Genomic DNA, 72,089 nt, shown 5'->3' on the forward strand with positions numbered 1-72,089 from the left:
AACGTCTCTGTTATATTCAAAATTCAAAAGGAACTAAATGATAAAATATTAGAATGTTATTACAGACAGAAATAAGCTTTTCAGAAGTCAACAGCATCATTAGCTAAACAATCTTTACATTTTCGTTTAGCTGAAGTCTAAAGTCACTAAACAGGGTTTTTCTTTATTGTGTGCCATGAATGATTACTGTTATTGTGAGTTAAATGTATATATCTGGCAACATTTTATGACTAATCAATGTGGAAATAATAAAAAAAAGTTCTACGTTTCTACGTTTAATCGGCCAATCAGATGGCAGCGACTCAATGTATTATGCATGCAGACACACTCAAGATGAACTGCTGTCAAAAAAGCTGATATTACATTTCTGAAATATAAAAGATAGATGTAAAAATTTTATAAGAATGAGATGCTAATGCTCTTGAATGCGTGGAGATCTGGGAAGGAGTGGCTGGTTCAAGATGTGCCAGTATCCTTCTTGATATACAGCAGTATGTCACATTTTCATGCTACATCTTGACGGAGATGATTCATCTATTACTTTTTGACCGAACCCTTCATAACAGGGATAATATATGGAATTGGAAATTTCAGGGCAATTCTTTATTCTTGTATTGCTGAATCTGAGTGATTTCTGTTTGTTTTTGTAGAGTTAAAAAGAGACATCGGTCAGAGAAAAGGTAAAGAAGCTTTCCTTCTGCCTCTTCCCTCGGGACGGTGGGACAATCTCAGCGTCCTTCTTCCCCGTCTCCATGTGTCGTCTTCTTATTAACCCAATCTCATCCCTGGCTTTAGTTCATGAACACCTATGTTTGTGAGGCAGGCTTACGTAACACAACTTATGTAACGCAATTAAAAACGGCGCTGTGTTTTTATTCGCGCTGTGGCGTACAAGCTTCTTTTTCCAAAGAAATGCCAAGAAATTCAAGGTAGGAAACTGATTCTGCTGCTTTGCCCAACAACTGCATTCTGGGTAGAGAATTTCACAGCATATAAATAGTCATACGCTTCTGACATTTGCTCTTTGTTATGAGCTCTGAGGTATGATGGTGTGTATATATATATATATATATATATATATATATATATATCTTGTCGTCAAACTAAATCCTGTAATAAGTGTGCTATGCTAACAATTTGTGCATGGATCTGTTTATTTCATGATATGCTATTTTTAAGATAACTTACAACATATTTGTAAATCATGTGCATATTAAGAACCATTTGTGAATGCATGCTCATATTTTGTAAATGATTTTAGTTCATCATCTAATCACTTGTATATTATTTTATTTTTTCATCTATTTGTTTATTTGAGACAGTGCTCTTGAATCAACAGTGAAATACTGTAAATAACTTCAATTTCATCTATTGCCCAATTATCATTTTTAAAAAAGGCAACCTAAAAAACTCAAATGCAGTACATTATTTCATAGAAACATACTATAACATGTACAATGGCATACAATAAGTACAATAATGGCATTATCATAAACATATGCAAAGATTGCAAAATTTGACTTGCTTTTAACAAGCTCTTTAATCTCATTTACACTTAAATGTTGAATAATTTATACCACTCTTTAACTGAGTTGTTAGAGAAAAGATGTCCAGCACAGTATTGTTACTCTGACATTGTTATCCTTCTGCATTATAAAGTGCGCCTAACCATTTAAAATCTTAAAAAGCAATCGTCAACCAAATGTTCAATATTCTCATAGCTCAATAAACTATATTGCAATAATGATAACTGTTAGTCCTATATTACTAGTATTATAAAGTGTTACCGCTAGATGACTGAAACTAGATGACGTTTTCTTTCTGTATGTTTCAGGCCATCAATATTTAGTTTTGTCTTATTTGTCCCTTTGTCTTATTTTTACCCTGTGCATGCAGTTCCAGTGTTTCCCGTGTGTTCACGGTCTATTATCGGTGCTGGGTTTGATCTGTTCGCGTTTCGTATTCCAGTTGCTGAATCAATTAATTGTATTTTTTGCTCTGCGCTTCTCCGTATATTACAGGGGAGATGTGCTCAGACTCTAATGACATATTTCTGTGCTCTGTGGTTCTTCGCACCAGACTTTACAATAATAATTCACAACAGGGGTTGTTGGACTGAGGCGTAGTTGGAGGCCAAACAGCATTCAAAAAACAAAGCGAGTCATAAGAGCTGCCATCCTGCATGAATATCTGCCTGGTGCTGGCGAGATGATGGTGAGGAGAGCCAAAGCAAACAAGCCATTTAAAGAGAAGCAAACACAATGCTGGGAGCTGACTGATGGCATGCATTCCCGCAAAATAAAGTTTCGTACCGTTCGACATCTTTCGCTATGTTAGTGAAATCACTATCGCACTGCAATTGCATGAATTATGCTATGAGTTTAATGTTTGGGAAAATATCCTTCTCCTCTTTGTGCTATTGCTTAACAATGTTATATTTTGAACACAAAACCTCATACTCATATTTCTGACCTCGCACGATGCCATATGAGATCCTGGCCAGACTAGCTTGCTTAATATAGAGATACTTTATACGGAGTGGTTTTGCAGCATTATAAAACTTCAACGCAAAAATATCTTGGAAAAGCTAAAAAAAACTAACTTGTGCGTCTGTGCATGTCCCTAGTTTGAGCAAACACTTTAACTAGACGTTTTGAAGTACATAAATCATTTGTGATCCATCGCACATAAGTTACCCCTGTATAGGAAAAATCATTTCATAGATATTTCATACCAGTTCACGTAATATGTTACTCAAATATTACATATTAATGCCATTCCACAATATTTTGGGCGTGGTAGGTATGTGACGGATTTGTGTATTTTCGTATCTTCTGATACCTTTTATGCATGCAGTGTGTTTTACGATTTATCATTTACACACATTTTTAGATATATAGTTACAATACATGGTTAGTAGGGGAAGAGAACAGCGTGTGTTTGTAGATGAACGTTTTTATGCTGGTTCTGGTCTAAGCATGTCTTCTTAATAGTGCCGTTGGGAACGTCCCCCTTCCTAACCTTCAGGTAAAACCCGGAGTGAGTCAGCGCGTCTCTTCACAGCTTTTTAATTCTGTCGCTTCACATCTTCTGCAACTAGACACCAGCCAGCGGTGAATGAGACGCAACCGATCGGAATCTTTATCACATTAGCAAAATTGAATTCCATTCCATTTGTACCTTTGACTTTGCCTTGAAAGTGCGTGCTACAGTCGCCAGGATTGCAGGAGGAATGCAGATGACTGACTGAGAGGAGCCGAGAGATGCAGGAGAGAGAGAGAGAGAGAGACACGGCTTTTTGGTTCCCTCGCAGTCTGTAATCATAAATATGCAAATTCTGCATTTACCCACCCTTTCTGAGTGCCCTTTGCGGAAAGAAAAAAAGCAATGGGATATGAGCAAACGGGCAGAGCTGACAAACAACAGCCCAGCATTCTGATTGCATTTGATACCGCGCTGTCCAAAAAGCAATATCTCTGTTTGCACATGGAGAGCATATCAAACCTCTGTGTGAGAACAACCTGTACGTGAAGTCAGAGAGGAAGAGAGACTCGCTTGGCTCCCTTTGTCTGTGAATGCGGCGCCTCCAGCAGGGGGAGGTGTTGCAGCGGCTGACCGCTCATCCGTCCACCTTCTCCTGGGACAGACCGCTTTCACCAAGTCCTTAATGCCAGCTCACAAAAAAAGTCATTGTGAGAATGAAACACTGAGAACGGCACAGGCTGGGAAGAGCATCAGCATTTCTCACGTTGTGTCATCTCACTGGAAGTAAGATATAGACCTGCTCAAAAATGGAACTGTGTGTCCTAAATTCAGAAGATTATTATTTTTGAATTGTGTTTGCTTTCTTAGCACTTGAGAAAGGTCTCCACTCTACTCTCCAAAGTACTGGTGAAGAGGTGCATTATTCATTCATTTATTTCTGTTAACTCTAAAACAATGCAATGAAGTGTGCTATTCAAAGTACTAAATTCCTTCAAAACGTACAGTGTATTGTGCCTATTTTTAAAGGTTGTGGTGCACATTTCTCTTTAAGTCCGTTTAGTCTGTCAGTGTGTCTGGAATCCCGTTTATTTAGAGCCGCGAGACACAAAAGCCGCTAGAGTGCTGTCTGTATAAATGTGTAATGAAAGTGACTATAAACCTGATTACAGGATTTCAGAAGATGCCTTGCTCTCAGTTGTTGAAGCCCTACGTTGTTGAAGTAAACACCTTCGGCAAAGGAACAGGAAATGCTTCCCAGCGGCTAGCTCCCGGGGTGCCTCAGGGCTCGGCTCTCAGACCACTTCTCTTCTCCGTCTACATGACATCGCTTGGTTCGATCAGAAACATCATTTTTAATATCACTGCTGTGTTGATGACACTCAACTCTTCCTCTCGTTGCATCTGATGATGTAGCTGCTCTCATTTCAGCTAGTCTAACAAACGTTTCTTACTGGATGAAGGACCATCCTCTTCAGCTCAACCTTTCAGAGACAGAACTGATTGTGGTTTCATCAAACCCATTGTTTCATCATCATTTCACCATTCATGTTAGACAATTTAACAATAACTCCATCAAAAACAGCCAGAGGTTATGATCGATGATCAGCTGACTTTCTCCGAACACGCTGCTAAAACGTCCCGGGTTTGTTTTATACAGCATCAGGACGATCAGGCTCTTCCTTTCAGAACGTGCTTCACCACTTCTTCTTCTGTCCAGACTGGACTATTGTTCCGCTCTCTTGGCAGGTCTTGCAGCAAGTTCTATCAAATCTTCACGATCAATCCAGAACGCAGCAGCAGATTGATCGAACCCAAATAACGCGCCTTTTGCTCTCCTCCCCTTTACCTAAATGCATTACTTCAGAGTTATGTGCCTCTGGAAGCTTGCGTAAGTGAACGTTGCTTTATTGCTTTATATTTGATTGCTTCCATTTGTAAGTCATTTTGCATAAAAGTTTCTGATGAATGATTAAATGTAAAGTGCGAGCAAGTGCTAAGCGGACAGTCTACTAAAGCTCTATTGGCTGGTGGTTGACCTGTATTTATAAAGCAGGGCTATATTCTGAAAATGACAGGTGTGGGTTTGCTCCATTATCTGATACATTATCTCACATTATATGCTCACCACAATATGTATTATTTAAGTTTGAATTATTGTATCTATGTTCTGATTGTTCTGCCTGTGTTTGATTTGAGCAAACATGTTCATTTGAAACCTCTCTGTATAATCTCTTCTTTTTTTCTCTATAACGCATCCATTCTTTCTCTCAGTTTTCAGACTATGGATGTGCTTTCCTTTCAAGACTTTCCAGAAAGCGCTGTGGCTTCGCCCGTAATCCCATTTCCATTCTCGTGGAAAGGTCAGGTCACGTACCGTATAGATTATCTTGTCTCTTTGAATTTTAAATACAGAGACTTATATATCAACATTGCCCCGCGAAAACCTTGGGTGGGTTGCGGGAGGCAATTCATGTTTTATTAAAAGTGTATTCTGAGCCAGCAGATTAAATGTTGACTTACTTTAAATGAGAAAGTTTGCAGTCGTGTTCCTCTCTGTTGAGTCGTCTGCAAATGTGTGATAGTCTAGCCAGCTTACAGGGACATTTCAAATGAAAAATTAGCTTTCTGTATAAGCTACTGTTAACTAAAACAAGTCACTGCATTTAAGATTTAATATACAGTATGCACAAAAATACATAGTACATTATAAGTGTGTACGTTTATTTTAACAAGTGCTATGTTCTCTATGTGCAAAAGATATTACAAATGTGAAAAAATAGCAACAGTGTAATCGGTTTATGTTGTATATTGCGGTTCGCAGACTTGCTGCACGTTACGAACATTTTAACAAACGGCTTGGTTACAAACATGTGCAATAGAAGAAACGCATTGATTACAAATACTGCTGCTGGTTTGATTTCCAATCTTTTACATGGAGACTAGACTGGTGTTTTTAGCTTCCAGCATCAAGGGCTGATAGTGAATGTGTTTTTTGGGACAAGGCCCTCTATTGATCTGGCAGCGATGATTACGCAGCAGCTGACTGGAATGAATTTACATCACATAAATAACTCTCCAGAATCATGACTTAGAAATATATGCAGCAAAAAAAGTTTGGAGTGAGGTAAAAACTGACTCCTTTGCCTTTTTCCAAATGTAAATGTTAATTGTGGCGCGTGTCTTCGTTAATATATCTATAGAAACATAGTCATTTATTATTATTGTTATTATTATTATATACATATAGTATACATACGTTTAGTAGATGCATTTATGAAAAGTGAGGTATGCATGAAGGGATTTTTTCTTAAGCAGGATGCAGAAAAATACAAAGTTTCAAATATTGTATGAAACATATTTTTCATTTTCAGTCAGTGCATTCATTCAATTCAAGCTAAAGGCTCTGTTCTGCCGGTTTGAGCTTCCTAAACTGAGTAGTTGTTTACCGTATTAAAGAGGATGGAATAAGATGTTGATGTGTGCACGCTGGTCTTGATAACACTAGACAAGCCTCCGTCTTTCCACATTAAATGCTTTCAGTCTAATTGATCCAGAACTCAAATAGCTGGAGTCCTCTCTACAACGTCCAGGAAAGAGAAGGTCCGTTTTCTCAAAGCCAGAGGGCAATTACTCGGTCCTGTGATCCAATTTAGACAGAGGTAACTGCCTCACTGAAGCATAATGGATTTAGTTAAGAACTTTTTAATGTTTTCTCTGGAACGTGTTCAAACCTTAGATGGATTATTTAACTATTCAGGTTCATGGATCCTCTCGCCTCTTCCTCAGGAGCTGGAAAGCTGAGCTTCCCCGCAGCATTTTCCAGCGGAAGCTCTTTTCAGAGATATCGACGCTCTCGGCTTCCCTGTTACTGTGATATCTGATCCTCTATCGGCAGCGATGCTCTGCTTTCTGTCACGGGAGTCAATGAGACTCATTGACAACAACAAAAAAGCAGCAGCTGGTCTTTGAAGAAATGGCCTCGCGTCTCCTGAAGCACTGCATTCAAAATATCACAAGCACACCTTTGCCGTAAAATTCGTTCCTGATAGACTTGTGCGTTACAGAGAGAACTGTGTGTTGTGTTTAGGGTCAAAGGTCTGGTCGTGCGGATCTGGTGTGTCAGCTTTCACAAACTGTGTTAAAGGAAACATCTATAAATTCACATTCGTCCATTAGTTTTGGGTTTACAATATAATCCAAACACAGACATGCCAAAACAACTAGATTGTAGTTTGTACTTCACTTTTGTTTCAAAAGTGTACGGGAATTTACTTTTGCGATACCTTTTGATACTTTGGAAACGTCGCTGGTGTGATCCGTTGTCACACACGAATGCTGCTTGTAATTCTGAATTTGTCACATAATGCAATAATATTCAGTGACCGTTGGTTTAGACCGGGGGAAATCCTCTTCGTAGTTTTACACCATGTATATAAAAAAACTCTTCTGCATGCACACATCTCTGGCCGTGCAGTGTTTTTACGGTTCATGTGGCATTAAATGCATGGACGGTTCTTCCTTGTCATATACATCTGAGTGAAATGCACCCAAAAAATGTAGGGGGGAGCTCTTCTTTGGTCGTTGATTGATAGGAGCTTGGTATTTCTTCCATCGCACACTGCTCGACGTGATACTAAATATGGCTTTCCTGGAAGCTCAGTGCCTTTTACACAACACTCAGTGACAGTCAGCGTGAGTTTGCACATCTTTAATACGTCAAGAATGTCGAGGACACGAGAAAGCACTCATCTTTGGAGACGAGAAGCACCACTCTCCCGAAAGGCTGTCTGAAAAAAAAAATCAAGCCTATATGTGCGACGCTTATTTCAATTTTACATCTGTAGCTTAGATTCCGCCACGGCTGAAACTCTGGACTGACAGCAGGGTTTGTGAGTGTGTTATTATCCTATTATTTACATTTATCCAAAGCGACTTACAAATGAGGATAACAGAATCAATCGAAATGAACAAAAGACCCACGATATGCTAGTGCTTGTTTATAATAAACAGATATAATAGAGAGAATAAAGCAAGCTCGTGTTTTTTATCTTGCTTTTGTATAATAAATCAAAGAAAAACACACAGAGAACAGAGAAGCTGTTTGTTTTTAGGCAGTTAGAAAAGAAGTCTAAAAGGGTGAGTTTTTTGTGTGTTTTGGAAAGAAAGAAGGAAGAGATGCTGTGGATGTGGATTATTACACCGTGACTGGGAAAACTCAAAATAGCTTTGATTTACTATACAATCTTGTAAAAACAAATGATCCGAAAACGTGTTTATTCTACGTTCGCTATTTGAATAAAGATGGTATTAATTAGGATCTGTGGTCATTTTTCCTCATCCGCAATCTGGAGAGATTTAAGTAGATGTTTAGGTGACTGAGGACCATCAGCCTTCATTCCTGCAATGAATCAGCCCCCAGCACCATGTTACCACCGGAGACGTCTTAGGAAACTCCAAGCAGGATTTGATGAGATGAAGAAGACAGCGGAGACTCGCAAGGATCCAGAAACAGAGCTGGAGAACAGATGGAGCGAGGAAGCAATGACATGCAAAAAAAACTCTCCGAACGTGACTTTGCTAAGACAGTCTTATAGAGCATGTATAGTTTGATCCGAAAAAAAAAAAAAAACATTTTATAAAAGACTGCAATATAGTAAAATGAGAAACAAAGTATCTCCTGAATGTATTGCATTTATTTTACGCGAGCCTCAATGATCAGTCTTATTTTTTACCGTGATCTTCCATTAGATTTAACCAAAGTTCAAAGAAACTTGCGCCCGAGTGTTTGAGTGTGAATCATCTTATTCCCATCCCCGTGATATTAAAGCTTTATAATTTCTTTCTCTCTCTCTCTCTCTCTTTCAGATAATCTTTCATAAATATTTAACATGTTTCCCTGCAGAGATGATGATATGAATGATTTACGAGCTGAGTTTTCGAGATGCTCTTCACAAGTTTGGAGAGGAGCGGAGCACAAGTACAGACTCGTATTTCTTTGTGTATCACTCTCCTTAGCTAGCATTGCTTCGTGCACAAATGACGGGGCCCAGTCGCAAAAAAAAAAGCAAAGTGAGCAATATTTTTTGTTAATTAGGTGCGAAAGATTAAACCCCTGGCCGCAAGGTTTAAAAGATTTCGACTTTTCATTCTTTTACAATAGACAACTTAACAAAAAGCCCCAAGAGGTCAAGAATGACGACTTGAAAGAGCGTTTTAACAAAAGCACATCTGAAAGACTGGGAGCAAGTATCTCTTTTATTACACATCGTTGTATTATTCATTCGAATAATTCAATAGAATCCATCAGCGTGTCTTCAGCGGGGCAACAAGTGCTTTCATTCGTATTTATTTTTGGATGAACTGTTTTATCTGAAATAAATTTGAGCTGTGAATTGATTTGGAAAAGGTGATGGTGTTAATGACACAGAAATAAAAGTGCTTGCTGAGGAGCGGGCCTTTTCTTATTGTTTGGCGGAGGACTGCACAAGTTCTGTGTCTTTTTATAGCGTGACAGCTGAATGTGAATCAAGTGTTTCGTGTACGTCTTGCATTAAATGCTCATTCGGGCGTGGTTGAAGCTGAAACTGATTCATGAAAACTCCGTTTCGGCATAAATGCAGGCCAGCAGAAGCTCTAGAGCAACTGGGTCTTAGATGAGGAGCAATGCATGGATTGAGGAAAACCCGTCTTGTCCCAATCAGAATTATAGAAATGTAGAACACTATTTCTTCAGAAAACAAGGTCTGAATGATGCATTATACTTGAATTCAAAGATATGACTCTCACCTTTACTTCGATGTTAAATGTGTCTGTACTCTTTACTCTTTCTATGTCGATCTGTACTCAACACTTTGCAGATACACGTTACATTTTGCACGGACCTAGATTTATTTCTAGACTATTTCTGCTACAAAAGACGTGATGCTGGCAGCTACAGGCCCTGGTCGAGGAGGCTGATTGAGCGGGCGGCCATTCATCAGGCCGAGTTTAGGCTTGTTTGAATGAATCGTCACCGGCCGCTTCTGCTACAAATGACCTTGATCTATAGCCAGGCTCAAGAGATGCTGCATTTTTAAAAAAAAAAGCTGCACAGGTGTTTTTTAATGAATCAAAAATCTCAGAAAAGCTTTCCTGTAACGTTTAATAAATATGATTTAGGCTAGCACTACCACTGTCACTATCTTCTTACTATTTTACTCACTTTCTTTCATGAGCTGAAGTGGGAGAGAAAAAAAAATGGTATAAAATTAGGCATCGTAATTCTACTTGACAGTATTTCGTGTTTGTATCTTATCTTGTTCAGTATATATATATATATATATATCACCCCAGTGTTTCTTTAGTTCTTTGAGTTGTTGAATGGTCTTCGTGGGATCTCTTTTATAGTCTGTTCTAGTTTTTCCATCGAATGCCTGACAGATGCTCTCCTCCACCAGTTTTTCCCAGTTTCTCCACAACATGTTTGACTATTGCATCGTTGAGCCTATATGTATATATCCAGCTCTTTGGGAATTGGTGACTTTTAACTTGCGGTGGAGTCGCTTTCACTGTTCTTTTACTCGAGCATGGTTTCCACGACAAACACTTTGTTCTGCGAGCCTTTGTTTGACGTCTAGTGCAGAGCCGGTAGAAACAAACGTGGTAATGCGTGGTAATGTAACGAACGTAGTATTATTATTTATCCTCAGAAGTCTTTCCAGAAGAGATGCCTGTTTCTTTCTTGATCTGGGAAGCGCGTGTCACAGTTCAGCATGTTTCAGTAAGCCTTTCTACATAGTTATTATTCTTTTATATAAACAGTTTTGTGCAAACCTTCCCATGCACCTCTCTTACGGAACGAAGATGCACGAAAACATGGAAAAGTTCAACATTTTAATATGCAGGCAACATTACGCTGGGGAAGGAGTTTGAGTTAAATGATTTCTGATAATCTAACAGATTCGAGGGAAACGAATGCATGTGCTGTGTGACCGCAGGCACCAAGCGTCCCGCGGCTAACTTTTGAGCTGAGCACGAGCGCTGAGCGTTCGTGGCATGAGCTGACATCGGTGGAAAGTAGAACAGGCCAGGAGCGTGAATTATAATCTGTTTTCTATTTCATTCCTTCCCAGTGGCTAAAAGAAGCGGATGGACCGTTCAGCCACAATGCATTCGCTAATTCGTTAGACGCATTACGTTATATAAGGGATACTCTAATGTTTTCTGCATTGCTAGAGGATGAGTTCATTTAAATTTGACCTAATTATCTCTTTATTTTGAGGAGGGTTGAATTAATAAATAAGCACATACATGCACATATGTATATAGAGAGAGTAGCTCCCTGAATACAGTGTCTGTCTACTGTTTTCTTCTCGGTGGAGTCCGTGAAGGAGCTGTCCGTGGTGCTAGAACACAATCTGCTCCTCTTGATGCTCACTAGATTTGTACATGCGGCTGAAACTGAGTTTCTTCTCATAAATAGCTGCTGTCACTAAAATCCTGTCGCTCTACCTCGGTTAGACTCATATGTGACATCTGTAAGCTGTAGGCAGTGATTGGTCGCCTACATCACGTGGAATTACCATGCTCTTCTTTTTCCTCATGCTGTGAGGAATGACAGCTTCCTGTCTCTCTCTCTCTCTCTCTCTCTGTTTACACTCCAAATCACACATGACCTTTCATTTTGCGATTTATGGACATGCTAAATATTTTTCACACAAATATCCACATCCATGCACGCCCCCAAAAGCTAGAAAGCAAATAAAATACAATAATAAAAACTATAAAATAAAATAAAATACAGAGAAGCAAACATCACTCAACGAGACGAATGCAGAGTGACTTCCTATTTGAACACATAACACTAATAATCACAAAATACACATAAAGCGGTATCTAAACTCTCATTGGGTAAGTTGCGCTCGACGACACTAAAATATCGCGATAAACTCGCGCGTTCCAGCTGCGTACGTTTCGGATTTGTTTGTTCCGTTTGATTAAAATAGTGCGACAATGATAGAGACGAATAATTAACGACCAAAAAAAATAATAATATAAATGAATATGCATGAACTGACGCTCTGTGCGAGGCGTTGTTTATAATAGTATCCTAACAGTATATATAATGTCATCTGGATGTAGATTTTATTAATAGAAGCATGTGAGCTTGGATGCATCTCTACCACGCATGTGTTGTATTGCTGCAGAGACGCGCATCAGATCCGCTTTCACGCGCTTCATCTGCATTCACACGTTTAGCGGTCGAACCGGAGTCGGTCTTGCGTTTATTTCCAGATTCCTGCCAGCTTTGTTTCCGTCGGGTGCGCTCGTTTTGTTTTGTTTTTTATCCTGACGGCTCCGAGACGCGAAAGCCGACGCGATCTGCTATGTGTCATAGCGAAGAAAGGCAGTAAATAAAGGCGACGCGTCCGTCTGCTGAAAGAGAGAGAGAGAGAGAGAGAGAGAGAGAGAGAGAGAGCAAGATGGTGATCGTGGCTTCTTTTCGGTTTTCCTCTAAATGCTTGCATGCGATGGCCATCCCCTCGATCTCGCTCAAGCTCTGCCTGTGGGCTCTTTTAATCGCCCATCTTCCTTCGAGGTAAGAATTGATCGTGTTGATGTGCAAACGTTACGTGTCTGCGGCGATCGGCGTGGATTCCTCTAATCTGCTCGCCTCGGAGTCTAGGGACGGGTGCGTGTTTTCGTATGGCCGATTGCGACCGTATGAAGATGAAATCTGGTGATTATCTGTCGACGTTGGGGCTTGCAGGTGTGTGTGTGTGTGTGTGTGTTTTTACGAAACCCTTCGAGCAGGCTCCAGAAAAGCGTTCAACGAGACGGCGGCGCGCGACGGGATCGAGCGCCCCGCGTGATAATAATTGTGATAATAGGAATAATTATATAACTAATACTAGTTATATAATGAGCGTGTTGAGTCGGGAGGTGTGCCGCGATTCAGACAGCCATGAAACCGAATTCGGGACAGATGCAAGAAGCGTGCTGTTTGTCGAAGGGCTAAAGTTCAAAGCTTTGTCATGTACGTGACGCCATTTCAGTCAAGACGTTTGTTTGAGAAGATTGAAGTCAGGCTCCTCCTCTCCACCTGCTGATGAAGAGCCAGGAGTCGTTGTGGCCTGTCTGAGCCTGGACGTTAAATACTGACAGGCTGTCGGGGCGTCGTGTTTTGTTCCATGCAAAGTAAAACTCTTATTCTGACCCACATATATTATTGAATCTTCTGATCCCAAAGCCACTGCAGCGTCGTTTTCCGGTTTATGGAGGGCTGTGGAGCATAAACATTGTGCATTTTATCACCTTTTGGTTGCATCAGTCACGCTGTGTTCACTGTATTTATAGTAAAAGGCTGCTTATGTTCCTATATTTAACCAGGGCTGTGTGATACGTGACCCTGGACCCCAAAAGCGGTCGTTTTTTAGACTTACACAAATGAAAGCTGAATAAATAAGCAAGTATTTCTTTTAAGGATATGGCGATATTTGGCCTAGATGCAACTATTAAAATCTCGAAGGTGCAACCAAACTCAAAGTATGGCTGAAAAATGCGCCCATATAATGTGTTATCGATACAGATATACACGTGCCGCTGTGCTCTGCATGCTTTTCGTCGTCAGGATAATGCCATTAATGTCTTTGCTGTCAGTCACAGATTTGATGTGGTAAGTCTCTACAACGCAAAGGCACCTATATATATGAGATAGGCCAGCGGTAATTGATCGGGAAAGGACAGCTAGACCTCGTGTACAGTTATCGGAGGATTCAGGCTTTCAGCGCTGTCATTCAGGGTTACGTCTAATCTGCAGTACTTAAGACCGTAGGTGCTCAACTACATCAATGTGTTCATTAGGCTGTTTGAGCAATACGGGGCTATATTCTTCTGACCCATTGGCTGGGATCAGGCGCTCATCAGAGGACTGTCAGTGTGGCACCCCAAGACTATATGACATTTTCATCTGGAGTCGCACCACGGGGATTAATACACTGACTAGCGAGTGATGAAAAGATTGCTGCCGCCTTTGATATCTCTCAGCGTGCTGGTTGAAGAGCAGGGCCTGTAGTAACACCTCAACCTTATCTCGTAAGATGTTCTGAAGTCGAGTCCCGAACGCATGCGGTGTGCTGCAGATGTACGTCGTAACATTCGGGAAGTTGCTCCATCATCCTCCCAGATGCCCAGAACCCACGTTTGTTGAAGCGCTGCTGAGCCGTAAATACAAATACTCGCTATGTCTTTGATTTCCGTGCTTAAGACGAAACGAAAAGGGCAGCAGTGAGTAAAAGAAAATCAATATCGGTCCGGTTTCATAAATCTGTGATTCTCGGCCCGCAAAATATAATCCTGTATAGTTAGGAGAGCAAAGCAAACAGAGCTGCAGTGAAGCAGTCAACTAAAGCTGCAAAAAATCTTTTTGAATGTTAAAACCGAACTTATGGTGACGCTTCGTGTTAAAGACCAATTCAAACTATTAACTAGCATTTAAATGAATGGAATATTGACTGTTTATGACGTGTATGTGACCCTGCAGTCATAAGGGTCCGTTTTGTGCCTCATTAGAAAGCTGAATAAATAATCGCTCCGTAAATGTCTGGTTTGTCAGGATCGGACAATATTAAGAACATCGTCTTATGAAGTGAAGTCATCAAAAACGAAGTTTTATGATAGGACATTTATAAAACATCCTCATGAACCGTGATTTTTACATTTCATCCGAATGATTTTTGGCATTACTTTTCATATTAATACCTTATTCTGCATATTTTAGATCCCTTACTCCCGCACCACACCTAGGCTTAACAACTACCTTGCTATTATTAATATTAATAAGCAGCAAATTATGGTTTTACTGAGAGTTTATTGTCAGTAATAATAATAATTGGCGTCAAAGTGTGACCGATCTTATTCAGCTTTAAGATCTGTGAGTATCCAGACTGATTATGGTCCCGAGGGCCGCTGCAGGTCAGCTGATGTCTTGTTTTATCTTCAGGACGGTGTAGATGTTCTGGTCTGTAATCCAGTGGAGGAGCCAGGCATCGGCGTCCCATCAAGGGAAATCTCCTCTCCTTGTCATTATACTAGAACTATTCCAGAAGGGTCACGCTGAGCGTTTTCCTGCAGTGCTGCATGGGCTGATCATTGAATTGCAACAAGCAGACGTGTTCCTTCGTTCTGCTGCATGCAGTTTATCTGGAGCCACTTATTTCCTCACACGCAAAATGGTAATAATTTCATAGTTTATTGTCGTATACCATTATATTATGATTTGCATGAAGAAAGTGAAGCCTTTTTAGGCTTAGGTTGGTTTCTTGCTAACAAATATTAAAGCAGACCTTAATGCGTCTTTTAACTTTGCTGTACTTTTAATATCAAACGGAGATCACTTTGCTTTCCGAGCCGTGGGGGAATGCATTACAAGTTGCCTTAGTTACATAATCAGATTACTTTTTCCAAGTAACAAGTAAAGCGATGCATTACTTTTTAATTTTCAGATCTTCAAAATGAGTGACTTTTGTTTTTGCAGTTATTGTCTGACAGCTCTCCAGTCTCGTACCGTACAGATGAGAGCTGGCTTTTTCTTCAGCCTGAGGCTTGTTCATTTCACTTCTGGTGTCAAAGGGCTTTTGCATTTGCTAAAAGTAGATTTTTATATCAAAAAAGAACAAGCAAAGCCCAGCCCAGATCAGAAAAAGAAACGCAAAAGCTTCCATAAAAAGTAACTAAGTCACACAATTAGTTGCTGTTTAAAAGTATTTCTCTCCAACACTGTTTCTGAATAAACGAGACTCGTAAAACTCATAAGGTTTTACTTCTGTTTTGTCATTTTACTCTCATAGTTTCTGTGCAGGTTGATGAAGAAGACCTGCTTCTGAACAACACCGCAGGCAATATTCATTTAAAGCAAATGAAAAGGCTTCTCCAAGTGTTTTAGCAGTAAAAACTATATATATATTCTTCTAGCTATTATCATTTTTCTTCCCTAAAAGCATCTGTACGTCATAAACAGAGGCACTTTAATGAGGTTTTTGCTGTTTCGTGCGTCACAAGGGCTTGGATTTTCCTTACTATTTAATATTCCTCTACACCGATCATCTGATATTCACTATTAAAAGAGTTTATCATTATTACTCCGAGCAGTCATTAAAAGAATGTCGCTCTGATGAACAAACATGCATTGAACTCCAATAGAAAGTCCTCTAGAGCAAAGTCTCCTTCGCCGGTTACATGAGATCCATTTCCTCACCAGAAAGTTTCTGCCATGTCCTGCGATTAGAAAAACTTGACAAAACTTGGCACACATGCACGACAGGCAATCTGATGAATTTCAGGAATGACCCCGATGCTCTTGGAACTAACAGCAGTTTGTGAAAGATCAGCTGAAATCCTTTTAGGTTCAAATCTCCATAAATAGTTGAGCATTGACGTTTAGTGTATTTACAGTAAATATATATGAGAGACAGAGAGATCTGGGATGTCTAAGATGCTTATATAGATCATTAAATGTTAAATGATTGTTATATTTAAAACATGCTTGTTTAGAACTAAATGTGCCGTTTTCTGTGGATCGTCCGGTTCATTAGAGAAGTGCAGTTAAAAGGTAAAAATGCTTAAAATTAAGACGACTGATGAAAATAATATGGTCTGAAACACTGGTGTGATATCATGCAGCAAATAGCCAGGAAACATTCAATTTACAAAAGACCTCAGCCGTCCGTTCTAATGGATAGCCGTGCGACTGAAACTAATTCAGTATTATCTGTATCTGCTGCTACAATACATAATATAAGACTTCTATAAGGAGTTTGTGCTGTTTCTCCTCGATAATCATCATTTGAGGCTGTATTTATGGCTTTTACTTCTAATGTAACAGTTACTGGAACAGGCATGTTGTAAATGTACTCTTAATATATGAAGTACACCGTATTCTGAACTCTTGATTTCTAGGGTTCTCAGTGGAAGAGCAGCTCTCCAGCTCTGTATGATATGGGTGGGTTTTTTTAATGTTTCAAATTACGGACGCAACAATTAATCTGCTGGAAAAATGTGTGAAATATATTCACTTCATTGGCTGTCACTATTATGCTATTATCACTATTATTGCAGGTAATTAATTGTTATTGTACGAGGATTGTCGTGATCGGTGATTAATTGAAAGGCAGCAGTTCTTTTGCTTTTTGACTTGAATGAAGACATAGATATGCGTGCATATATATATATATATACACACCGAACACATTTCATTATTGGACGTGACTAACTGTTTGACAGCTCATGGCAAAGCATTTCTAGCATGCTCTTACAAAATCTGCTCGCATCATCCGTGGGTCACAGGTTTGCTGGACTCTTTTCGAGTGTCTCGGGACGTCTATAGACAGATGGTCAGAACATCACGTGCAACGCAATGCAAAGTGCCCAGCGATCACAGTTATTAGTAATAATCCACTAACATGTTGATCGGGCAATTATGCAATCATTGTGACAGGTCTAATTGATGTTCAGTTTATCTAAATTGTTGTGGGATGCTAAAAGTGATCTTCGATGCAAAGCTGATTCTGTGCTTACTTCATCTAATATTTGATGTTTTCCTAAATGAGAACTGCCTTCAAGACAAAGGTCTTCTAAGTATGATATTTACGGTAAGAAGCGTCCTGCTGTTGGGACTAAAGGCACACAGTAATTAACATGATCATTAATGGATGACTGATTTTTACATTTGTTGACAAGACATGGTTAGATTCAGATGATAAATATCAGATATCATGTTGGGTGTCCATATTAGAAATAATCACCATGTTTTGGGTCAAAGCCTCATATTTGATATTTTTTGTTGTAATAAAATATAATAAAATATAATTTGTTGTTACTAATGTAAAATTCAATTCAATTATTATTATCTCCTTCAGTACTTTCAGAGTCTTTATTTATTAAAATGATTTTATGTATTTAAAAATATAATTTTATGGTAATATATTTTAATAACATAAAATGTAAAATAATAAAATAAAAAATGTAAAAATTAAAAAATATATTTTTAATATATTTATAAAAAAAAATATATATATATATATATATATATATATATATATATATATATATATATATATATATATATATACACTGTTTTATTTATTTTATTTTGACTTTGCTGAAGTGATTGTTTTTGAACAAGTGTTAACTTGTTCCACCTCATTTATCAAATTTCTAGGTATTTTTATGTTTTCATATTTATCATGTAAAAGCATTTGTAGTACACTCAGCATTCAGTAAGTGTATTTCAAATACATTTGAGTACATTTGTTTTTGACTATAGGGACTGGAAGTGTTTTGGTCTGGTCTTTCAGAAATGCTTCTGATGTGTTTGCTCGCAGTCACATGTTTCTCTCAAGGATGTGCTTCTCTGTCTTCTTCTGACTCCATGGTTACCGCCTCACACCATCCATTGTTGCCTGATTGCTTTGCCAAGGTCCTCAGCATTCGTTTGAGAACGACCGCATCGCTCTGCTATACTGCTGTACTTTAATATTTCAATCGATTACATAGTTTGGATGGATGGATGGATAGATAGATATACAGATAGGCAAGCATTAGCTCCACTGTTAACCCAGGCAGGTAGTTTATGAAACACATTAGCATGTGGTTATAATGATTTATAGTCTATTCTCATGGAAGACATGAGATGATGCTTGGGTTTGTCGCACCTTCCTCTCACAATCTGATTCTGGGAGCGCCGCCAGCGAGAAAGAGAGAGCACATTTCCAGCTCTAATGCAACATTATTATTGTACGTCTGTCTGTCTCCAGCCTCCTCCATCACACCCACTCTCTGAGAAGACTCAGCGCTATCTTTGTCCTCCTCTAGATGGTGCCGTTTTTTATGGTTCTAGTTAAAAGGCCTTTAAAAAAACTTTGTTGCATGCCCAATTATGGAAATCCCAGCAGCCGCGTTGGGTTGAGCAGAGTTAAGAACACGTGCATCCTGAATCTGCCTCCATCTGTTGTGTGAAGCCCAGGAGAAGCATGGCTTTCATCTTTCTGTCAGTTGTAATTGCTAGTTTAGATGCCTTGTGTTTGTATGTTCTGAAGAACACTGTTAACATTTCCATGTGCTCTGCGTAAACGATTCTGAGATCTTTTCCTGTGGTTTATTAGGTGCCAGTATGTTTGATTATCGTGAATATCTGAACAGAGCCTTTCTGCTTTTAAATAAAAAAAAAACAAGGCGTTTTATTATAGCTGCATGCAGTCTTTTTGAATGTGGGCAGGTTTCATCAAAAAGCGATGTAACGCTTTCTGCTTCAACATTTCCTTTGGTTACATTAGGCAGACTCGATTTATTAATTTATAATGCATTATAAATTAATTAATTTATTGCTCATTTATTATTCTGCTTCTTCTTTGATCCAGAGATTCGGCGCTCTTTCAGAAGAGGTGCAATAGCGCCTCCTACCAAAAAACAGCTGAAAACATCTGTCACTGGGGTTTTTTTAGTTTCACACAAACCTCTTTCATCTTCTTCTTCTTCTGAGTGGACACTGAAGCCTCTTCCTGTGTCTCTGAGATAAACCCTCGTTAGTGGCTCTTCGGGAAAGAAAGATTCTCGAAAGCTTTTTATCAAGATCCAGAGCAGATGGACATTCTGTGGAATCAAAGTCAGCGTGATCTTAGCTTACAACCACAGACGTGTAAAAAGCAACTTCGATTCGCGCTCTTTAATGCCGTTTCGTTTTGTGTTTCCCCGCTAGCTCCGTCCAGCTGGAAAGCGATGATGATGAAGTGACAAACAAAACGTGGGTTCTGACCCCGAAAGTGTACGAGAGCGACGTCACACACATTTTGAACAGCTTACTAGACGGCTACGATAACAAGCTTCGACCAGACATCGGAGGTAGGTTCTGATTCGGATCTGGTGTTACTGGCCTTAAACCACTACTGTGGAACAAAGAAGTACTAGTTGTGTTGGTTAGGGACAGGTTTGGCGGGATGGGTCAACGGTTTAATTACTAAAACTGAAATCAATTACAGATACATATAGGTATTAAAAAAAAAAAAAAAAGTAGAGTGTAAAAACAATGATTACTTTAAATGTAAGTAAACAATAATTAATGCCAATTTAAAGTGGGACCTTATTTTGTTTAATAACTCGAATACATGTTTAATGTCCAAAAATAAGAACTCCCTCTCAATTGTACCATCTAAAAGCATAACGGCTAACTAAACTTTTAAAACAAAGAAAATTCACGCCAAGCTCTGTTGAGTCATTTCTGTGCAAAAAAATGAAATACAGCGCATTTCAAAATGGCGTTTAATGAGCCTTAGTGTAACATACTGAGTTTGATCGGCTCGTGTTAAAGATCTTAGTTTACTTCTAGGGCAAGCTCTTCGAACTTGTGTTGGCGCAATAGAGTTGGCCCTATGGACACCAGAATTATTCCTATTACTGTTAAGGGCCATCCCTTTAAGTGTGCCAAATTTCATTTCTCTCCTTCCTACGGCTCATAAGACTGCCATAGACAACATTTGTGGAGGAATAATAATAATAATTACAAGGAACTTGGCAAGAGTGTATTATAGCTGATATTTTTTGGCCAAGCACCAGACATACTGAAATATACATGCTCACTATAAAAACATATCTGTTGATGTTTCTCGGTGCTCTTCTGAGGTCTAAAGGGCTTGAAGAGGTTTATTTGGGTCTGGTTTGATGTGATTTCCGGGGGGTCAGTCTAGGTTTAATGATCTCTAAAGTGGTTTCATGCGGTGTTCATAGTGTTTATTGATTTCCCTGTCTTCATCTAACACACTTTCTGACTGTCTGACCACAAAACCTTTGAAATGGAACTTTTAGACAAAGTTTTATGAGCCACAAACATCAAACCACGAGCAAACGTTATCTGTGTAGTTTGCATAAAAAGCATCTTTGGGCTAAAAGCACATATTGGAGAAAGAGTAGAAGTTATGGTTCCCGGAGATGAGAGTTGAGAGCACGGCCTTCTGCGGTGAAGGGAAAGTAATCACGTTACGTACTGAACCCAGCATGCGTTGCATTTGAATAATGGACAGACGAAGATATACTGTTACAGAAACCCTAGATGAGATGTGATTACACAGACTCCTGATCTCCATCATTTAACACACGGCTTGGGATTGGAAGACAGTGTCCACAATATTCAAAAGTGTACTTTGATAATTATTCAATTAATGGAGATGGATAGAAAATGAATAGTGGCCAAAGTTGGGGCCTTTTATTGTTAAGTGCTGAGTTGCTTTTTGAAACATGTGAAACATTTTCTTTGATGAACGCAAAGTTTAAAACAGCAGCATTTCTGCAATATAGAAGGCATTCGTTTATTCATTTAACAAATCCCTCCTGAATAAAAGTATGAATTTATTTTAAAAAATTGACCTGAAATTTAGTTTGAATAGCATCATATATTGTAACACATAAATGCTGTTCTTTTAACCTTTTATGAATAAAAGAATCCTAAAAAAAAACATATATCACAGGTCCCCAAAAAATATGAATTAATTCCCAACATTCATTAAAAATGTGCATATTATTCTGATTTCTGAAGGATCATGTGACACTGAAGACTGGAGTAATGATGCTGAAAATTCAGGAATTTATTATATTTATAAATATATTAAAATAGTAAACCGTTATTTTAAATTGCAATAATATTTCACAACATAAAGTTCTGTATTTTTGATCAAATAAATACAGCCTTAAAAAATCTTACGGATTCCAATCTTTTGACTGCCAGAATATCTCCAGAACATATTAATAGTTTCCTTCACTTTTGTAAATCATAGACATACTAATTCATTTCCATGTCTTTAAGCTTTAAGAGACTTAATGAAAAATGGCTACAAATGAAAAAAAAGGATTCATTGTCACAGTTATAAAGTCTCTGATTTGTCAAAGCCATTATTGTGAAAATGAGAAAAGCATTTAATTTATTACACTTCAACTAAAGGAGATCATTCGAGACATGTCTCTTACTTGCTCACATACGTATTTCTATAGTTCTTCAATGATTCAGCACTCGTCGTTAAAATCTCACTCCAAAGTTGGCAGCCAGGAGTAAAGCTAGTTTCAGTTTTGTGACGCGTGCTGTGATGCTAAATACTGCTAACATCATGCTTACATGAGATTGAATGAATTGTTGTGTCTCTCTCCAGTCAAACCAACCGTGATCCACACAGACATGTTTGTTAACAGTATCGGTCCTGTGAATGCCATCAACATGGTAAGAGATTTCCTCCAAAGCATTTTTTATTCACATACAACATATAGTGGATCTTTCGGGAAATGCTTTCGTATTTTATACGCGAATGCTATAAATAGAAAGTGAAAGCCGCGAAGGTGATGTTCAATAAATGCTCCACGAATGTCTGAAAAGAGCTCTTTCTGGTTGTCAGGAGTACACCATCGACATCTTCTTCGCCCAGACGTGGTACGACAGACGGCTGAAGTTCAACAGCACCATGAAGGTCCTGCGTCTCAACAGCAACATGGTGGGAAAAGGTCTGAATCCGGCGTACACGCTTTTTTCCGTAAAGTCGGCTCAGTATCAACTCTAAGTTTCCGGTCGAGAACTATTAGTCACTGTAAGCATAAATAGGCGGACGCTCACTGGATCATCACCAAACTATAATACGAATCGCATGCTGCGGATATGGATTTGGGGTTTATTTTAAAGGAGAAAAAGAAAGGATATCTGTTCTGGTTCACACTTTAAGGTACATAAAAAAGCACTTTAATGAACCGTTTTATGCAGTTAAATCACTCAGATAGCAAGAAAGAGTAAATGTCACTTGCAGTATCAGTTCTGCACTCTTTAAGCCTCCATTAATTCTGCGTTTCCGGTAGAGACGAGAACTATTAGTCACTGTAAGCAAGTATTATCAAAATAATAGATGCATTTTTAGATATCAATAATCATTAGAATATTATGTAAAGATGTTTTCCCACTATTTAGATTTATTTGCACCCTGAGATTCAGCCCAGAATCGTCCTTTCCTAACAAACCAGACATTAATGGAAAGGTTGTTTATTCAGATTCTTATTTTCAAAAACACATGGCTGCTTTGGTGATCACGTATGTGTTCCCTAATCTGGTTTCACGGATTTATTTAAACACCTTAATATTTTTGTGTATTAAATACAAAGAAGCAGAGAAATAATGAGCAGATGCATCGTTGTTTGAAGCCAGATGTGATTATGTTTAGTAAAGATCCCCTATAAATGAAGCTGTTTAAGTGTGTGCTCTTTCACCAGTGTTTCAGAGCTGATCCAACATGCTTTAGACACTGAAATGTCAGTCTCCAACTAAATGATGGTTTGTACGTCACCTTGCTATCTGGGTAGCTTTTGCTGATTATAATAATTAGCATGCACGTCGTTTCAATATTGCATATGGGTCAAAGACGTTTAGATGTGCACATTATAATAAATTGACAGAAGTGGTTTTATTTCCTAGAAAGCACATGAAATGTACGTACAGTGTCTACTTTTAAGGTTTCAAATATGTATTTAGAGAATAAAACGATTTGGTTGAAATGACACAATGTCAAAATTTAAACCGCATGCTTATTTTGACTGGTACGTATTAAAATGTATAAAGAAATAAGGGACCGTGTTCAATTTAATTGTGGGTAAAAAAATTCTCACATAAAATTATGACAAATGGGAAAAACCTAGCAACGCAGAATTATAGCTAATTATTCTTTGGGATAAAAGAAATTCATCTTTTAATGTGTCATAAGTAGAGTTTTATTGTAAAGATGTCTTACTGCATTTATTTTCTTCTCAGAAAGACAAAATCAAAAATGCAATTAAATTAAACAGAAAACTTTGTATTTTTTGGCAAAACAACAACCATATAAAGCGAACCCTTTTTCGTCTTTTAGCCGTCTGTATAAATGCGGGGTTTGCTAATGAAATGGCTTTTAAAAAGAAATTTAATTAAGGACATTTCTGTCTGTAGGTTGACCATCGATGCAGAGTGCCAGCTTAAACTGAATAACTTTCCAATGGATGAGCATTCATGTCCCCTGGAGTTCTCAAGCTGTAAGTCTGGCCCTACGCCCTACATGCAGATCCATTCACATCTCCACCATTCTCTACACCTCACGTCTGCTTCCACACTCAGATGCACCTGAGAGCATAGAAGCCATTTCTGAGATGCTAATACAGACATTTCACGTTCTATTTTAGTCCTGAAATTTGAAGGACAGATAATGAGGGAAGTGACAATGTGGCCTGACGTGGAGAGACGTGTCTTCACATGCTCACACGAGCAAGCTGTGCCGGGGAGGAAAAAAAAAACCCACCGCCTTGGAATTCTTCCCGTTCTCAGGCTTTGGAGAGGACGTAGGGGAAATGGTTTATGATGGTAATAATGAAGCAGTAGATGCGCCGTGGACAGTCTAATGGGATAGCATCATCTGTAGTCTCACAAGAAATGAAAAAACAGAGTGCTTTTCCTACATAGGAAATGTGTTCTTTTATGAGAGTTGATTATCAGAGGAAAGAAGCTTGTGATCTTACTCAACCCACAACAACTTCATTCATCATATACACATATATATATATATATATATATGTGTGTGTGCATATATTTATTATGCACTGTATATGTAATGTATACACGCATGTATACATGAAAGAAAAATATATATATATATATGAATAATAGATTTTATATGATAGAATTTGTATAAATAATTAAATATATCATGTAAACAAAAACGTTTATTTTGGATGAGATTAATAATTAGTAAATGAAGTTAATCACGATTAATGCCCCTGAAATTAAGGTTTTTAAATATACTTTTATATTGCAGTAATTTCACAATCAATCTTCAAATCAATATGCACATAACGTAAAGACGGTATATTTGTTTAATGGCATCTTTTTTATAACTAAAGGCCAATATCAATGATACCGTTACAGTATAAATGAGAGCTTTTAAATGAACTTATGAAACAATCGTCATTATAATAAATGTCATATTTAGCTACCTGTGCCTTTCAGCGGAAATATAGAGAAATTTAATAAAGTTATCAAGTTCTAAATTCTAAATGAAATGCTGCTGCTAATATGACATACTTCTCTCAACACAGTTTTTTTTTATTTAGTGACTTAACTGTGCTTAACTGCTTTGCTACATTCATTTTCATTGCCTTTAAAGGGATCTTATGAATTACTCACCCTCAAGACATCCTAGGTGTATACAACGCTCTTCTTTCAGACGAATCCAATCAGAGTTATATTAAACATTGTCTTCGCTCTTCCAGGCTTTTTAACGGCAGTGGGAGGGTTTTTCTGTTCAATTGTACAAAAGAAGTCAAATAAAGCGCATCCATCCATAATGAAATATGCCTCACACAAAGGCCTCCATTTTTGTTAGAAAAATATCCATATTTGAGACGTTATAAACACTTTCCAGTGGATGATGCAGGACATCGGCACTAATAGACTTTTTTTGGACTGTTGAACAAAAACACACAACAAACAGCATTTATAATGAAGTCCAGCTGATCTAGACAGACCCGGGCCTAGCTACTGCCAGCCCTCTTCAATTAAACCAACCTTTTTCAACAGTATGAGGTTTTCTAAACAGTCTTTCCCATAATATTCTATGCCAGTTACAACAAATCTCAGAAATGATGAGGACGAAGGTGACGAATCAGTCCGGGAAGGGTTACAAAGCTGTTTCAAAGGCTCTTGGACTCCAGAGAACCACAGTATTATCTCCAGATAGAACTAGCAGTAGAAACCTTTCCAGAAGTGGCTGACCTTCCAAAAGTTCATCCGAGAGCATTGCAGGAACTCATCCAGAAAATCACAAAAGACCCAAAGACGACACGGAAGACTCCCGATCCGTTCTGTCAGCAGCGTCTGGCTTATGAAGCAGGATCATGAGCCAAGAGGCACAGTGAAAAACCTTGACCGGAAGCATTTCATTGCAGTTGTTGATTTTAAGATTCAGGGGGCGGTTAGTTTTGCTACACTTTTTGCTGCAGTGGAACAGATCACTTCTGCTTCTGGGCATCGGCACGCATTGTCTCGCAGACTGATGCTCGTGTGCTGAGCGCTCCAGTGGCTTGATAAAGTCCATACAAATTCACTTGAAAGGGACCTCAGTCAAGGGGGAGAGGACGCAGCGGTGCTTTTGAGGTAATGGGCTTTTTTGTGTTCACGGGAAGTTGCACACCATCTGTGAACGTTACTCCAAATCCCTGGCCAGTAAAATCCTGTCATAAGATCGTGGTGAGCTGCCACCAATGACACTTCTGAAGACTCTGTGGTAGTAACAACTAGGTCGTGCTGTCTTTTGTATTAGTAGTCGTAAGGCGAATGCGTCGTGAGAGTTTCTGGGAAATGGAGGAGCGAAGAAAACAATGTTTCTTACTTTAGCAAAAGAAAACCAGTCTCTTCTTGGCTGATATTGAATTCCTCCGGCATTTTGGTTTATAAATCCTTGGTTTTTGCTTTCACATGCTACGGTGAGCGGAAGTTTGAAATACAGATGTTTATCTCACAGACATGCATGGATTTGCTACAGGAGGTCTTTATTCACCCCCTGGAGCCATGTGATGGATGTTTTGTTAAGTTTGCACGCACTTTGTTTAACTTTTTTTACACAGGCGTCTAGTTTTTCGCACTAGTTTGAACTAGAACCACCGTGTTTCGATCGCCCCCTGGTGGCTGGACTCAGTTAAAGTTTATGTAATCTAATGGGACACCAGACAAACGAAATATTTTGTCTCTACGTCAGTCGACTGTGCTTCGCTCAGCGCAATATGGCTGCTCCCTATTGAGACAATGGCGGCTTCTCTTTTCTGTAAAGGAGGTGAATGAAGGCACGTCGTCCATCTTTTTTACAGCCTGTGGTTTTACACGGTTAAACTGCCTACTGTTATGATAGAGGGCAGAACTGCCAGGACCATTTTAAATATAACTCCAGTCGGATGTGTCACATACACTTAAGATGCTTTGAAGGTAAGTAGGCTAATTTTTTATTTTTGGGTAATCTCTGCCTTTAATGCCTCGGGTCACGTGAGGTCTTTAATACTGGTTACTTGGACCTGTTCAAACTTGTTTTTAACTCACATTTTATCACATTTTTTGTCTCACCCTTCCCACACACTTTCCCTAATAATTACAAAAACTCCAGCCAGTTCATCCACCAAATTAGCAGATGCCTGAAGTGAGGTTTTGGCCACTGAATCATGGTGGTCACTTGGGGTCAGTACAGCGCATCCCTGTGCACGCCCTCACCCCGCGGCTATTACTCTCACTGGTATTTAGTACTGCCTGGCAGGTTCCACTTTTATAATGGGCATTGGTCTTGCTTCACAATCACCCTGAAGCATCAGGAAGGTCAGAGTGATGGTGGAGAAAGAGAAAGAGAGAGAGAGAGAGAGCTATGCCTGATGCACTGGGTGGTGGTCAGCACAGCTTGCTCTAAGCTACATGCGTGTGTGACTCTGCACTTCTTATGCTACCACGCAAAAAAAATAAAAGCATGTGCACAGGACAGATGCAAAAAAAAAAAGATGCAAGTATATTATATTATACTATACCATGGACTGTCTGAGTACTCGATTCTGATTGGCTGAATGGAGTCAGTTTAATCACTGTTCTGTATCAATGCTTTAGTTGATGCACAAACCCACACTCATCACTCTTTAAATCATTCATTCAAATAAATTTGATCTAACCGCACTATTTTATCACTTTTGACGTGGTGCAGAATGCTAGAGCTAATGAGCCATAACTGACCAAAATAACCATCGTTTTTACCCTTTCCGGTCAAATATTATGGTACGAATATCATTAAAACTTTATCTTGTCAGCGCTGGAAAATGACCAAGGTATAAGTGGGATAATGCTTGGCTAGCCGTGCATAAATGATTTTAATGCACTTTGCAGAAACAGCCACCCGATGCCAAGTTTCTCGGCTTCAACCGCGTGCATTATCCCTTTTATTATATTATACATTTGTTAATTCTCATAAACTTTCATTTATAAATGGCGTTCGGAAATATAAACTAATTTTAATTTTAATGATACTAACACGCTCCAAATAAGGTCAGAAGAAGAGAATGCACTCAACTGAGGTTCGGTTTTCTCCCGCAGTAACAGTTTTTGGTGTGTTATAGCCATCCATATCACATTTTTTTCATATTTACAAAAAGCTAGTTAATAGTTACATGAAGATAGAATAACAAAAGTTACTTTGAAAAGAGTAAAGTTGTATTGTTGCATCAAATCTTTTTTTTATAGAGCATAGCGTAGATCACATAACTAAGTCTTGTTTACCCAGAGAAGTTCATATTCCCCCAAAATCCAAAACACATCTTTTTTAGGATCAACTCCAAACGTAGTTTATCCAAGATGCATTTCGTCATGTATTAGCTCTTAGCATGCACAAAGACCTGCAAAGGTTGAATGACTCTAAGACTGCTTTTCCATCTGCATCTTGCATGCATATCCTCTTTATTATTTAATACAACAGGAAGCATTGTAGTTTTGTACTTTACTAGGTGCTTTAGTGTTATTTGACATTGGGTGATCAGCAGTTTAAAGTCTATTGTTTGAAGTATACAGTATTATCTAGTACATGTTTTAATACTGCTGTAACAATGCTTTATCAGTACTTTTGTTTCCAGACCTTTGTTTCATTCTTGAATCCTCTGCTTCAAGCCTTAAATGTTCTTTTGAAGGCTCACAACATTTCACTAAAAGCTGAATCTGTTTTTATCCCAGACTGATTTTTCACTCCACCAAATCTTTACGAGTTGCTCTCCTCAAATATGGGTTGCCATCAAATCCCACGCAATTAATCATCATCAGTCTTTAAACGGTAATCATGATGCCAGCAAGTTTTCAAAATTAGGTTTGATGTTGCGTTCATTTAATCTATGTGCTTGAACTAGCCACCTTATATCCTTAATCACTGCAAAGAGCTTTAGTTAAACAACATGAGAGTTTCGCTTCTTGGGGTAATTTTACTTTCTTGTTTTTTGGATTCTAAAATGAGAGTTTTGTATGTATACGAAGTGTGCTATGTGTACAAAGGTGATTGAAGCATCAAATAATTCCCAATGAAACTATATCTGTCTTCTGGCTGCAGTAACATCAGCTTGGTTTATTGTGCAGACCTTCAACAGGAGATTACAATAAATGGCCAGGGTTTTGGAGAGAAAGGCCTGATGTTGGGTATGGTCGGACATATATTGTATGATGTATTGTAAATAGAAAGGATACAAAGTGTGCTCTTTGTGTAATTAAAAATGTTAAATATTACACATATGACAATAGTTAGATGACTACCTGGTCTTTAAATGTCACAAATATGTGATTAGAAAACAGATCATAAAGTGATTTCATGTACTTGGACGAGCATAATGAGCATCACACACATGAGTTAGCTTATGATACATCCACTCATTTAAGTTTTGTGTATTGGCAAATCCAAAAATAGATCAAAATTCACCACTGTTGTGTATTAAGGGAAAGTTTCCAAAGCAAAAAATACTGTCTAAAGTGCGTATGCAATCATGCCAATTTACAGCATTACTGTAGTCTTTATAATGAAGTCTGTCAGCCATGTTTAGCTCATTTCAAGCTTGTGCCAGTTATTGTTGGAGGGTTACTGACTAGCACCAAGACATTGCTTCCATAGAATTGATTTTAAAATTGCATTGATTGTTTTAAAGTATTCACCTCATTGTCTTTATAAATATAGACGAAATATATGACTCTAGCGCTGAGCCGAAAGTTGTGACTTTGATTCTTGGTTCTCGGAAAAAGTGAATGAACAACGCTCTCGATTGCCTTCAATGCCCACATCTTTGTCCTTAAAAAAGACACGTAACCCCAAATTGCTCCCAGGGTGCTGGAGCAACACAAAAAGTCTGGCCAATGCTCCAGGTGTGTGTTCACTACCATACTTGGCCTGCGTGTCACGTTACTTTTTGTAAATGGTTTGTTGATACAGGGAGGATTAGGCAGACTCTGAGGTCTTGAACCATGAGTCACGTCAACATCCAGATAATACAATCTGATAAAAGAGCACCCAACCTGCCACCATACAGAAGATGCACCCTAAGATACAGCCTGGAAGAGTAAGCTTGAATGGTAAGAGGTGAAGATAACCCAGGTGTTGCATCTGTCAGCCAAACCAGCATTCATCCAAACACCTCTGTCACCGAAGCCAAAATGTCAAGGCAGACAACAAAACTCTCTTAAGTGCGATAATTCTCTCTAAAGCTGACTCTACAGCTTAAATGAACACCCTGTTCAAGGCAACGGTTAACTTTCAAGAAAGAGCACAATCAGCACAGAAAGTCTCAGTCCTAATCATTAAACTATGAAGAAGTTAAGGCCTCCCAAAAGAAAGACCACAAATTGGTGCATGTTCAGCAACACACCAGTGGTCTGAAACTCAGCTCCTGGAGGAACTGCAGAGTTTCTAGTGATCCTAAAGACCTTCATTAGCCGGGTCAGGGTGTTTGATTAGGGTTGGATTGAAACTGCAGAGCTGCGTTCCTCCAGGAATTAAGTTTGAGACCAGAACCTTTAGTATAGATGGGCCTGCATCCACAGAAAAACCTGGCAGCCGACCAGCTTTGCGGTGAACTTGTTCAGGACTGTGTTCTCTGCGCAATTAAATTAATAGCTGTCACTTAAGAATATAGAGCCTCCGAGGGTCCCTTTGCATTCAAAGTTTTCTTTTTGGTCTGTGCTAAAAGACCAGAAGTAATCGTGACAGGTGATAGAGGACCATTCTCCAGGCTTCTATATCATAGAGATATGGAAAGGCTCCATGCTGTGGAGATGATCTGCAATCAACTAGTTTTTTGTCATCATGTTGTCCAAGCAGCATGCTTACTACACTGACGGGGTCCACAAACTATAAGACTTTTGTTCAAGAGGCAGTCCCGAAATAAAACATTTCTTCATATAATTTCATGCGAGAAGCTCACATCCAGTTTTACCTTTAACCCCCTGTGTGCTGTGACTTCTACATCACTTCATTTGGACAACTTTAAAGGTGAATTTCTCTTCTCTTATAGCTAGTTATATCTCAGCCAAATACTGTCTTATCATAACGAAGCACACATCAGTCGAAAGCGTACTTTGCAACTACCATTTTTCAACTTTCAGATTAATACATTTGCCCCCTTATTAAACCTGCATTTGAATATATTTATTTAATTGCATTATAGTGTTGTTTTTTTTTTATTTACTATAGCATTATGCTTTATACTGAATTTTAAAAAGGAAAAGGAAAAGGGTCTAATAATGTGTTTCAATGCACTACGTCCAGTATTTTTCCATTTAATCGACACAAGGTTTTTTTTAATCGAGTACTCAGACGGAATCAGAGTAATCCTGAGCGTGCCGGAACAATCACACTCGGGTTTGGACTGCAGCTTTTCTCCCCGTCTGAAAGCCCCCTGAAGCCCACATGACAGCTTTGAATGTTTGGAGATCCATTCCCTTTTTAAGCAAAAGCTCCTTTCTCCGACAGGGAATGCATTTTCTGGCATGAGCCGAGAGACTCCTGTGCTCCGAGGGCATCGTTAAAACAGGCAGATGTGCTTCAGACGCCTGACACGGTTCTTCAATTTATCCTGTCACTAAATGGGAGACGTAGAGCCTGACTCAGTGCGAGGGGTCCAGAACACACCATGGGGGCGTCTTGGTGAAAAGCTCTGAGGGTGTTGTTGCACAGTTGAATTGTTGTCATGTGAAACTCAGCGGTGACAGAATACAATCAATAACAGAGCAACCCGAAGCGGGTGAAGGCCGTGCTCCCTGGTTTTGTCCAAGTTTGAAGCAGCAGTACAGCAAAATACATAAAAAGCTAAAGTTCCAAGCTTCCAGTAACACACTTCTGAACGCATAAGAGAGAACAGTCACTCAGACTGGAATAGAATCCAAAATACTGGTGCATCTGATGAATGAGTTCCTCTAACAGTGGAAAGTGAGACTTTTCACATCATTATTGGGTGCTTAAAAATATATATTTGCTTATGTTTCATCATTGCATGATTATGTAAACAAACCAGGTATTTGAACTAGTTAGCTGAAAGAGTCAGCTCGTGGGAAAGAACCAGTTTTCTGGACTACAGGCGTGTTGTAAGTAATGATCGGTTTACTTCAGAAGACCTCACTATATCAACAGAAGCAATCTTGTGTCGCCTGCTTGTTTTGTAATAGCCGTTGAGAATAAATCACCAAGGAACGTGGTTTCAGCTGAAAATATTCTTGAACTAAAGACTATAAGAATCTCAGAATGAACGCAGGCATGAATCTACTTCAGAGTTTCCTCCGGATGTCGCATTTCACTGATACTCCTCATCTTTTTGGCATAATTCACAATTTTTCACAATTCATCAAATATTTCACAATCTCAATTTGCAAAGCTTATGCAATCAATGGAAAAACCATCTAATTGTGTATTGGTGGCAGGCTTTAAATAAATGTATTTTTCCTCATTTATCTTTCGTATCAATGTAGATTTCGATGTAGATTATGGACTCTTTTTTTCTTAGTAAACATTGCGAGGTGTTTTTCTGTGGACAGAGCTTATGTGGAGGCAGAAAGATTCCCCTGAGCGCTTTAATAACGCTGGCTATGAAGTCTGTTAGCTTGGGTTTTTTTACAGTAACTGGAGAAATTCAGATTTGACCTGTTTATGTCCGTCACTCACTGTCCCATACGCTCACTCAATGGATGGCTTCCGGTTGAGTGACCTCCGACGTTTATAGTTAAGATGAACTCAACATGCACACACATGCACAGACATTATTTCATACGTGACATGGATAAAAAATCTGTAGCCCCTAACAACAAAAGACAATACTTTATTTAACCTGTGTCCGGTCCGTTGGTTTTATGTCATTTTATCACGTTGTTGTATTTTTTTCTGGCAGTGGCACCAGGTATGAGTTAAACATTGAAATTGAAGCCTCCCCTACGTAGATTCAGCTCCAACATCACAACAAGAAGATATTTTAAGCTCGCTGTGTCGCTGTTTTGAAATGGCCGCCTCCAGTTTGTCTTTGTTTTGCCTCCAGCTAGAGATGTGAGGTAACTGTGACGTCGGCCCTAAAAGGGTCTATAAAAAGAAAGCTTCTTTTTTTTGTGATAGTAGTCTTAGCTGAATGACATTTACATATGCATTTATGCACTTGGATATTTTATCCATAGCAAGGTTTTTTATTACTCTGCAGCTGTTTGTTGTTTTTTTGGACCAACTCCATTCCTTTGTTTCTGCAGATGGTTACCCCAAAGAGGAGATCGTGTACAAGTGGAAGCGCAGCTCGGTGGAGGTCGGAGACATCCGCTCTTGGCGTCTTTATCAGTTCTCCTTCGTTGGCCTGAGAAACACCACAGAGGTTGTCCGGACTGTGTCAGGTACAGATTCAGCCCTAAATACTCACGTTCTTCTTAAATTTCTAACATTTGTTGCAAATATGTTTGCAAAAACTCTGATTAACTGAACAGAAGGGTCCATATTCTCTGATTCGAAGTCACTGAAGTCCGGTCGTAAGGGCCATTTTTTTAAATGAAGATTTGTGCGTTATGTAAATAAATCAAACGCTGAATAAATAGTCTTTCCATCGATGTCTGGTTTGTTAGGATAGGAAAGTCTTTGATGGAGCAAGAAATACTGAGAAAATCACCTTTAAAGCTGTCCAAATTAAGTTCTTAGCCATGCATATTACTAATCACAAAAAGGTTTCGATACATTTATGCTAGGAAATTCACATGATCTCTACTTAATGATTATTTTTAATAATTCTTGACTAATACAATGTATTGTTGTGCTACTTATGACTGCTTTAGTGCTGCAGGGTCACATATTTTTATTAGGTTTGTCTTTTACAATAAACTATGCTCATCTGATCATATAGCTTACAGATCTAGTCTGGTGATGTCCACGTTTTTTTAACAAGCATCTTAGTGGTTAGTACCTCGGTTCCAGAATTTCTCCCAATGAGAAAACCCATCTACGTTTATGAAATACTACCGTTGTTGTATTTGTTCACACGTCGTGAGGTACATTTATAAATGGTGCACCCATCTCCGGTGTGAGAACCGAGCCCTGTCTCAGCAGACTCAGACGTCTCTTTAGCGGTTAAACGCGAGACGTAATTAATTCGTGGTTTATCTAATGCTTCTCTTCATGGAGATCAATGCATTGGCCTGTGGCTGAATCACAGCTGTGGTGAAAAAGAGCAAGTGTGATCGCATTTGCCGGCGTGCATCTTAAGCGAGATAATGAATCGACTGAGAAACAGACTATGACAAAAATAACGGGGGAGAGAGAGAGAGCGGCCATTGGCTTGTGGAGGCAGTCGGCAATTTGCAGCCACCCGATTGCATCATGGGACTCGCTTTAAAAAGATGTTAGATGTAAGTGTTGGTGTAGATACACGCTTCTTTTTTGGGAGTAGAGCTATTCTGGGAGTGACCTGATGCTGTTGTCTGTGTGCATCGGTCTGTGTGATTTGGCTCGAGTCGTGAATGCCCTGGGACACATCAACTTCCTTCTCCGTTTACAGACACCCACGGTTTGCAGATGAGACTCTGGCGCTGCTAATCTGGAGGCAGCGGTGGTGAATGAACATGGCTCTTTTTGAGGGCACGAGTCTAGAACATTGTCAGGCTCCCAGCCCTCTTGATTGGTCCAGATTTAAGATAAGAAGCGGCCTTTTACCACCGTACAGACGTGTATTTTCTACTTTCATTTCCTTTTTGTCAGGATAAGACATAAAGACAAAGATGCTGGTGTCTGAAAGTAGCAACACTTTTAGGTAGAGATGGATGGGCTGAATCATAAATAAGTTTAATACTGCTTTAAATAGTTTTTCCTGAAAAAATGAAATAAATAAATAAACAGCTGATTTGCTAATTGTCTGAGCCAAAGTGTATCGAACAATCTATTCATGAAGCATTAAAAGATGAATTATTTTCACCCCAAATACTAATTAGCTGTAGTTTTAAATGTTTTTTTATTTGACGCTGTCCTTGGTTTTGCCGGTAAGATTTTTTTTACTCATTGAAACACAAAAACAATTGTAATATTCTTCCTTATTCTTTCTTATTCATTTTAATATGTAGTCAGAATAAGCATGCTGTTTGAATTTTTTTCCAAAGTTATTATTGTGTAACACAGAATGACAATATAATCTTATTTCAATCAAATTTTTACAATTTATTTTTCAAAAAACGTATTTATGACGTCTTTGACCATACAGACCCATATAGACTCATCAAAGACACAAGTTCCTGCCGATTATGTTCTCTTTCTAACCGCATCAAACGTCTTTTTTTCATTCCTCGTTCCCTATCAATATGTTCTTCAGCAGCAAATAACATGACGCTTGACCCATGTTCATCACCTGTTGGAAATCTGCGAGACTATAGTATAAGTATAGCGTACCTCGTGATAATCTTTGTGTCATTTAAGTTGAAATGCAATCCGTTGTTTCCCATTAATCACCTTTTCTGGCAGCTGTCGCAGTAATGAACAGAAGATGTTGTCACACTTCTCATAATATGATAAAATGTCTTTGAAGCTATTGCTTTGGCAAAGCATCTGTCAAACAAATTAAAATCAAAAGCGGGATACGGTTTAGTGCCCTTACTGCTCCTCGAAGGTCTTCAGCTGCACACAACACAGACTGTTACGTATTATTTTCACATTTGCGTGATTTCCAAAATGCATGTAGATGGATTATTAGAGTATTTCACCAGATTTGAGGCGCATTGTAGACCTGTTTTCACTGAAGCTGCAAGTAAATAAAAGAATCAGCAAGTGAAGAAATGAAGACAAGAAATTATAGTTTGCCTATTGTAAAATTGGCTAAAATTGTATTATATATGTATTATAAAATATAATTTTTATTAACTTTTTTTTTTTAAAGCTGATTCAAGTTTTATCTGAAGTGTGGTGTTCCTCAAAGCTCTATTCTGGCCACTATTTTATTCTTCTTCTAAACTGATTTTTAACAAACACAGAGCATTGTTTCATTGCTATTCTGCTATTATATATGTATTATAATATATAAATATATATATATATTTTATTAACATTTATTCTATATTGCAGTTGTATTACAGTATAATATATTACTGTATTAGTATGATAACAATGTACTAATATGAATACAAAATATTATTATATTCTAATTGGCTATTGCTAAATATAGATAGACTTGTCTTGGATTTAGACCTCAAAGACTTGGATTGGACTTGGACCTTAGGAACACGTGAACACGTCTGCTATCAAGTTAACATTTTTTCAATCGTTTTTTGTCAGTCATCTGTTTTAAAAAGAGAGTTGTGCCTAAGAAAGATCAGTCACTGAATTACTCTTAAACTTCAATCACCCAGCCGGACCAGCTAAAAAAAGTGTTCAAAACCTCTGAAACCAGGATGAAATAAGTAGATTGTGTAAGTGTTCTGACCTGTAACTCAGCTCTGATTAGAGCCTCAGGTCTTTTCGGATATGATTCAACAAGGCTTTAATCATCTGGGGATTTTCTGCCATTTTTCTCAGTATATCCTTTCAAGCTGTGTCAGGTTGCCTGCCCGTGGACAGACAGTTTCTCAGATCTAGGCTCTGGCCTGGCCACTCAGTATTCACAGTAATCCCTAAAACACTTTTGCGTTGTCTTGGCTTGCTTAGGATACTTGTCCTGTGGGAAGATGAACATCCGGCCAAGTCTGAGGTTCTGAGAGCTCTGGACCAATTTCTTGTTGAGAATTTGTCTGTATTTCATCCTCATGCATCGGTGATGAGTGCTCTCTGGATTTCTCACAGCAATTAAAACCTGCTTGTTATTCCAGCAAGGCTTTTCACTCATGTATCTTATCTACTGTAACCAAGTATGTTAAAAGGACCATCTCTAAATTCTTCACGGACATGAATGATAGACTCGTGTTGAAAAGTCTTACCTAATTTAAGTTTACCCAATTTCTAATTTTCCATTTTTTTTTTAAATCCAGTAGTGTATTTGAAATCTGTCATTTTGGGTTTAAAAAGAAAATAACCTGCTCTTTTAAGTGCGCTAACATACAGGGTATATTTCCCTAAGCTGACTCAAGTCTTATCTGAAGTATAGTCTGTGTCGATGTTTTGTTTCCTTTCACAAAATCAGTTTTGATCTGTGGTGTTCCTCAAAGCTCTATTCTGGCCCCTATTTTATTCTTCTTCTATACTGATTTTTGAGTATTGTTTCATTGCTATTCTGATTACACTCGAATTCCTGTGTCCTTTATCTTAGTTCTTATCTCCGTGTGTCTGTAGGATATGAAAGCTTAAACTTTGGATTTTAATTTTAATGAGCGTAGGACTAAAGCATTTCTGTTTCGGCCTGTATTAAAAACAAAAAAAAAGGATGCATTTGATTCTACTTTGAAATATGATGAGAAGTTAAATGCAAACTCTAGTTTCTTACAGTTAAAACTTTTAGCAAAGGTTAAGCGCTTTTTAGCCTCTTCAGAGTCGCACATCTCATCTTGTTTAGATCTTTAGTTTCCACAGATCACTGCCTTAAGAACACAAAGAGGAGAATTTGAATTTCTGACATAAAGATGATGATGGTAGTGCCTCACAGACCTTTAAAGCTTCTTCAGGCTGCAGTTTTTTCTATTATCAAAGATCTTCTGCATCAAACCAGTTCTCTCTCTCTCTCTCTCTCTCTCTCTCTCTCTCTCTCTCTCTGTCTCTCTCTCTCTCTGTCTCTCTCTCTCTCTCTCTCTCTCTCTCTCTCTCTCTCTCTCTCTCTCTCTCTCTCTCTCTCTCTCTCTCTCTCTCTCTCTCTCTCTCTCTCTCTCTCTCTCTCTCTCTCTCTCTCTCTCTCTCTCTCTCTCTCTCTCTCTCTCTCTCTCTCTCTCTCTCTCTCTCTCTCTCTCTCTCTCTCTCTCTCTCTCTCTCTCTCTCTGTCTCTCTCTCTCTCTCTCTCTCTCTCTCTCTCTCTCTCTCTCTCTCTCTCTCTCTCTCTCTCTCTCTCTCTCTCTCTCTCTCTCTCTCTCTCTCTCTCTCTCTCTCTCTCTCTCTCTCTCTCTCTCTCTCTCTCTCTCTCTCTCTCTCTCTCTCTCTCTCTCTCTCTCTCTCTCTCTCTCTCTCTCTCTCTCTCTCTCTCTCTCTCTCTCTCTCTCTCTCTCTCTCTCTCTCTCTCTCTCTCTCTCTCTCTCTCTCTCTCTCTCTCTCTCTCTCTCTCTCTCTCTCTCTCTCTCTCTCTCTCTCTCTCTCTCTCTCTCTCTCTCTCTCTCTCTCTCTCTCTCTCTCTCTCTCTCTCTCTCTCTCTCTCTCTCTCTCTCTCTCTCTCTCTCTCTCTCTCTCTCTCTCTCTCTCTCTCTCTCTCTCTCTCTCTCTCTCTCTCTCTCTCTCTCTCTCTCTCTCTCTCTCTCTCTCTCTCTCTCTCTCTCTCTCTCTCTCTCTCTCTCTCTCTCTCTCTCTCTCTCTCTCTCTCTCTCTCTCTCTCTCTCTCTCTCTCTCTCTCTCTCTCTCTCTCTCTCTCTCTCTCTCTCTCTCTCTCTCTCTCTCTCTCTCTCTCTCTCTCTCTCTCTCTCTCTCTCTCTCTCTCTCTCTCTCTCTCTCTCTCTCTCTCTCTCTCTCTCTCTCTCTCTCTCTCTCTCTCTCTCTCTCTCTCTCTCTCTCTCTCTCTCTCTCTCTCTCTCTCTCTCTCTCTCTCTCTCTCTCTCTCTCTCTCTCTCTCTCTCTCTCTCTCTCTCTGTCTCTCTCTCTCTCTCTCTCTCTCTCTCTCTCTCTCTCTCTCTCTCTCTCTCTCTCTCTCTCTCTCTCTCTCTCTCTCTCTCTCTCTCTCTCTCTCTCTCTCTCTCTCTCTCTCTCTCTCTCTCTCTCTCTCTCTCTCTCTCTCTCTCTCTCTCTCTCTCTCTCTCTCTCTCTCTCTCTCTCTCTCTCTCTCTCTCTCTCTCTCTCTCTGTCTCTCTCTCTCTCTCTCTCTGTCTCTCTCTCATCAAACAACATCAACTGGAGCCTCAACAAACTGACTCAGGACTCAGATGGGCGAGACATGCTAGTCTTATTATTTGATGCATTAAGTATTACTCACTTCTTTTCACAAGATGTGTTAAAATTAGGCCAGTGATGATTCATTCAAGCTGTTGATTTGCTGAATTGCAGATTTTGGCAAAGCTGCATGATTTTCCTTTTCTGCTTGAACTTCTCCGATCATGATTGTTGCTGCATGCTCTTAAATATTAGAATATTATTGTAAACGGCCATAAATGAGTTTGTTGGACGAGTACCGGCTTCTAGCCTTAGTTATAGGTATTTGGATCAAGTAACTATCTTCAGTTACAGGCAGAATCAGTCTTTGCCAGGAACCCAAAATAGTTACTTGATCCAAATACCTAAAATTTAAAACATTTTGCTGCCTAGCAGAATCATTCAAATCATTGTCGAACCTGAAGTATACTAAACTGTATCTACAGGTAATTAGGAGCCACAACCTACACTTAAATAAGACTGGGTAAATAATTGTTTTAGTGTGAAAATTATAGTACTATACTTATAAAGACAGACGAATGAAAGAATATGCAAGCCCTCTTATGTAAGCAGCCTACTTAGTCCAAGTCTCTCACTAGAGAACTATAACTATCAACACCTCCCATCCGTCCCTATTACTTTAACTGAAAGGACTTATCATATAATTCGGGTGAAAATATCCTTTTACTCAATCGCAGAATATTATAGCGAGTTGAAGGTGCTTTTTCTACACTTAAAAGACACCTTTATCCAAACTGACATGCAGTGCATTCAAAGTATACATATTTTATCAGCATGCGTGTTCCCTCGGAGTCTAACCCTGGATGACCCATAGCAGAAACTCTGAATACTGAATGTCAAAGTGACATTTGAGGGTTTTTTCATTTTATAAGGTTTTAAAGTAATCTTTTGTAATCTTCTTTTGTTGTAGTTGTTGCTGTTGTTGTTACGGAGGTTGGAGTGTAGGAAAAAAGCATTTAAAGCATTTAAGGGGTAATGCACCCATTACCTACCTTTATCACTTCTGCTCTCAAAGATGGAGTACGTTATTTACATTCATTGATCGGCCAGATGCTTTTATCCAAAGTGCATTCAAACGGTGTGTCAATATTAATATCTATCAGCTCACAACATAATGCATAATAAATTATTCATGTGGTGAGAAAAACGTTAGAAATATTAAGTCGTTCACTGCCTGCACTTTTTGTTCCTTGCAAAAACTTCATGAGACGTGGCTGAGAAGCAAAGCATTAAAAAACTAGATGATTTAAGATATTATTAAACTAATATTTAAGGTGTTATAATACAGAGTAATTACCTACAAGGTGGCTAATTTAAATGAATTTGTACAACCTCAGTTGTACAACCAAGTTTTTTGCTAAATTGTACGTATATACAGTATGTTCGTATGAATTTGCCCCTAAACCCATCACTGGGGTTTTAGACAAATCGTACAAAATCGTACAAGTGAGGTCGTACAAATTTATACGAATTAGCCACAAATTTGTGCATTAAAAATTTGCATGAATTGGTCGTGAGACTGTGTTGGTCGTTCCATAACTTAGTTACATGGTGAGTACATTTCGTTGAAAGTACAAAGGCTTACTAACTAAATAACTCAGTATTATTGACCTTAAAATTGTAAAATTTCATACGCATGTAGTCGGTGACTATGGGAGCATCTGTGTCTATCGTAATTATAAATGTGTCAGCATTGCCTAGTGGATTCGGGATCTAGGACCATAATTAATTACAGGAATAATGAAAAAGGATGCAGTAGAAGTATATCCCTTCAGCTTTCTTTCAGGGAGTTAAAAATGTTGCGTGAACCATTTAACAGTTAGCAGCGTTTAGAGGTTTTCTCCTAAGAGATGCTGTCTTATCTTCAGCAAGACAAACTCTCTTTGCGTCAGGTGAGATGATTGACCTTCGTGGTGTGTTTTTAGGTCATTGTTGATCTGTGCTGACTGAATCTGAGCCGGGACAGCTCTAAACACATACACCTCGTGTCCATTCCAAAGATGATCTTCTTTATAGAAGAACTGGCCGGGTTTTTTTATTTGATTTTGGGTGAAATCTAGTCTGGTCTTTCTGTTCCTGATGCTCCAGTGCTTTGCACCTTGTAGTAAACTCTCTGTTTCTACGTTCATGAAGTCTTCTCTGGACTTTGATGGTAAGTTTCTTGTTGGTGATACAGAGCTCAACAGTGCATCAATCCTTCTTTTCTTCATACATCGAGTGAAAAACGTATAGACCATTGTCTAAATCACAGATTTCTATATTCTATTTCTGTTTTTTCCCCCGTGAATACATTGATTCAGACTCCCGTTTTTGTTTGACAGAGTAAGAATCCAACGCTATTATTCGAGTCTAAAATCTCTGACAATGCCTGCATCTCTGCTTCAGCTGTGAATCTCATCTGACGTCATCAACACCTTTTTAACTGTGAGATTTTTTTCTTCTGTAATAGAATATTGAAGAAACGCTGCAGACGCTGACTGCTTTGTGCCACATAGATCTAAACCTTATCCTTCTTTTTTCAGTGTAGTTAATAACAGCTTAAATTGACGGAGCGAGAAATATTTCAGTAAAAGAAAACATCGGCATACAGAATTTTCTTCTGTTTTTTCCGCTACATAAGATTCACCGAGTATATCCCGGCTCCTGCAGCATATTCTGTGAATAAGACCAGGGCCTGTAGTTTATCACTGACTAAAGCTGCAGCTCTTTTGCTTTTCACTAATTAGATCACGTCTGTTTGAAATGTACATTATTATTATTTTTCTCTCCCCCAGCACATCCAGGATTAGTTTGTTCATCAGCGCCCCGATTGTTCTGCAAAGATAAGCCTCTCTTAAACCAGTTAAAAAGGGGAGAATAAAAAGGATCTTTGGTGTCTGGATGGGTTTGCAACACAGCTTGACAGAGCTAGTTATGTAACTGTCATGGAGCTTAGATGTAAAACCGAGGAAAAATATGTTTTTTCCACATTTGAAGGTCAAATTCCTATAAAAAGGCCCTTAAAATGCAAGCGATTTTACTGCAACGCTTAATCATTATTCTAAATTTAGGGGACAAGGATTAAAACAATTAACAGGCATTTGATTAGGGATACTTATAATGTGTGCAATGCATGGGGCCTCCGGAAAAAGTGACATTGAAAAAATATGATATAGACTGGCAATGCTGTAAGTCAGATAAATAAAATATCTAAATGCGAAATTGCATACTTCAATGGTCATTTTGTGCAAAAGCCACATTTGTATATAGAAGTCCCCGGCCTGTGCTGAAGCTATTTTAAACGTCTTTTGGCAAGCGCTCTTTCTGTTCATGGTTGCTTGTGATTTGCATATAGGTCTCAACAATGCATGAAAGAGACAGAAGGAAAAGAGAGATATAAAAAAAAAAACGCTGCCCTCAAAGAGAAGCCTGGGAATGTTCCCACTGTGCAGAGATAAAAGGCAAACAGACATCTCATATCATCTTTTTTTTTATCCGTGCACCATTTGTTCCATTACAGGCAAGCAGACTGTCAGATGAGATCTCCTGGCAGATTCAGCCTTTGAGGTGCTGCGCTGTGCTCTCATTAGGGACAATCTAAGCACTGGGCTGCTTTGAAGTCCGTGAGCTGAGAATGAAATAAATGCAGTGGAGATGACGCAGCTACTTCAGTCAAACATTCACAGCATCTGAGCAGAGAACTGATATACTTCCTGTGCCTTCTTCTAGACTTCGGTTGGAAAAAACAGGAAGAAATCGGTTTCGGTTCAAAAACACATTCCGCCTCTGCAGCTTCCACATCAGTGATCAGGGCTAAAACATTCATCACATATCAAAACGATCTCTTCTTTCATTTATATATTACCCTACTTGACGACTTTGAATTTTACTGCAGGGTGCACTATATGATACAGAACATGCTTGTGGTGATAGTTTTGCAGTAGTATTAGTTCCTGTTACTCTAATCACGTATCACAATACTATTTCTCAAATTATCACATTGATAATTGAGATTCTTCTACTTCACAAACATAATTTAATATTAAGTGGTTTACAAAAAGAGAAGTTGTTACATGTCCACTCATTAGTTGCCATAGTCACCCATTGACCACAATCCAACCTTGTTGTGAGTGTGTGTGTGTGTGTGTGTGTGTGTGAGTGAGTCAGTGAGTGTGTGTGAGTCAGTGTGAGTGAGTGTGTGTGTTGGTTTTTGTGGTTTATGTGGACACAAATGAATGTTTAATGACATGACTGAAGGTGGTTTATGAGGACACGGCCAATGTCCCCATAATTCAAAAGGCTTAAAAAACATACTAAATTATGTTTTTTGAAAATCTAAAAATGCATAAAGTTTCCTGTAAGGGGTAGATTTAGGTGTAGGGTTGGTGTAGGGCAATAACATACACTCATAACGTGTGTGTGTGTGTGTGTGTGTGTGTGTGTGTGTGTTGTGTCTCTCTTGTGCTTTATCTATTGATGAATGTAATAATTGGTTGACTGCTTCCTGTATTTCTGTTCTTTGTTCCTTGTGTTTTTGATCTAGCTTATTTCATGAAATATCCTGCACTTAAATATAGCATGCCTTCACCTTCTCCTCAACATTACAGAGGTTTATCACTGACACCACTGTATCATTTACATTTTCATATTCTTGGTTACTGTATAGAACCAATGGTCTAAATAAGAGCTGCTTCTTATAATTAATAAAGCTTTTTAATCATAAAATGACACACAGCGATCATAGTCTTGACTGACAGTTTGAAAGCTGCCCAGCTCTCCTTCTTTAATTACCAATACTTTATTGAGCCATGTGTTAATGGGATTGAATGTTATCGGCGTGTTTCCCCAAGACGAACGTCTCCTCTAATGAGTCTTGCAAAACCCATCAAACACTTTCAGCTGGTGTTTTTGACAGCGGGTCATGGGAGCCATTAGGGCGATGCCTTATTAGTAAACACAGACAGTAACAGTCCTTGACTTTGACTTTGCTGACTATGCTAAATTAGGGTGTTTTTCCAGCAATTTGCCAGCAGAAAAAGGCAGGCTGTTGCTTAGGGGCTTCATCTAATGCAGGTCGTAATGAATACAAATTGAAATGGTGGACCACGGTAAGCGTACTTTGGGAGCAGTCCATCAGAAAAGTGCCCTGTCAGTAGAAAGCACAGAAACACTGCAGGTGAAGTACACCTAATGATGCCATCAGTAAGCGGGAAATAAGGAAGGAAGCGTCGTGTCAGAAAATTGCAAAGAGGTTACCTTACTCTCATCATTAACTTTTTGAAAAGGAGGGTCTGTAAGGGTGTACTAGTTAAGGTTATTGTCAAACACAGAAAAACAGCAGAGATTCTGCAGTCAATAAGGAAAAGCAACAGACAAAGCCTGTGCCACAGCTACTGCATTAGCTAGAGAGATACTGTATGCTGTGCACACGGTAGCCTTTTACGGTAACACTTTATTTTAAGGTGTCCTTGTTACACCTTACATGTACTTATTATTATAATAACAATTAATTATGCATGATTACATGCAAGTAACTCTAAGCCAAAACCTAACCCTAACCATATAGTAAGTACATTTGGTTAATTAATAACAAATAATGCATAATCCCATTTACTGTAAAACATATGAAGCACCACCCGTGTTACACCGAATTAGTTCTGTCCAGTTACATGCAAGATATGGTTACACTACATTATTATACATGTAAGTACTGAGTAATATTAATTTACTATATGGTTAGGGACTTGCATGTAATTTATTGTTATTATAATAGTGGATGTATCATGTAAGAACAAATCTTCTTTTGTTTACATGTAAGCCCCAGCTCAGTCGCAAATGTTTTTTTGCATCGAATGCAAGAGTGTGTGACGCTCATCATAGGGTGCTCTGCCCATGTCAGGGTGTCTGTGATTTGTTCTTGGTAGTGTGTATGATGTAAGAACTGGGTGTTTTTGACAAATGACTGCTCCTTGTGAGTCCTCTCTTAAAAGCCACATACAGACTGCAGTGTTCTCGAGGGACGTGCAGATTGCACTGCCGTGTTGTTTTTTTTTCAGACAGAATCCTTTGATGTTTGGACAGAGAGAAAGATGCTGTTTTCCCTCCTCCCACTTTCCAGAGTCTTTTCACTGTGGCCACAGCACACTCCACATCACTTTTTGCTTGCGGGTATCTTAGTCGACTGGTAATGTGTGTGAACAACAGTACTGTGGCCCGTTATCAGACATAAGACTTTATGTGGATTTCTGTGGTGACTAAGTGCTCTTTATTGGGCTGCAGTGACATTGAGATTAGCTTTTTCACTGTAGCATGAAAAATAATCCTCAACAAGAAGATGCATTTTTCTGAACAGGGAGGTTTGAATTATGCAAGTATAGTCCTGGCCACTAGTCAAACTGACAGGCCCGATTTCTGGACTTGACGATACGTTGGTGTCCTTTGCGTGTACTATGAAGGCTAACTTGGCTCATACATGGGGAAACAAAAATCTTTGGCCCCCAAATAGCAGGTCTCCAGCAATGGGCAGGTTTTCTTTTTCAGGCCAATGTTCTGGATGAGAACATACAAACATACTCTCAATACCCTTGTACTTACTTCATACTGCTAGTACTGAGAATCAAACCGAGACTAACTCTCTAACCATTAGGCCATGACTGAAGATGCAGATGAACTGAGGTTGCGTCTAATTTGGTGAATACCTTGGCTTTTGCAAATATTATGAATGCCTGTTCTGCAGCTATGAGAATGTCTTTCTTGTCACACTTTATTTAGACAAGTCAAATCAATGCACAGCTGGATCTTGGGCTCTACAGCCATGCTGATACATGACACAGGGCTGGTTGAGTCAACACTGAAAAATCACCTCCAGTATGCATTTTAGCTATAATCACTTTAGCCTTGGCATTTGGATGTCCTCTGGTTGTGTTTCTGTGTTGAATGTCTTGTATCAGTGTGAGGAGACCTAATGGTTTAGTCCTGTTTTTTCTGTATGCTTAATTGACCTCTAAATATGCATTATATGATTCCCTGACAGCGTAGCAGCCCTGTGATAAATGGTAGAAAAGCTGCTGTAATTTTTCCCGCATTCAGTCAAAGGTTCCCTACCAGTGAAACATTTGGAAATACATGACTGAATTTGTTCCTTCTGAAAATCCTCTTGATTTAAAAGAAACATGGTGACTCAGTAGTGCTGGTTAATAGAATGCCCAGACTGCTCTGGTATAGTTATTAAAGAACATTTTGAAAGATGTATTTAATGAAAACTAAAATAACAAGGAGAGAGCAGTTGTGTGAATGCGTTTATAATATAAGTTTTTTTTTGTCCCCAGGAGATTATGTGGTTCTGACCGTCTTCTTTGACTTAAGCAGAAGAATGGGTTATTTCACCATCCAGACATATATCCCCTGTACCTTGATCGTTGTTCTGTCCTGGGTTTCATTTTGGATCAACAAGGATGCTGTGCCAGCCAGAACTTCTCTGGGTAAGACTTTCTGTTTTTCTGTTTCTGATGAACAGTAAATCTAAGCATCCTTAAAACAATTTTACTTCAGAATATTATATAGAATTTATAAGAATGTCTATTTCTTTTTCCAATGGCAAATTTCTTACCTTGTCTTACATATAAACATATAAGAGCTACACTCCTAATTTTTTTTTAATGGATAATACATTTTATGTAAATCCTGGGCAGTTTCACACCAGTCTACATGGATTTATTGTCAGATGACACAAGCTCCACCCACCGATGTGTCGCATCACTGATGCCACATAATGGAGCACTCACAGTTCAGATTGCCAGCCTCACTCAACCAAACCCTCTCTACCACATACCCACCTCCCTGCTCGAGCCAGTAAGCAGCACACCTTATTCCTGGAGAGGTACTGCCATCTGTGCCCCCATCTTGTGGCCTATCTTGAACTGAAAGAACTGTAATGCCAGATACCAACACACTGTGATGTCCTGCATATGCAGAGTTTGGCCTAGGTATTCTGTCTAAGGTGGTGGGTGCCCTAAAGATCCCAAACAGGTGTAATCAAAAGAGTTTAGAGGCATTAGATGTTGAGACAGAGGCAAGTATATGCCTACTATACAACTGGGTATCTATTAATTCATCTTGCAGTTTGGCAAGGGAGCTAGGACAGGGAGACGTGATCCTATTGTGGACGTGATGAAAAGAATAGCCCTTTGAATTCACCTTTGGCACAAGATCGTCTTCTGCACTCACTGCTGTCATCAGGGCACTCAGAACTTCCTCCTAGCATTGTTTAAGGAGCTTGAGGTAGTACACTTGACATGCCCTGCTCCTATCTGGGAGGCATGCTACTGCACAACCTGGGTAGAGGAAGCCAAAGAGAAAAGAGAAAGGGAGGAGAATAGGACTGGGTGGGACTCGACCAATTTGGCTACATCTCTGGAAGCTCAGCAGTGAGCTGGACAATGAAATCGATAGGTGTCACAGACCTGCTGGATCATCACAATGGCTCACTGTTTTTCCCCAGTTCAATGGACCAAAAGCACTGCTGCTGTCGCTCTAGGGCAGGGATCCTTAAATCTGGCTCATGAGATCCACTTTGCTGCAGAGTTTAGCTCTAACCCTAATCAAATACGCTAATGTAAAATCACAGGCAGGTGAGTTTGATAATGGTTGGAGTTAAACTCTGCAGGAAAGTGGACCTCACCAGCCAAATTTAACGAACCTTGTTCTAGGGTGTGGACCGCACAGGATGACCTGCTTGAGGTTTATATTTCAGGCCGATCTGCATGGTTAACTGAGATGCTACTCCAGAAATCAGTCACTGAGCATGCCGCCCCCACATGCCTCTGCTGTCTTCTCGAATGAGACCACGAATGCCTCTGGTTTAACCTGTGAACATTTTGGCAAGTAGCATGTGTGTAACTATAGACTGATTGTTCACAGCGTTGCCTTTGTGGCTCATTATGCTCCCCAGCATATATTCCAACCCTCCTTCCAGTCACAGAGGAGTTCAGGAGAGCCTGATGTTGTGTTTGGTAGACTCTGGCTATTGAATTTTCCATCTCAGCAAAGGGGCAAGGAACTTTCTGTAATCCCAGGATTCCACACCACTGTAGCAAGTTTGGAGATGTGGGAAGAAGAAGGTCTGAAGCCTCGGCTTCACCCTCAGATTGTGAGCCAGCAGAAATTCCACAAATCAGACGTGGATCTGTTTGGATCTGTTTCTCCTCGAGCGCTGCTGAGCTCGGGTGCACTGGCACAGGATTTACCCAAGGCCAATTGCACCCAGAAATCTTTTGAAGAGCCTGCATTTTGTGTCAATTCTGGAGGTACCTCCTTTCCTTTTAGTAAAGATCTGCTTCCTCTGGCCCAATGCAGGTTTTGGCATCCTCAGCTGAGTATATGGAGGTTTTGGGTTTGACCCTATTCTGCCTCTCAAGTGATTATTGCTTTTGACCTCATCTTTGTACAGTAGGAAATGAAAGCCAAACCACAAATTTTACATACTTCCTATGTAAAACATAAATATCACATATAACCTCAGCAGTCCACATGCATGTTCTTATTGAAATATTATTTTTGCTCCCCAGGAATCACAACTGTGCTTACCATGACCACTTTGAGTACCATTGCTAGGAAGTCCTTACCCAAAGTGTCATACGTCACGGCTATGGACCTCTTCGTATCGGTGTGTTTCATCTTTGTTTTCGCCGCTCTGATTGAGTACGGAACGCTCCACTACTTTGTGAGCAACCGCAAGCCCAGCAAAAACAAAGACAAGAAGAAGAAAAATCCTGTGAGTACACTTCCTAAAACAATTATCGACTGCCAATACAACAGTATTATAAAGAGTATTAACTACCAGTATTTTTATTTACAACTAGTCTTTCTAATTCTAATATTAGAGCTGCAATTTTTAGGGTTTTCTCTAGGATCAGGATTAGCTGCTAACTTTAAAGTCTATCCAAGGTAGAGTTCTTCAAAGTACTCCAAATAATAACACCCTTCCACATGTTAGCAAGCTACCTAGTCAGCATTTCTAGGCTTAGTGTGCTCCCTATGTGAAAATGATACCAGGCTTTGGTGAAATTCTAAGGCAGCATCGCTTCTGGACTAGAATGACATTACTTTGAGTTCAGCGTAAAGAAAAAAGCAGTGCATATATTCACAAACAAACCAGTAAAGACAAAACCTGTCTGTTTAAATGCGGAAACCTGCCGAAAAGCAGCCAGAAAGTGTCTAGCAGCCTTGTGAATTATTTGTGCTTGCTACAGCTTTGTGTTGTTAGCTTAGCAATTAAGGCTTTATTGTTAACTCTGTAGGAATCCACTTTGAGTGCCTCATGTGAGGAAAGCTATTTGTGATGCAGTTAAGTGTGATCGTTGGTTGTTGTCTATGAAGAGCGTTTCTAATCGGTCACTAATGAGTTTCCATTACGCCTGAGTAGGCGGTACACAGTGAGACAGCTCACTAGGTTTCGGTACGTAAGTGTGCATGCTCGAAGCTTTTTCTCTGTTATGTCTCTGAATCATGTGGTCAGATTTGCCATCTTGGACCACCTCTGTCAAACAGTGTCACTGAGCAGCGATGTCCTTAATCTGAATCATTTCAGCAGCAGGTTTGAAGCGCAGCCTTAGATTTTCATCTCAGCAGGGCGCTCATATCCGTAGCGCGAGGAGGGCTGATCTCAGCAAATGGGGTCGTTCCACTTTCAGATGATTAAAGGGGTGCCAGAAATGTCTTATTTGATTTGGGGGTTTAGAATGTCAGGCAGATTAATGAGTAATGATTTTCAAACCACATTCGACAGCTCGGTTCCCAGTCAAAGGCACGCTCTGAAGTAAAACTTTTCAAATAAAACCACAACAAGCTTTTGCTGAAAAAGCCTTTTGATCTCTGCAGAGTCGAAGAGTACCAGTCTCCTTCTTAGATGATTATGCTCGTCTTTTGTCGGTTGATAACGATTGTTTGCCCTCGTATGATTAAAGACATGACAGGTCTCATAGTTTCTACCAGCATTAGCGATTGCATTTTTGATGGTATTTAAAAAGCACGCACTTTAGGAAGGAGTCTAGTCTGAATTTTAGGACATGCAGTGAACCTGTTAATATATGCTGCCTTGCACACCCTTCCTCTCTGTGTCTATGTATATGTGTGAGGTTGCAGTAATTTGTTCTCTTTCCACTTTCAGAGTCTTTTTTTGCATTGTACTGTATGTCCGTTTTATGTTTTATGTTGTTGCTGTTGGTTTGTTTGTACTGGTTTTGTTTCAATTTCTAATATTTTTTTTGTTTCCTGTGTGGACAAAAGCTCCTGCGGCTCTTTTCCTCAAAGGTATATTGCTCATGTAAAGTTCACTAATCATGCATGTGTCTGCATTCTGCGCAACCACACTGCTCTTGTGTCTGGTCTTTAGATTCACTGCACTAACATCTAGTACGTTTAGCACTGAACCTCCTGTGCTGTGAAAAGCAGTGGGGCACGCTCGCCTCTTATTTTACTTTAATGCAATACAACAACAGCAATGGCTGAAAAACTTGCATCATTCCTTTAATTAAAAAGTGGCCGTCTTCCTCCTCCTCTGCGTGTTTGAGGCTTTAAACCTGACAGAAATAGTCAGCAGAGCCTTAACAGCTTGAAATAGACAACCACACTGATTAGTTTAATCCCAATTAAAGAGCATGAGCCTGATGGCTTTGGCAGATTTAGCCGTAGTTATCTTTTAAAAGTCAATGTGCATGAGGGCACAGGCCTACATTTAGCTTCTATTAAGGATTAAAAGATAGTTCTCACGAATTTGGAAAAGAGGAAATTAGATCAATGCGAAATTGCCATAGCGGACTATTCCAGTGGTTCTCAACTCGTTTCGCTTCAGGACCGATGAATCGTTCGTGTTTCTACACAAAGGGCATCTTAAATTTTTGCAAATTCACCAAAGTTTCTAGCGGCCGATTCTAAGTAAGTGAGGGATTTTTTCATTTCATTTTACACATCAACATGCTTATTGTTTTCCCCCCTGCGATCCTTTCAGATGCGCGACCTATTTTTGTCTTACAGCCCACCAGTTGAGAACCACAGTAAGCCAAACCAAAATAAAATCATGAATAATGTAAGACAGGAGAGGCACTTTCTCTTTGAGGGTTGTCGTATTTCATCCAGTTAAAGCTGCGAATTCCACTGTATTTGTTTCTTTCCACATGGCAGGCTATTTGTGCTCTTGTGCTTTCCAAACGCTTCTGCGAAACCCTTTGAGAAGCGAGTCACGTGACCCGTTTCCGCACAGCCTCAGGTGGCTCTGTCCTAAATGCTACATAATGTGCACCCGGAGAAGCCAGCGTGAACAGCTGGTCGTGCTTCGTTTTTCAAAGGGATTTGAAGCACTCTTCCAGTGCTGGGCAAAATGATTGTGAATCCAGAAATGTGGATATGTCCCAATGATCCTATTCCTCTTGGTTTTGATGGGAAATATTTACATGGAGGTCTCATAACATTTGTGTATTGCAAGTGCATTTTTAGGCCAAGGATAAGACTGAGAGTATATTAATACCTTAGTATTTAGCTGTTCTGTGTTGACGCTTAGTACCATGTTAGACAAAGCCATGTGGTCTCACATGGGAAACGTTCGAAGGTTCGATGACCTTCTAGGGTCCCACTTTATATTAAGTGGCCTTAACTACTGTGTACTTACATTTCGATGAGTCATTTGGTACAATGCACTTATTGTGTACATACATATTTGAAAAATACTAGTACTAATCGCAATTAATCACATCCGAAATAAGTTTTCTGTTCATAATATTTGCGTGTGTGTGCTGCGTATATTTATCATGTGTGTGTATAAATATGCACATTTAAATATATATATATATATATATTTAACATGCACATATTTATTAAATGTATGAATGGTTTCAAAATATATACACTCTCAGAAATAAAGGTATAAAAGCTGTCACTGGGGCGGTAGCTTTGAACTAATAGGTACAAAAATGTACATTTTAAAAAAGGTAGCATCCCAGTGACAGCTTTTGTACCTTTTATGTACTGTGTGTGTGTGACTTACATAAATACACATAGTACATGCACAAAATGTATTATTGCGGATGTGATTAATCACAATTTAATAAAAAAACTCCCTTATTTCTGTAATTAGGTTGGCTTGAGACATTTTTTTAAACTTCAGGCTTTTTACAATTGCGTTCAGATTTTCAGCCTAGGCTTTCTTAAGCCAACATGAACTTTTTAATCTAGTTCAATTTATAATTACACTGCTGACCAATCCCTTGCTCCTTAAGCCCCCCATAATCTTCCCTCACCTCAATAACAGTGGAAGTGCAAAACCCCCCTGAGACTTGAGAAAAACGTTTTAGGAAAAAAAGTATACATTCTCATGTCTTCATATTGTTTAGAGCATAAAAAAAACAAACAATTATCAGTATTTTTCATTAGTAGGGCATGCTACGTCACATGACATCAGGACTCAATAAAAAAAAGACAGAATAAAATTGCATAAATCACAAACTTATTTTTAGTTTTTGTTTAGTTTTAGTTTCTTTCACAATAATTCTCAGCTGTGTTATAACAGAATGATGTAATATACCATTTTTCTTTCTGAAAAATGTTTAAAAAAGTTTTCTCATTATCTACGATGTATCTATAAACTAACCTTAATTTGCATATTACGCATATTATGTGTTTTTTAGAAAAAGGAGTGTAATAATGGGAGTGACGTCTGTCAAAGAGATTCATAATAATACATAATAACACTGAAATATCAAATGAATGAGGAAAGAAACTATACGTCTTCCAAAATGCAAAATAAACACGCTTTCAGTCCCAGAGTCCACGTTTAAAATCAATGTCCTGTTTCATAAGAAAATATTTTGATCTGAACCCCATAACACTTTCCTGAGATTTAAAAATTAGACAGATTTAAACGATAATTACAAAATATTACCATTCAGTGTCACCAAATGCATATCGGACACGTTTGGTCGTGGTGAAACGTTCATTTGGGAGCTCTGCGTCTCAGAGAAAAACGCTGAAACATAACGTGAGGATACCGTCTAAACAAAATAAGCCCATTGCACTTCTTTTCTGATGTATGCGCATAGCAGTTAAGGCCACCTAATAAAAAGCGGGACCCATCCTGTACCTAAATGATGCAGTTACGCTTTATTTTTGCATGGTGCATACAGTAGTGTAACACAATCATTGCACAACAATATAAAACACAAACGGCTAAAAGTGCAATGAACAGCCACGACGCACACCTACCGTAATTGAGCATTCAAGCAAAGACGGACCTGTTTTTCAGCCGACTGTTGCATTCTGATGCATTCGACCTGCGACGTCAGGTGCAGAGTGTCCACTGACAGGCGTTTGAGCTGCTGGAGATGATGGGACTCGTGCTGATTTCGTGTTCTCTTCTAAAAGCAGGCCCCCACCGTGGACATCCGCCCGCGCTCGGCCACCGCCATCCAGATGAACAACGCCACCCACATGCAGGAGCGGGACGAGGAGTACGGCTACGAGTGTCTGGACGGGAAGGACTGCACCAGCTTCTTCTGCTGCTTCGAGGACTGTCGCTCAGGAGCGTGGAGACACGGCCGCTTGCACATCCGCATCGCTAAGATAGACTCTTACGCCCGCATTTTCTTTCCTACCGCATTCGGTCTATTCAACGTAGTTTACTGGTTTTCCTATCTCTATCTTTAAAGTAGTTAGAAAAAAACTAGGCTGGCCTTATTTTATGTTACAGATTCCAGCAAGACCCTTTCTTGGAAACGTGAACCCACTGAAAACGGTTGAGTCGCATCGTGTTGTTGTTGTTTTTCCGGTCTACGTGGTGTTTTTTCGGGGTTTTTTTTCCAAAGCGCATTTTAGGATTTTTTCATTTAATTTTGTCTTTTTGTTTTTGTGCATCTGTGTAACGTGGAATTGTCGGTTCGTCTATGTTTACATCTTTTTTCTAGAAAGTATATCTTGTGCATAAAGCAAAAGTTGTAGCAAAAAAAAAAACAAAAAAAAGAGAAAAAAAAAAGAACACAAAAAAAAGGGGCGGTCGGTGAAAACCTGCATCTGTCAGATTATTCCTTTTAGCCCCTAAAGAGTAAGCGCTGAAGAGATCCGGGGCAGCTTCTTGGGACGCAGGTAAAAGCAATCAATCAAACGTTAACAAACGTGTCAGAGGATTTATTTGTATACGCTCTTATTTGCTATTATTTGTGCGCTCTCGAGCGCAAACGTAAGAATTGAAGTGTTCGAAATTTCTATGCCATTCGTAACCTTGCGGTTTTTCATGTGTGTTCACGGCTGGTAAAACGTACGGTCACCTGTACAAATACTGTAAATAGATGAATACTGTATAATGTAGTGATACACATCATACTGCATGCACCTTTTAGGCCAAAAATTAGCAGAGTCTTCTATTGTCATCGATGAATAAAAAGCAAAAAAGGGTCAGGAAAGCAGTTCAGGCCACTATTAGATGTCAGTCATTTATACAGTAAATGCACAAAGATATTGTTACATGTATAAATAAGTACTGTATTCAGTTTTTTGCATCGTTTGGGTTCCCGTTCTTGAATATATATACACCCCAATTAGTCCTGCTCCCCTTTCACTCGCTGGGGTCAGTATTCTCATAATACATACCCCGTTTTATTATTATTGCTGATATTTGTTTAGTTCGGGCCATTGTTGTATTTTATTTAAACTAAGATCGTTTACCAGCACCGTCTTGTAACAGAATGCTGTCGAACAAAACGTCTAGATGCATTTTTAGTTTTCGGTTCGTGTGTTCATTTATGGCGTAATAATAATAAACTGGGCTCAGACGTAGGAGGAGGGTCACCATTGCACTCGATGCTATACATTTCAGTAGACTAAAACTTCTTTCAGTGAATTTAGTAAATACTCTGTAGATGGATATGTTAACGTGTGTGTTACTCCGCTTCGGTTTCGTTGCATTTAGCAGATGACATGCATGCATGTGATAACTATTACCTTTAGATAGAACATTAACATGCATACATAGGAACCATACGACAAACCGTCAGTACTAAAACCTAACATATGCAAGCACAACCGACTTTCTATTTTAACGACCCATCGACTTTTCAGAAATCTCAGCCCAGGTTCGTAACTATGCCTGTGAGGACTGAGAGGTGTTTGGTGTCATCACAGAAAAAAACACCGAAACCAATGCAACTAAAACACTGTGGACAACAAAATCGGAGACTTTGCCAAAGTACGATAATCAGACGCGTAGATAGTTTCGTTGCAGTTAAAACCGACGCTTTTTGTTTTTTCGTCCAAAAAACGTTCAACCGTTCGGTAGCAAAAAGGACACGCTTGTGGTTGCATCAGTACAACGTCATCTAGACCTGCATAGAGTTTGATTTCCGGTCCCTATGCATTAACCTTCCACGGGCATACGGTACGCTTTTGCATTTTGTGGCTATGTATGCATCTTGATATTTTTGCATCATACACGTGAGCATGGTTAACGTTTGATTTGTTTATACTCGTATTAAAATTAGATCCTCTTTTGAGAAATATGGAGTCTACTATCAGCCCTGTGTAGAATCAGTTTGTGTGCCACCTCCACTATAATAATCTCAGCTGAAGCTCCGTGGCGTTCTGTTTCGAGTAGTTTCTCTGGATGTTTGTCCATCACCTGTCTGTTCTTTACTGTAGGACACTTGGATGTGGTAGCAATAGAAACTGTGTGAATGTGGATCGCTTCGGTGCCAAACTATCCACCATTTTGCTTTCTGCCACTGCTTTCGGTTTTCACACCCAACAGAAACGCTTTATCCGTTTCGCTTTTATACGAAACGCAAATTGGACACACTGCTAGCGTGACGTAGAATTAGCAGCCGAGTGTCAAGTGCAACCTTAAGTGAAATGAAAAGCCCTTTTGTCTGCATTGTGCTGAAGTCGAGAGAAATGTGTTTGTTAAACCTTTAATACTCGTCATCGGTCGGAGAGCTGCAGTTAGAAAAGTCTCACTATAACCAGGATTTTCACTTACGGTCTTCTTTTTTTTTCTGACGTAAAGAAAAACTCACTTTAGCAAGTTGTGTGAAGGAGAGCTTGTTTAAGGAAATGAATGAATCCATAAATCATATGATGAAAATGTGAACAGTTTTGATTTTATTTCAGATCAAACCGTCTCGAGCCCTGCCAGCTTAGAGTCAGATCAAAATACACTTCGGTTTAAAATATTCATGTTTTAGTAATGTTTAGTAAACATCACAGAACATCTTTGCACTTACTGTGTGTGTGTTTGTGTGTGTGTGTGAGAGAGTGTGTGTGTGTGTGTGTGTGTTTAGTAATGTGTGTGTGTGTGTGAGTGTCACAGTGTGTGTGTGTGTGTGTGTGTGTGTGTGTGTGTGTGTGAGAGAGTGTGTGTGTGTGTGTGTGTGTGTGTGTGTGTGTGTGTGTGTGTGTGTGTGTGTGTGTGTGTGTGAGTCTGTGTGTGTGTGTGTGTGTGTGTGTGTGTGTGTGTGTGTGTGTGTGTGTGTGTGTGTGTGTGTGTGTGTGTGTGTGTGTGTGTGTGTGTGTGTGTGTGTGTGTGTGTGTGTGTGTGTGTGTGTGTGTGTGTGTGTGTGTGTGTGTGTGTGTGTGTGTGTGTGTGTGTGTGTGTGTGTGTGTGTGTGTGTGTGTGTGTGTGTGTGTGTGTGTGTGTGTGTGTGTGTGTGTGTGTGTGTGTGTGTGTGTGTGTGTGTGAGTCTGTGTGTGTGTGTGTGTGTGTGTGTGTGTGTAGTGTGTGTGTGTGAGTGTGTGTGTGTGTGTGTGTGAGTCTGTGTGTGTGTGTGAGTCTGTGTGTGTGTGTGTGTGTGTGTGTGTGTGTGTGTCTGTGTGTGTGTGTGTGTGTGTGTGTGTGTGTGAGTGTGTGTGTGTGTGTGAGTGTGTGTGTGTGCGCGTGTGTGTGTGTGTGTGTGTGTGTGTGTGTGTGTGTGTGTGTGTGTGTGTGTGTGTGAGTCTGTGTGTGTGTGTGTGTGTCTGTGTGTGTGTGTGTGTGTGTGTGTGTGAGTCTGTGTGTGTGTGTGTGTGTGTGTGTGTGTGTGTGTGTGTGTGTGTGTGTGTGTGTGTGTGTGTGTGTGTGTGTGTGTGAGTCTGTGTGTGTGTGTGTGTGTGTGTGAGTCTGTGTGTGTGTGTGTGTGAGTCTGTGTGTGTGTGTCATGCCTCCCACACTTTCTCGATCAGAACTGAGTTTTATTTTCAGGTAAAAAAGATGCACTTATTTGAGAAGAAAATGTACGATATGAAACATGTTTCCGGGGAATATCTCTTGCTTTGTAACTTTTTTTCATCATATAAACCTGAATGGGGATTGTTATATTTGTGCTTAAAACAAAGAAAAAAAGCGAGTTTTAAATTGACTTTTATTACATTATGCAAGTTTGCTAATCGAGTAAATTGATCTTGTTTTTTTTGGTTTTTGATTTGATGTAGTATCTTTTTTCTTTGATCTGGTTTGTTGTACCTGAGCTTTACTGCTAACTGTATCTTCCAAACATGATCTAAATCGCTCAAAGGTTTTATATTGTATAATTTCACTTAAGCGGTTGATTGTCTGGGTCTGCACAGAAAAATATTCCTATGGATAAAGCGTTATTAAAGTCTGAATCGGTTCGCCCCCCCGCAGGGCGTCTTCCCATCATCCACCGTACTTTGATTTCTTTTCTTATTCGATTGCACAAATATAATCAGATGTATAAATGGATGAATCTCACAAATTGAAAGTGTTTTAGTAACAAATACAACATTTGTGAAGAGCACATGTAAATAATAAATATTGTTACATACTTTATTGCCTGTGGGAAACACTAAATCATTTACCATGCTTCTATAGCAGTCATGACGAGCTGCAAAGCAAAAAGATTGAAAATAAGCTCTCAGCTGTTCAGCATATCTATATATTTATTGAGTAGTGTACTAAAAGGACACTGATGATTTCATGTAAAGGTTTGCATTATATTATTATATGTACTGAAATCCTTTTCTTAAAGGAGAAGCACAGAGCTGTGGAATTTTTCAATAAAATATTGCATTTATGTGGTGTATGATATATTTCTTAACTGAGAAGAAGCATCGGAGATCACTAGAGATGTGGTCCTGCATTATACTACAACTTTCATAATAAAGTAAAATGGTGAAATGATGAAAATGGAAAATGATGAAAACAGTATTTGGTGTGAGGTATGGATCCAGGAAGCAGCCTTTTCTGTTTAAACATGGCATAGATTGACAAACATCAGCGTTATTGTTTCTGACGACAGGCGGATTGAATGAAAAATCTTGAAGTGTTCACAGCAGCCGAGGTAAATTATTGAAGACGTGTTTTGTCAGTCTTTTAAATATTTTAGTCATTATCGAATAAAAATACAACAAGCAGAAAAAATTTCCTTAGTGCCTTACAAAACAGATTCTTAAATTCCCAAAATATCTGCAAAGTCCCCTCGCTCAAAAAGAAAGCTCTGAAAGCTCAACGCAAAGAGGTGCAGTTATGGCAGTTTAACGCCTACAAAAATGGCCGGCAGGGACTACAAGAAGTTACTTCCCGGATCCCGGAATTTGCATAAGCCCCGCCCACAGAGACATGAAACGAAGTTCTGCTGCTCTCTCTCTTTCAGATCTTCCAGTTATCCTCTTTATGAGTACACAAAGATGTTTTCCACGTCGAAACAAGAAGCGTTAAACGTGCGTGTGGTTGCCGTGGTAACAAAAAAATGACTTCACAAAAATCAAATCTTCTACTTTATAGTTTTAACCAAACCAAAAATACTGCGCAAGTTCTGTGAGCTCTTCACTAATGTCCTGTGTGTCTCAACTGGCCTCAAATTAATAAGCAGTTGTGATGACGTCATTGTTTTGGACAAATGGCTCGAATGAATGACTCAATGACAAATACATTTTTTAGTAGCATTTTTCAGTAATTTCGATCGCTGGCATAGACATCAGTGTTTATATCCTCAGTATTTCTGCGACATTATAAATGATGCTGTGTGGCTGTTTCTTACCTTAACAGTAAGTATGGTGCGGGTGTTTGAATTAACCCGTCAGCTTTTAAATCACACACTACAGCAGCAGCTACTGTACACATTACTGTACATGAAAACACAGGACTGGTCCTTACGTTCCAGCATACCCTGAGGCCGAAGGTGGACGTGTCCTTCCAGATGATTGAGCGTCCTTCTGGCCAGAAACACACTCCTAAAGAACACACACGTCATGACAAACACTGAGCGGGAAATATCGTTTTAATATCCATCCACGAGGAGAGAGGCATCAAATCTAGATGTTTGGGTGCACAATGCTCCTAAGAGCGTCTGAGAGAAGTTCCTTTGAATGTCTTGCTGAAATTTCATGTTGTGTTTGTCCCAGGTCCTATAAAAGAACTAGCAACTAACTAGCGACTAACTGTCCACTTGATCTCAGTGGGCTCCAGTATCGTTAAAATGCCGTCTTTTGTGTATCACAGAGGAAAGAATCTTTTTATCTTTTTTTTAAATAAGTGTTTAAAAGAGGTATAAGTAACTACTTGTCAACTAACTGTCATTCATCAGAAGCCCCATGTCTATAACTCTCAGACTAGTAGGTTTAGGGTTAGTAGAATAAGTTTCTGATAGTCAGTATGTAGTATGCTGTGGAGTGAGAAGATATTAAACAGAGGGTCTACTAATAATCTCATGACTGCTAGTTGACATGTAGTTGAAGATTACTTACTTGGTAATAATAAAGTGTTAGGTTTTTATGGGTGGACTGTCTCTTTAATTGAATGAACTGTAGTTATGATTTTCAAACACCTTTGCTCTCACTTACAAGCAATTTTTTCATTAACACCTTTACGATGAAAAACTGTACCGCAATCATTCACTAAAAACAGAGATTTGAAGACAAGAGGCCTGCTATTTTGACATCTCCTGCTCTAAAGGCAGAACGCAGGCCCATGACGGATCCCAAACATCAGTATAAATGATGTTAACACAGCAGTATCTGATCTGATTCCCGCTCATCTGGATGCAGTGTTCTCCGTCCATGCTAAACAGCTTCCCTCGCCCCTTTTCACAGCCTGCTCTATAATTCATCTAAAATGCCGTGACCTTGACTGATTATCACTCGCCTTGCAACATTTCTTTGGCGCACTGTCTGTTGACTTGAGGAGAATTTTAAAAGGCCTCTTCCGTATTCTGCAGATCAGCCGATCAGACCCCGAGGAGGAGAAGAGGGAACCATGAAGAACAATTTCATTAAGCGTTTACAGGATTTCTACGTCTATCTCAAAATGATGCTTCGTGACGGCTTGCGTCCTGCTGAGGTTTCGGCCGTAATTCTATCAGTGTCCTCTTCTGGAGAGCGTTCATCCATCGCTCCGTCGTTCAGCGGCGTTGGAAACCACAGCAGAAAAACTAACTGCATTTCTCCGGCGAGGAAGTCAGCGAGGTCATTCTGGCCACGAGCAGCAGGGTTGCTCCACCACGTGGATAACAGCAGAAGTGCCTCTAACTTCAGAGCAGTCACGGATGTCCTTTTATACATTGAGTGGACTTTAAGTGACTGCACAGCGTTAGAAGGAGATCATTTAGGAGATCATTAGCAGATAATAACCAGACATTCTTACGAGAGATAGTAAACTTGTAGGAGCCAAGATACTTAGTGTTACTAATAATCTTTGTTAGGATCAGACAATATTACATGGAGCGTAAAAACTACATTTGGAGGAAAAAGTCCTTTAAATTAAGCTCTTAGCGAAGAATGCTACTAATCAAAAAATGTGTTTTAATATATTTACAGAGGGAAACTTCCTAAATGTCTTGATGGAACAGGAAGCCACACGATCAGTGCTGCGGGAAACACACCACAGTACAGACAAGAAAACATCTGACCTGAATGTGAATCAATTCATCACTCGTAAAAACACACATTAAAACAGAGAAATGAAAAAAAGGCACAAGCCTGCAATAACACAAATATCAGCTTTAATATTATTAACCGAATGTCTCTGACCTCTGAAGATCCAGTTCAACTGAACTAATAAGAAAAAATGACTTTTTTTCTGTGTTTTATTGTTTTTAATGCTGAAGAGTATCGATCTTCTTCTTCTTCTTCTTCTTGTTCTTCTGTACACATCTTCATTGACTTCTTCCTTCTTTACATCTTTGTTGGTGTGAAGGCCTTTTACTTGTGCTATAAATAGAGCTAAATCAAACAACGACGCCCTGCTCATATTTAAAAAGTAACGCAAAAGTAACATTTACTTTCCATAAGAAGTAACTAAGTAACGTGATTAGTTTCTTCAGGGAGGAACGCTTTACTCTTAAAAGTAACTTTCTACAAATATACCTGTGCTTCTGATGCTCTCGGGCTTCAGTAATAAAGTCAGATGTGTTGTTATCTTCTGAAAAAGCATACATGCTTTTAAATGATTTAGAAAGTGTGACGGGTGCACAAGACAAGCCTGCTATTAAACTATATATCTATATTTTATTACACTTACTGAGTTTGGCTTATGTTGGCGTGAATTGCCACAGAACTGATAACTGTTTACTTTTTTCTACATTTTTTCTAATGTTTTTTTCCAGTATTTTTAATCTAAACCAGACTAACCCTTTTTTTACAGTAGATCATTCTGAGATTAAATACAGATTGAAGACTTTAACAAGAAATAGTTTAGTAGCTATGACTGTTTTTATCATCAATTCTTTGCACCGGCATCTATCAATGGCTTTAAGATTTTGTTTAATCTTAGAAAAACAATTTATTTAGTAATAAATCAAGTAATTCAGCTGCATGTAACTAGTTCCTTCTCAAACACCTCTGTATAAACACAGAATAAAAGCTTCATCTTGTGTTAATCTTAAACTAACCACTGGATGGCACTGAAGTTCTTCTCACAGAAACACACTTCCCTTTAAATACAAGTGAGACTTTCATGCATTATTTAAATACATGGAAACACATAGGAGCATGACCTAAAATTAATCTGCATTGTCTTTTGATCTTTTATTTTAAAAAAAAAAAATGCTAAAAATCTAACTTTTTCATTGGACAAGATTTTAAAATGGGGGGGAATAAATGTTTTTCTCTAATACACATTTGCCACACTTAACAGCATTACACATTATAATACAGAAGAAACGTCTTCCACATTATTCAGCAAGAAATAAAATGTTTATCCTGAATCATTTTTGATTATTAGTATGGTTGAACTGGATCATCAGAGGTCAACAGAAAAAAATACACCGGTTAACAAAATGAGAGTTGAATGTATTTTTAAACATTTAATTATTGCAGGTTTGTGTCATATTCTGAGTTGCATTTGAATGTTTTTATTCATTTTGAGATAAATGAATGCATGCTCACGTTTATTCTTAAGTAAAATAAAGGTCTTTATTTTAAGTAATGCATTACTTTACTAGTTGCTTAAGTCGTGTTACGATGCCTCAGAGCAAAGGACAAAGTGAAAAGTGAAAAACTAAGTGCATCCACTGCTCAGCTGAACAAGGTCATCTTTCACTTACAAGCAAAAACACTCTTCTCTTCCGGGAGAAAAAAAAGCCGTGCTCAAAATTTTTTTATTTTTTTGAACCATTGGTCATGTTAAACATAAGAATTTAAATGTGTAGAGAAGTTCATTTCCAGAACAAAAGTGAACAGATCATGCACTCACCCCCTTGTCATCTTTCTTTCTTTATTCGTAAAGAAATAGTTTTCTGAAACATTTCAGGATTTCTCTCTATATAACTGACTTCTATGGTGCCGCTGAGATTGAACTTCAGCTTCAGCTGTCTCTAAATGATCCCAGGAGGGTCTTATTTAGCGAAATGTGTTTAAAAATATATATATATATATATGTACTTTTTTACGCCAAAATGCTCTTCCTGTCTGGCTCTGAGTGAGCTCTTGTTTTTCCTGCTTCATGACAGTTAGGGAAGGTCTAAAAACTCCCTTCTCATTTTCTTCTCCAAAATCATTCGACATCGTTTCAGAAGTGCTGACCCACAAAGTGGACATTTTTTGTTCTTTACAAACTGTAAGAAGAAATCACCCTAACTGTCACAAACCGGAAAAAAACAGAGAAGACGAGGAGTGTTTGAAGTTAAAAAGTGTATAAATTGCCAAATTCTTGCTTGTTTGGGATCATGAAGGCATTTAAACTCACCGGCACCATAGAAGTCCATTATATGGAGAGAAATCAAGAGAAATCATCTCTTTAGGACTAAGAAAGAAAGACAGGAGCATCTTCCTTTTACTTTTGTGTGATAAACACGACCAACGTAAGCGAATAAGAAAAAGACTCAAAACGAAGCTAGCTTGATGAAACTCTGTGTGAATTAAACATGGACCCAGAGCATCTCTGACACACGAAATGAGTGTGTGTCCGCTTCTGAGCGTTTCAGGGGGTCGGGTCAGGCTTTAGAAGAAGGTACACAGCATCAGGTAACGAGACAATACCTCACGAAAACAAACACAAAGGCCTCGTCCGCACTGTAGAAGCACATTCAGGCCGCTCTAATCCCTTTGGCTAGAGTTGCTGACACCGGCTAACCCTTTCTAATAGGCCCTCTCTCATGATGTATCTTACCAACAGTCCATGTGCGGCCGCACCACGGATCTACACCCGCCCTCGCCGCTTGCAAGAAAACCGGCCTGAAGCTGACCCGTTTCGCCCGAGAGGAGCAGGTCAGTGCCTACATGCGCTTTTATTTCACACATCAGTTCAGAATGTGTGTTTAGAAATGTTTTGGGGCCAGATTAACAGCTTCGGTCGGCTCAGACCGTCTCTTGGTGTCACAGCGATGAATGAGCGCTGAAAAAGAGTGGACACGGTCGTTTTTTGCGCCTGGCCTTTTTGAAAATGCAGTTGTAGGAGCTTCCTGAAATGAACGGGAGTCAGTCACGCAACGTGATGAATCGCCGTCAAATTACTGCCATTTACGCCATTATTTAACCCCAAATAAAGTCCTGAAAGGGATGCGAAAAGAGAGCGAGTTGTAGAAGGGAGAGGAAAACTGAGAGAGCATTGACAGAGACTGATTATCAGAACAAGTCGTGTTATTTTTCATTCTCTTCAGGAAATAAAGGACGTGAAGTCATCAAACCTCTGTGTTTTGGCGTCTGGTTCTTTATTTCTTTCCTTCCGGCTCTGCTCATCTGCGCTGTGCTCCGTATATCGCGTCGGTCGATGTGTAAATGACATCATTTCCACCCAACGATGACTTTTTGAAAGTGCGCTTTAAAACTGGCCCTAAAAATAATGCAATTGATTTGATATATTTCTAATCTATTCTCCTCCTGTATGACTTTTGAGACTATTTTCATATATATATATATATATATGTGTATATACTGTATATATCACTGTATTTTGATTAAAGCAGCTGGTTTCAAACTGAAAAGCGTGTTTTAAGACCTGCAGTGAATCCTTAGGATTTCAAAGTAAAGATGATTGAAGGAGATCGAGAGCTTTCAGCCATTCTTCAGGAGCTCTGGGACAACGACATCAATCGTCTGAGACCGGGGATAGATTACCGCATCTCTCTGCAGGTAACTCTCACCTTTCTCCCGTCAGGTTCCCTAGAAACAGATAAACGATAAAGAGTTTGATGATGTGATTAGCTTCTCTCCGTCTGTTGAGCTGAGGTCAAGAGGTCAGAGCATTCACCATGAGACACATCCCAGTAACGGCGGAGGAGTTAAGTGACCGAGCTCTTTGTTGGTGTGGCAGGGTAAGGCGGGAGACCTGGCGGGTTTGGCTGATGACAGCGACGGAGCAGGGCTGCCTTTGTTCACGTTCGTGGACGAAAACATTTTCAAAAAGGAGACATTCTTGGGTAAGAAATCAGCTGATGTGTGAAATTTATTTAAAGGAAGACCGTGGAAGGCTTTTCCCTCCGCACATAAATGACAAAGCTTTCATTTTTGTTAGAGCTTGAAACTTTTGCAAAGTGCAGTTTTGTAACTCTCTGGAGGCCCGAAACTCTGCTTCAACTGAACCAACGGCTCTTCAGAATCATGAACCGTTTGAGTGCGCTCAAAATCATACACACACTATAATATCCATGAGTACAAACCTTAATGTTTAAGCATATAATGATATTCTAGGGAATTATGTGCTTCTAATTTTATAGAAACGGTTTGATCAGGAATCTTTTCTGTGTAAAAGACACTCTTAAACAAGAAATGATTCACTGAGTCAGTGTGGAAGAACTGAACTGATCTGAATCAACTAATCTCAGCTGAATACCTCCTCTGTGTGTATGTGTCTGTGTGTGTGTGTGTGTGTGTGTCTGTGTCTGTGTGTGTGTGTGTGTGTGTGTGTGTGTCTGTGTGTGTGTGTGTGTGTGTGTGTCTGTGTGTGTCTGTGTGTGTCTGCGTATGTGTCTGCGTGTGTGTCTGTGTGTGTCTGTGTGTGTGTGTCTTTGTGTGCGTGTGTGAGTGTGTGTGTCTTTGCGTGTCTTTGCGTGTCTGTGTGTGTGTGTGTGTCTATGCGTGTCTTTGTGTGTGTGTGTGTGTGTGTGTGTGTGTGTGTGTGTGTGTGTGTGTGTGCGTGTGTGAGTGTGTGTGTCTATGCGTGTCTGTGTGTGTCTGTGTGTCTGTGTGTGTGTGTGTGTCTATGCGTGTCTTTGTGTGTGTGTGTGTGTGTGTGCGTGCGTGAGTGTGTGTGTCTATGCGTGTCTGTGTGTGTCTGTGTGTGTGTGTCTATGCGTGTCTTTGTGTGTCTGTGTGTGTGTGTGTCTGTGTGTGTGTGTGTGTGCGTGTGTGTGTGTGTCTATGCGTGTCTGTGTGTGTCTGTGTGTGTGTGTGTGTGTGTGTGTGTGTCTGTGTGTGTGTGTGTGTGTGTGTGAGTGTGTGTGTCTATGCGTGTCTGTGTGTGTCTGTGTGTGTGTGTGTGTGTGTGTGTGTGTGTGTGTGTGTGTGTGTGTGTGTGTGTGTGTGTGTGTGTGTGTGTGTGTGTGTGTGTGTGTGTGTGTGTGTGTGTGTGCAGTCATCAGAACTGAGGGATCATATATTTAGAGATTTAGAGATGAAGCTGAGTTATTTGTGTAATTTTGTGTATCTGTGTAATTTCAGCTTTCATCTCACTTCTGGACAACTATGAAAGTGACACCGGTGAGCCGGAGATTGTGACGCCGGAGGAAGAACTGGAAAACCACAAGTTCCTGGATTCCATCCTAAAGACACCCACTATGAAGGTAAGAGAAGACCCAGGAGAATGATGGTGCATTCTGGTTTTCATCAAGCGCTCCTTCGCTTCTTCTCAATCTAAAAACGTTTGTGCTGCTCTGAATAGTAAGTCTCATCGACTGTATATCTGGTGATAATAGATGGCCCACAAATATCTGGTGGAGAAGCGTCTCTCTCCGAAGGACACCGCAGACTTCAAAAAGCAGCTGTATCACATCTGGTTCGAGCTGTACGCCAGGAGAGGATCCAGTAAGTAAGTACCGAGCACCCAGAAGAACTCGATGGGTTTGAACCATCTCTCTAATATTTATTAAACATTCTCAAGACGTTCTCAAATGGTGTTCATTCGTTCAGAGCTGTTTTCAGTCAAGGAGCTTCTATCGAACGAGGCTATCGTTTCAATCGTTTCATATGATCGTATTCAGACCCAGAGTTCTTCTAAAGCAGTTCAGAGCTTCATTAAAGCCACAGCGTGAAGGTTTCTACCACAGCTCTGTTTTGCTTGTCTCTTCACACAAGGCCGGACTCGTCGGGCTTCGAGCATGTGTTTGTAGGAGAGACGAGAGGAGGTCGGACCGTCATCGGCTTTCATAACTGGATCCAGCTGTACTTACAGGAGAAACTAGGACACATTGATTATAAAGGATACAGTGTGAACGCCAGCTCACCACAGGTACTCTGTTTAGTTACTGCTTGTTTGCCTGGTTCTATTTTGTTTATTAATAATTTATTATAAAAATTTATTTTCCTCCTTGATTTTTCTTTCTATTTCTTTATCTATTGGACCTATTAAATATATCTTTGTTATTATTATTATTATTATTATTATATTTTATAATGTATTTATTTTTGTACAGATTTTATTATAATATATATTATATATTTATTGTTTTTCATTTTCCTCCATTTGTCTTTCTATTTATTTTTATATTTGTCTGTTATACTTATTAAATATATCATTATTATTATTATTATTATTTACATTTTTAATAAGCATAACACTTAGTATTTTATAATTTATTTATTTTTGTACAGATTTTATTTATCATGGTATTCATTTCCTCCTTTGTTTATCTTTCAATTTCTTTTTATTTACCTGTTTTATTCTGTATATTATATTTATCCATTAGACTAATTAAATGTACAATTATTATTAGATTAATAATTAATATTAATAATGATAATAATTAGTTTTTTGCATACTTTATTAATTTATTACAAAACAATTACCTCTGTTGTATTATGTATATTAAATGTATCTATTATACTTATTATTATTATTATTATTATTATTATTAAAAGTAATCATGATGATGTTTTTATTTATTAATTTATGTTTATTTATAGATACAGTATGCATAAAACATAAATAATAAAATGATTCATATTATCATTATTGCTATAAATATATATTAATAATAAGCATACATTTAATAAATATAATAGATAAATAATTTATTTCACATTTTAAATGTTAAAATAAATTTAATAAAAATTAAATACAAAGAAAAATAAAGAAGGGAAATGAAAAATTGTAATAAAATAAAATAGCGACAAATAATAAATAAATAATACGGCTGAATTTGCATTAAAACTCTGTCATCATTTCCTCACCTCCACGTTGATTTTCTTTCTTGAGCGAAACAAAAATGAACATCAGCAGCCCATCTGTGTTTTGTTTTACACTTTTTTTGTCTAACTAGTAAATCACTATGATTAACAGAGAGACATTAAAGTGTTTTCCCCTCTCTCAAATGGCCCAGGCGTGCTTCATGCACACTGTATCTAATGCTCTGTTTTCTGTTCAACCGCTTCCCAGCCGGACGAGAGCAAGCACATCCTGGCTCTGCAGTTCAGCTGGAAGAACGGCATCAAGCCCAAAGGCAGCATCTTCATCGGCGTGAGTCCCGAGTTCGAGCTGGCTCTGTACACCCTGTGTTTCCTCACGTCTCCGAACGAGCGAGTCAAAGTGTCCTTCAGCGTCTACGAGGTGGAGATCGTCTGTCACCACTACAACCAGAAGCACATCGGCACCACCTATCCTGTGCTCGTCAAATACCTCGGCGCGTGACGGACCGAGTGTGTGTTTCCATTTCTAAAACAATAAACCCAAACACCCTGGTCTCGTCTCATTTGTAGTGTGTCCTCGAGGTCGTAGTCGTGAACAGATCGCTGTCTCTGAATGAAGAAAGAATCGTTCTTTCATGGGCGCTGATGAACGTTTTAAGCGGATGCAATGAATTGCATTGGTTTTAACGTCTCTATAGCGACCGATCACCTTCTATTAGCGAAATAAGTCTTCTTTTAATGCTTAGGAGTTGGTTTGTGTTTGTGTTTGTGCTTAAGATTTCTCCTCTGCTGTGATTCGATGGGGTTTAGCTGCTGAACTTCATCTCGCTCTGATCCGCTCGGAAACGCTCGGGGAATATAAACGCAGAAATATTGTTCGACTCGAAACCGGAAACCCAGCGGGGTCTTGTTTAATGAAGAGGAAAAGCGTGTGTGAAACAAGACTCGTCAGTAGGGATGTGTCTTTATCTAGAATGTGAGTGGAATGAATGAAAGTCGTTAACAAGGAAGAGGTCGCGTAAATGCGATCGAGAAATGTATTTTAGACTGTTGTTGTGTTCATAGAGTCGTGAGGTTCACACAGTGATGGGAACGCTCAGTAGATTCGGTCAAAACACATTAAAACACTCATTGGTTCAGAAGACGAAGAAGAAAAAGGTTCGGCGTGTTTCCAAAAACAAAACCAGACCTCGACTAGTGTTCCTAACCCTAACTGCTTTCAGCCGACCGGGGATAAAACGGGGAGCTAAAAGTCACTAGACGACGTCAAAATGGCCAAATCTGTGTAAAGATGAATAAAGATCAGTGGGTGAGAAGAGAATGAGACGAGGTTTCAGCTGAGAAGGGTCGGGGAAGAACCGAAACACACAGGAACACATGAAAACTAACCCAAAACAGGAAGTATATGACACTTTTCTTTTAAATGACCTTCATGTGCACCGGCATTAATGCATGCAATAAACAACATTAAAAACACTAGATTTTATGAGATGTGATGAACACAGGCTATTGATGTTTCATTGTATTTCAGCTGAACTGAACTCATTCTCTCATCTAACTTGGTTGCTTTCAATTAATTCCTTTTCAAAATGTTTGCTGACTGATAGTTTTTTCTCCTCTCCTCTTCACAGTATTTCATCTGACCCTTCTTTCAGTGGATGTAATAATACTTTTCATTACGGTCTTTATACTCCCGTCACATGATGAAGGGTACCTGTATTTCTATGAACTGAATATGTCCATCAGGATGTTAGCTCTTTCAGTGTTTTTCCAGGCCAAGGGCCCCGGGTTAATCCCAGGGTTAACTCTGTGTCGGCCAAACCCTAACAACTAACCTTAACTTAAACCGACCGAAAGTAAAAGTGAAGGGACGTATGATGACCCGTACTCAGAATCTGTGCTCTGCATATTACTCATTCAACAGCGCATGCTCACACACACACACACACACACACACACACACACACACACACACACACACACACACACACACACACACACACACACACACATATATATGATAGGATAAGATCGTTTTCTCCTCTCCAGAGGGTGGCAGTAAAGCTTCTCTTCGCGCTGACGTCGAATCGTAGAAGAAGACGCCTGTCAAACACAAGCTCCTCCCATCCGGCCTGTTGTGGGTGAGATCGCACTTGTCTACAGTAGAACTGCTTCGGGAATAGAGCAAGGTACGTCTTTTATAAGTTCATATCTTAACGGGTCATTACAAAAGAGAAGAGTTGAGCTAAACAGCCGTTTGGACCGCAGTCTCAGAGTGACGCTAGTTATTAGTTTGACGTTCGCTGGATGTTCTGTTCTGATCTCTAAGGGATCGTGTGAAAAATTCTTTCTCGGTACAAAACGTAAGCCGTGTTTAATCGTTAAATTTGGTACCTTCTTCTAATTGGGACACGGTGTCTATTAAGCGCTATATAACTGTCAGATATGATTTCTGTGGTACGACGTGATTACAAACCATTCTCTGCTTAACGGTTAATTTATTATATGACATAATTTTTTAATAAATATATGCGTACATGTGTGTTTATTTAAATGTATATGATAGGTATACACAGTACACACACATATTATGTAAAGAAAAAAATATTGTAGATGTGATTTATATATTTGACAGCACTTGCAAACTTTAATTTTTAGTAAAAAGTCTGTATGTTTAGTTTTTGGTAGTACAACAACAAATTAACATTTTGGTGATTTATTTTTTCTTAATACTTATCCGATTGCATAAATCAGTGGAAGATAGATAGAAATGGTGTTTCTTTGTAAAGAAATATCAGGTAAACTTTTGATAAGTTATCAGGTAAGTTTTGATTGCTTGAAAATAGCTTGAAAATAGATGCAATTTAAACGATAAGGTGAACAATGCATGTTCCAAAGGAAATGTAGGTAATAAAAAAATACCAGAGACGGACAAAAGTCTTGTGGGGTAATGCTGACCTCATTTTCACTTTCACATGAAAATCAATTACGTTTTAACGCAGTGATTGGACTTTTGAGACGGTCCCTCACGCTACGACGACTTGTTAGAACATTCTTGAGTATAAACGCAGCAGATTTGAGTATGTTCGTTTACTATAGTTGAGTATTGTGTAGAATTACTCCGGTGTTGATATCTTTCGAAGACGGTCACCCTCTAGAACAGAAGGAGAGAGCAAATAAACCGAGAATAACGTGAATCTGACTGCGCTGTTTGACTGCCCGAGGACAGCGGTGTGTTTGTTCGGAAGTATAGCTTTTATGAGTTCTGAACACAAAACTGAAATCTGGAAACTGAATTCTAGAGAATGGAGAGTTGGCGAGTGGTGACGTCAGAGGGGGCGTGTCCGCTTCAAACACGGCGGAAACAATGTTTCAGTCCTCCTCCAATCAAAGACACGCTTTAAACAGGGTCTCTGTAAACATGCTGCGCTTGAAAGAGCGTGTATATGTAGTCTAAGCCATTCATCTTCAGATGAATAAAATGATCACATATTTATTATTATTGCATATCATTATAAAGTTTAAAGTAGGAGTTTTGGTCCCAGCAGACAGGTAGATACAGTTAAAAAGTTCAGTAGATGTAAGGAAGTCCTTAAACAGAGCTGGACACAAACTGACTAATCTATATTTCATCATCAGATTCTAAAAATCAAGCACTTTTAACTCGAGTATATTACATTTTATAATGCTAAAAGTTAGATTACAGAGAGTTTTGGCTTTACACGATTGCATATAATTCACACAATCATTATTCATTTATAAATTCTTCCTAATCCTTTTTTTTCCCACTATAAAAATTCATTATATCAAAATGATATGTGGTGTCTGAGTAATTTCTGGTTTTACTGTATTTCTATTTTAGTGTTAAGGTTGATAAATAATGTACTTTAATAATTAATTCAATTAAAAAAGTTTTTTAGCAACTCACTTGCAGTTCTTACAGTAACACCAGTTTGAGAAACCATAGTTTAATATAATGTTTAATGCATTTCATGATGTTGATAAAAAAATTTGAATTAATTTTTTTTCTTTGTTTTAAATTTGAAACATTCCGTATTGCCATAAAAAAGCAATTTAAATGAAAGTAATCCAAAAGTCGTCACAGCGAGTGACTTCTGTATGTCTGTGGAGCGCAGAAGCTGTCTTAAACAGCCAACAATACACTCGAAATCATCCACTTTCCTCGTCTACCAACAGTCATTAAGATCATGTTTTTAGTACATATATATATCGAATATCATTAGTGATTAGCATTGCTAAGGATTTAATTTGGACAACTTTAAGGGAGATTTTTTTCACCCTCAGATTCCAGGTTTTCTA

At 39.0% G+C, this 72,089-nt stretch overlaps 3 protein-coding genes across 4 annotated transcripts in view; all 3 read left to right on the forward strand.

Moving 5' to 3' along the window:
• Positions 1-12,149: 12,149 nt before the first annotated feature.
• On the forward strand, positions 12,150-56,009 carry gabrg2 (gamma-aminobutyric acid type A receptor subunit gamma2). Its single transcript, XM_043221251.1, has 11 exons — positions 12,150-12,562; positions 19,718-19,860; positions 22,155-22,222; positions 22,395-22,534; positions 22,689-22,715; positions 23,963-24,045; positions 33,278-33,415; positions 46,352-46,504; positions 48,590-48,795; positions 50,310-50,333; positions 53,439-56,009. The coding sequence occupies exons 1-11, from the start codon at positions 12,447-12,449 to the stop codon at positions 53,715-53,717; spliced, it is 1,377 nt and encodes a 458-aa protein (XP_043077186.1). The 5' UTR covers positions 12,150-12,446; the 3' UTR covers positions 53,718-56,009.
• An 8,324-nt stretch (positions 56,010-64,333) lies between these two features.
• endou2 (endonuclease, polyU-specific 2) lies at positions 64,334-68,306 on the forward strand. Its single transcript, XM_043222037.1, has 6 exons — positions 64,334-64,559; positions 64,741-64,846; positions 66,087-66,208; positions 66,341-66,453; positions 66,720-66,873; positions 68,020-68,306. Exons 1-6 carry the CDS (start codon positions 64,458-64,460, stop codon positions 68,269-68,271), a joined length of 849 nt encoding a protein of 282 aa, XP_043077972.1. The 5' UTR covers positions 64,334-64,457; the 3' UTR covers positions 68,272-68,306.
• A 1,526-nt stretch (positions 68,307-69,832) lies between these two features.
• rnf14 (ring finger protein 14) overlaps positions 69,833-72,089 on the forward strand; it is an 8,760-nt gene continuing 6,503 nt past the window's right edge. For both annotated transcript variants that reach the window (XM_043221399.1, XM_043221400.1), the window contains exon 1: positions 69,833-69,958. The gene's annotated coding sequence lies outside the window, so the exon portion shown is untranslated. The remainder of the gene's footprint in view (positions 69,959-72,089) is intronic.

Source organism: Puntigrus tetrazona, chromosome 21 (assembly GCF_018831695.1).
Source record: "Puntigrus tetrazona isolate hp1 chromosome 21, ASM1883169v1, whole genome shotgun sequence".
In the NCBI taxonomy this organism is placed as follows: Eukaryota; Metazoa; Chordata; class Actinopteri; order Cypriniformes; family Cyprinidae; genus Puntigrus; species Puntigrus tetrazona.

Excerpts from the sequence above, each read along its gene's own strand:
- gabrg2 (XM_043221251.1), top strand. The coding sequence starts at position 12,447 with ATGGTGATCGTGGCTTCTTTTCGGTTTTCCTCTAAATGCTTGCATGCG. Across the intron at positions 22,716-23,962 it reads GTTCTGGTTCACACTTTAAG|GTTGACCATCGATGCAGAGT; the intron begins GTACATAAAAAA and ends TTCTGTCTGTAG. Across the intron at positions 24,046-33,277 it reads TCCCCTGGAGTTCTCAAGCT|ATGGTTACCCCAAAGAGGAG; the intron begins GTAAGTCTGGCC and ends TTGTTTCTGCAG.
- endou2 (XM_043222037.1), top strand. The coding sequence starts at position 64,458 with ATGATTGAAGGAGATCGAGAGCTTTCAGCCATTCTTCAGGAGCTCTGG. Across the intron at positions 64,560-64,740 it reads ATTACCGCATCTCTCTGCAG|GGTAAGGCGGGAGACCTGGC; the intron begins GTAACTCTCACC and ends TTGGTGTGGCAG. Across the intron at positions 66,209-66,340 it reads TAAAGACACCCACTATGAAG|ATGGCCCACAAATATCTGGT; the intron begins GTAAGAGAAGAC and ends TGGTGATAATAG.